The sequence below is a fragment of the Panthera leo genome, chromosome B4 (genome assembly GCF_018350215.1).
Source record: "Panthera leo isolate Ple1 chromosome B4, P.leo_Ple1_pat1.1, whole genome shotgun sequence".
NCBI classification, from domain to species: Eukaryota; Metazoa; Chordata; class Mammalia; order Carnivora; family Felidae; genus Panthera; species Panthera leo.
The window spans coordinates 134,988,063-135,058,466 of NC_056685.1; the positions used below are offsets into that span (position 1 = coordinate 134,988,063).

Below are 70,404 nucleotides of genomic sequence, written 5' to 3' on the forward strand. Positions count from 1 at the left end.
AGAACTTGTATCCAAAATATACAAAGAACTCTTATGACTCCATAGTAAGAAAAATGAACAACCCACAAATGGGCAAAAGATCTAAAAAGACACCTCACCTTGGGGCGCCTGGGTGGCTCAGTCGGTTACATGTCCGGCTTCGGCTCAGGTCATGATCTCACAGTCCGTGAGTTCGAGGCCCGCGTCGGGCTCTGTGCTGACAGCTCAGAGCCTGGAGCCTGCTTCGGATTCTGTGTCTCCCTCTCTCTCTGCCCCTCCCCTGCTCATGCTCTGACTCTCTCTGTCTCAAAAATAAATAAAAACATAAAAAAAAATTAAAAAGGAAAAGTGAAAAGAAGTTCAAATAAATAAATAAATAAATAAATAAATAAATAAAAGACACCTCACCAAAGAAGACATACAGGTTGGCAAATAAGCGTAGGAAAAGATGACCAAAATCACATGTATTAGTCAATTGCAAATTAAAACAACAATAAGATACCACACACAACGATTAAAATCAAAATGGCCCCCCCCCCAAAAAAAAAACTAAAAATACCCAAATGCTGGTGAGCATGTGCATCAACGGAACTCTCACTCATTGCTGGTGGAAATGCACAACAGCCACTTTACAAGACACTTTGGTAGTTTCTTATCAAAGCTAAAATGGCCTTCCCGTGTGATCCAGCAGTCCCACTCCTTGGTATTTACCCAACTGATCTGAAAACTTATTGGTCACACAAATCCCTGCACATTAATGTTTATAGCATTTCTATTCATAATTGCCCCAGACTGAAAGCAACTAAAATGTCCTTTAGTAGATGAATAGATAATGGAATGTACATCCATTCGATGGGATAGTCTTCGGGGCTAAAAACAAAACAAACAAACAAACAAAACTTAGCTATTAAGCCATGAGAAGGCATGGACTAACTTTAAACACATATTGCTGGGGCGCCTGGGTGGCTCAGTCGGTTAAGCATCCAACTTCAGCTCAGGTCATGATCTCGCGGTCCGTGAGTTTGAGCCCTGCTCTGTGCTGACAGCTCAGAGCCTGGAGCCTGTTTCAGATTCTGTGTCTCCCTCTCTCTCTGACCCTCCCCCGTTCATGCTGTCTCTCCGTCTCAAAAATAAATAAACGTTAAAAAAAATTAAAAAAAAAACCCACATATTGCTTAGTCAAAGAGAGGCCAATCTGACATTGTAATGATGGATACATGACATGATGCATTTATCTGAAACCACAGAACTGTGCAACCCAGACAGTGGGCCCCAGTGTAAATTGCGGACTTTAGTTAATAACCAGGTACCGGTATCAGTCCATCAGTTGTAACGAATGCATCGCCCTAATGTCAGATGTTAATAACAGGGGAGCAGTGGGTAAGGGAGGGGGGGTATATGGGAACTCTCTACTGTCTACTCAATTTTCTGTAAATCTAAGACTGCTCCAAAAAACAAACTCTATTCATTAAAAAAAGGAAAGGAAAACCGACCCAGAGAGGGACGGGCTTTCCCCATCCAGCCACAAGCAGCCGGGAATGCCACCAACCCCCCATACCTAGGAGTCGGAGGGGCTCTCTGGGGACTGGGGTGGTCGAGGGTGAGGGGACAGATACTGGCAGCTTTGTCCTCATCCCAGTTCACCAATCGAGGTCCCATGCCTGGGGCCAGAGCTCTAAGTACTGGGGACAGGTTCAGAACAAGTTACACCAAAATATGCAGCTTTGGTATATTGACTACGTTGAGCTGAAGGCATTTAACAAGCAGCAGCTGGAGCAAGGGCTCCCTGCCCACCCCCTTCCTACCTAAAAGCCCCTCCTAACATTTGCCAAGAGAAGCGGGCCCTCCCTGCGCTGAGAAGAGAACATTCTTCGGAAACTAGGGGTCCAAGCCAAATCGGATGTGTAGAAACAAATCTAAAATAAGCCACCTCTTCCAAGAGTTTCTCCATAGATTTCCTACTCACTGTCCCACAGCGTTACTGCCCCAGGCAAAACCCTTTGTCTTGTCGCATCCCTACACGGTACTTCCTTCTTCTTCTTCTTCTTTAATGTTTATTTCTTTTTGAGAGGGGGGAGGGACGACGAGAGAGGGGAAACAGGATCTGAAGCAGGCTCTGGGCTGACAGCAGACAGCCAGATGCAGGGCTCGAACTCACGAACCCGTGAGATCATAACCTGAGCCGAAGTCCCATGCTTAACCAACCGAGCGACCCAGGCGCCCCAAGATATCTCGTTCTTTATGCAAAGAAAGGTATACAAGCTTGGGGGCCCAATGGCTTCTTTGGGTCTTTATTTTTTCTTCTAGAGATTCCTGTGTACACATAGGAACATTACATAAATCTGTATGCTTCCTTCGCGATAACCTGTCTCAGGTCAGTTAATTCTCAGGCCAGCCACAGCACAAGAGAATACCCTAGGCAGGTAGCAAGGTTCCCCTCTGCTGGGAAACAGAGGGGGTGGGGCGGAGGCTCCCTGGTTCTGTCCAATGCAGAATAGACATCAGGGGAACATTTGAAGTCCAGTGTCAAGGTGACATTTCAAATTAGGAAGGCAGTGATGAATTACTCAGTAAGTGGGCTTGGGACTCCTCTCCAGCCTGTCACTGGACCTAAAATTCCACCATCACAGCCACGAGCGCTGCGGTGTGGTGTGGTCACAGCAGCCCTTAACCCACCCCACTCCTACAGCAGTGCTAGTTGTCGTGCGCACCTGTGAGTGCGTGTTTGCAGGAGTATGGTGGGGCGAGTGTGTGCCCCCGGCACGTGCGTGTGTGCCCACGGTGTGCGCGTGCCATCCAGCGTGGGGCGGGGGTGGATCGGGACGGAAAGGTCTGTCCGGTGGTGGTGGATTCAGATCTGCCGGACTTCGGCTCCCCCTGCCCGCTCCCTCCCTGCGACCCCGGTATTCCTGGAAGAGGCGCACGCTGTTCACAGACTCCCAGCCGGTCCTCCCAGACCGAGAGGACGCTGGGGAGAGGTGGGGTGGGGCAGGACAGGGGACACCGGCCTAGGGGCCCCGGGAGGCTACCCGGCCCTGAGTCAGCGGTTGGGGGGCGCGCAGAGTCAGGGTACGCGCCCGCGGGCAGGCCCCGGCCACCAGGGGGCGCCCAGGGCCAAGAAAAGGCTCCCTGCGCGGGTTTGCGGGCCTGCGGCCTCTTGCACCCCTAAGAGCCACCCCTGGCGGCGGCGTGTCTCCCTACGAATTGTGCGTGCATCTCCGCTGTGTGTGTGTGTGTGTGTGTGTGTGTGTGCGCGCGCGCGCGCGCACTCGTGTCTCCACCGCTCTAGGAGATGTTCCCGTTAAGCCGGCGTCTGTCCCCCTTGCAGACCCCTCGGCTGGGAGGAGAGGCCGCGGCCCCTCTAGGAACCGTGCAGTACCCTCGGGCCGTGGGCTCCGGGGAAGCCGCAGGGCGGAGCAGAAACTCTGTCCTGGGGCGGGGTGGGCGGCCTGGGGAGGCTGCCCGGGAAGGCCTGGGAGGATCGGCAGGAGTTCAATGGGTGGAGAATGTGTTCCGGCCGAGGGCGTGGCTCGAACACAGGCCGGGAGGTGGGAGAGCTGGGGGACCTGGTGAGGGGCCGGATCAGCCTGCGGAGAGCTGCCCCCCTTGCCCCCTCCCCCCCCCCGCGCGCTCTCTGTCCGGGGCGCCTCAGACGCCCGGAGGGGCTGCGGGGCGCCCTCTGGAGCCTCGGGGTCGCCGTCTTGGTCCCCCGCGCAGCCTCGAGGCGGTGGCACCCGGCCACCAGCCCTCGAGATGAAATTCCCCTCCATCCCACCCATCTCCTTCCCTGGCCATCCCCTCCTCGGCTTATTCCCCCGCCGTGCTCAGCACTTCTAGCCCTGCCCCTAGTTCTCCAGGGCCCCGGGGGCTCCCGGCGGCAGGATGAAACTCTAGAACTGGGGTCCGGATGGCATCCGCGGGGGTGCGCACGCAGGGCCCATCCCCTAGGCGTCCCCACCTGATGGGTTCAAGGAGGTCCCACGGTCAGTGGTGAGGACAGAGCCTGGCACAAAGAAGGTGCTTAATAAACGTTAGCGCTTGGTAATAGCTGTCTTCCCCCAAACCTCCCATAGGTGCCCATTAACTCCTCCAAATTTCACACTCTGGAACTTTCTTCTGTCCCTTTCCACCTACCTCCTTTCAAAACAGACTCTGCTGCCTTTTACCAAAAATCAGGAAAGACACCTTAGCCCCTCCCTGGCTGTCTTCTACCCGATTGTTAAGACTTCCTAAAGTCTCCCCTCTGGGTAGCATTTCTATTTTATGAGAAAGTTCCGGCTACACAGCAACTTAAACCCAAAGGAAGGGATTATGATGGATTTTCAGGCACAGCGCCAGGCCCTCTAACCCAGCCAAGGGAGGATGGGGTCCTGGGGTGTTCTGGTCCAGACCCTGTCTCCTTCCACCCAGTGGGACACACGTGCTGAGCCCAGAGGGAGAGCCAACATTTCCCAGGGGACTTTCTGCTCAGCCCTGAGCAGGTGAGGCCTGAGCAGGGGAGCCTGGAGGAGGCAGGCTACTGTGGTACCTACACCACCTTGGGCCACCTGTCCTCTGGGGCCACCTGTGCCCTGTGTGAAATCCTGCAGAATTCAAAACGGGGGATATTACTAAGGGCAGAGGTGAGGCCTAGGGCAGAGAGGTCTAGGCCTGGACCTGGCTTTGACATTGACTTTGACCCTAAGCCCATTACTCAGCTCCCTTGAGCCTCAGTTTTATAGTCTGTAAAATGAGAATAATTGCACCCATTCTGTCTCTGGCAAACGTTTTAATGCTCCGAGCTTCAATTTTCTCATCTGTAAAATGGGGCTAATTATAGCCTCTTCTGTCTACCTTATAGCGTTGTAATTAAATCCGTCCATCTGTTCATCGAATAATAATAAGGAAAGGAGGGTGCTTGTTGTATGCTATAAGGGACACTATAGACACACTGTAACACGTCCATTCCTCCCGACCGGTCTGGGCTGTCGGCTGTATTACCACCATTCCAGAGAAAACACGTCACTGACTCGCTTCCCAGCATCACGTAGCTGGGATCCAGGCAGTCTGGCCTGGCAGGTGCCTCTCTGGACACAGTCCCCAGGGACTGCTGTACGGCCAAGTCAAATAGTGGTGGGGTGAAGGGCACCGCCCAAGTGCCCTTCAGAGAGAGGAGCCAGCCCAGCTATTCTGACACGCTTAAGTCAGACTAGGATCTGGGGTCCACACTGCAGCCTGCACACGGACACAGATGAGCATTGCGGGGTTTTGCGCTGTAACAAGCAAGGATGGGATTTGTCATATATTTTTATCCCCATCTGAGATCTGGGTCCCCTGGGTAGTCACAGGGCAGGGGCTCTGAGCGAAAGCCTGGGACTGTCTGGTGTGGTTGACCGAGCATGAGTTCTGTCCTCTGAGAGACAGTGATTCAAGCCTGGACCTCTCTGAGGCCTCAAGAGCCCCATCTCTAAAATGGGAATCTTTAGGGGCACCTGGGTGGCTCAGTCAGTTGAGCATCTGACTCTTGATCTCAGCTCAGGTCTTGATCTCAGGGTCGTGAGTTCAAGCCCTGTATTGGGCTCCGCACTGGATGTGGAGCCTACTTAAAATGAAATGGGAATCTTTATTACAACTTAGTAAGGTGGTTGTGTGAAATAAACAAGAAAGCTAGGCGAGAAATCCTGCAACGTGAAATGAAACAGACCATTTTCTCTGGGGAATAATGCTGTGGCTGTTGCTGCAGGACCCTCCCCCCCCCAAAAAAAAAATTAACTTTGCCTGGAAAATAACTTCTCCTTCTTTTTTAATGTTTATTTATTTTGGAGAGAGTACAAGTGGGGGAGGGGCAGAGAGCGAGGAAGACAGAATCCGAAGCAGGCTCCAGGCTCTGAGCTGCGGGCACAGAGCTGGACGCGGGGCTCCAACTCACGAAGTGTGAGATCGTGACCTGAGCCGAAGTCGGACCCTAAACTGACTGAGCCCCCCCCCAGGCGCCCCCCTTAGACACCTTTCCTATGCTCTACAACAGCTGGGCTAAGTGTTGTGGTATAAAGACTAAAATTAAAGCCGATATTGCGTACCGCCTTGACTTCTGGTGAAATCAGAAGGCCCTCAAATGGCCTAACGGCAAGTGCCCCTAACCTCAGCTCTGCTCCTGTGGTTGGATAAGGTCCCCTAGCCAGACAACCCTCCTTATCACCTGCACCAGGTACAGTTCCCACTTACGTGTGCGTAGCGGGTTTCAGTTCCCTGGCAGCCCCAGGGAGCTACGCGAACAAGCCCATCACATCCTCCCGTGGGAGCCAGGGGCACCGCACACCCTCTCGATAGTACAAAGCTTGCCTCCCACCGCCCCTGGTTGTCGCGCCGTGCCCGAGTCCAGCCCCCAAGTGGCCCAGCCTGGCCTGCGGTGACTCATACGCTGCTGTCTGTCCCACCTGTCCGGAGTGGGGTGTCGTGTTTTCAGCCATCCCGTAACCCCCCGTCTCACCCATGAGATGAACGGGAGGAGATTAAAACCAGTGTCTCTGCTTGTAGGCAACTTGGGTTACATCACCGGGGTCCCATTTTCCTCAACAGCCACCTGCAAGCTCCTCACTGTGCTTGCACAAGACCCTTCGTACCGTCTGGTCCCCAAACCAATGCCATACGTATAAAATGTTTGTTTCAGGGAGAGGCACCTGGGTGGCTCCTTTGGTGAAGCATCTGACTTCGGCTCAGGTCATGATCTCGTGGTTCGTGAGTTCGAACCCCGTGTCGGAGCTGACAGCTCGGAGCCTGGGACCTGCTTTGGATTCTGTGTCTCCCTCGCCCTCTGCCCCTCCCCCGCTCACACTCTGTCCGTCTGTCTCTCTCTCTCTCCTCTCTCTCAGAGATAAATAAACATGTTTAAAAAATGTTTATTTCAACAGCATCCTACTTCTACATACGGGCTGTCTGCTGGTCACCCGTTGCTTCGTAACCCATCCCCTTCAAATTTAGTAGCTTGGAACAAAGATCCTTTATTTATTTGCTCACACCTTGCAATTCCGTGGGGTCGGCAGGATCACATCTCAGCTCCACTGGGCATCAACTGGGATAGTTGACCGCCTGGAAGATCCATTTCCCTGATGGCTTATTCACACGGCCGGGAGCCTCGTTCTTGCCTGTGGGCCTGTCCCTGCACCTGCTTGGGCTTCCTCACCGCCTGGCGTGCGGGTTCCGAGAGGGAGGGAGTGGGAGCTGCCTGTTCTCTTAAAGGTCAGGCCCAGAGTGGCACACTATCCCTTCTGCCGCCGCCCTCCGCCCAGCCCAGACTCAAGGGGTGACCAGTAAGCTCCCCATCCTGATAGGACATGTGGTGTGTGTGCCTTGAGTGGGAGAGGCTGTTTGGAGCCATCTTTGGAGACTAGCCATCACACCCGTGAGTTAAAAAAAATTTTTTTTAATGTTTTATTTTATTTTGAGAGAGAGAGAGAGAGAGAGAGACAGATTGCGAATAAGGGAGAGGCAGAGACACAGAATCCGAAGCCGGCTCCAGGCTCCGAGCTGTCAGCACAGAGCCCGATGCGGGGCTCAAACCTACCAACGAGAGATCACGACCTGAGCCGAAGTCGGACACTTAACCGGCTGAGCCACCCAGGCGCCCCGCACACCCATGATTTTATAGATGAGCAAAGTGAGACTGAGCAGTGGGACTGGAGGCTAAAGGGGAGGGGGGAGTAACAATGAAATAACAGCGTTTCCCGACCTTTTCCTACATGCCCAATACTGTGCCGGCCATGCACTCTCACAATCATACGAGGCAGGAACAATTACTATCCCCATTTTACAGATGAGAAAACAGAGTAACAAGCAGCTAAGGAAGTTGCCCGAGCCGTATGGTTTACAGGAAGAAGGCCCAGAATCACACCTGAGTAGTTAAACCAGAGTCAAACTCCAGAACTCATCCTTGGAGCCAGTAGCAGAGTCCAAAAAACATTACATTTTTATCTTGGGACACGGTTTTGGCATTAACAACAAAGTGGGACCGTGCCCAAGATGCTAGCAAGTTCCAAAGAAAACAAACTTTGACATTCGTCATGCTTTAGCGTGGTGCATTCTGGAAAACTGTGCCATAAAACGATCTGTATTTTCCCACAGGAACCCTCTGCGGCAGAAATGGCCAGTTTCTCCCAAATAACTATTTCCCTGTTTAATGTATAACAATAGACTTTTTAGTTGGGCACCTGGCACCCTGTCTAACAACTGTTTTTCCCAGCTCCCCTTGCAACTAACGGGAGTAGGGTGTAGCCAATGGGATAGAGCAGAAGTGATGGGAACAAGCTCTGGGTTGAGTCTGCTGGCTGAGTGTGGGTGCAATGGCAGGAGCTAGAGCAGCTGCTTTGGACCATGAGATGAAAGCTGGATATGGAGGGACAGAGCAGGGTGGCAGGAGCCTGGGTGTTTGGATGACTTTGAGAAGCAGCTAAATCCTTGAGCCCTGACTGTCGCCTTTGGCTTCTTACTTTTAGAAATAAAATGCTACTTTCTCTAAGCCATTGTCAATTTCAGTGTTTGTTTCTGCATTTGGAACCATATCAAAACTTACAGGCTATCTTCAAATGGAAGGGTGAGTGTTTGTCCAGGGATGTCACCGCTGGGCCTGTGGGTCTGTGGTCCCTCACAGTCCTGGAATTCTGTGGCTTTGTGATGGGAAAAGGCTGAGTTGGGTTGAGGACTTCCAGTAGTTTCTAGGCTCTGGACAAGATGCTGATCTTTTCCTCCTTTTCTTCATGTGAACTATTTTCCCGCAACCTTGCTTTGGCCTTCTGCGGTCGAACGGACACGTTGGACTACATTTAAAGCCCAGTGGAGGGGTGCCTGGGTGGCTTGGTCGGTTAAGCGTCCGACTTTGGCTCAGGTCATGATCTCACAGTCCGTGAGTTCGAGCCCCGCGTCGGGCTCTGTGCTGACAGCTCAGAGCCGGGAGCCTGCTTCGGATTCTGTGTCTCTCTCTCTCTCTGCCCCTCCCCTGTTCATGCTCTGCCTCTCTCTGTCTCAAAAATAAATAAACGTTAAAAAAAAAAAAATTAAAAAAAAATAAATAAAGCCCAGTGGAAAGTAAGAAGCTGTTTGAGATAAATTTTCCTTTCGGGCTCTTTGGGAAGTTGAGACAATTTATGATCATTTTGCAATGGCCAGAAATCTACTAGTAAAATGCTGTGTGTGTGTGTGTGTGTGTGTGTGTGTGTGTGTGTGTCTTTTTGCTCTATGAAAACATCATGGAGTCGTTTGGGACTTTTTTTTTTCCTTTTACTCTGATTAGGAAAAAAAAAAAAAAAGCTTTGTTTCCCCATCATGGCTAGGATGTGGAGCTTTCTGGTGAAGAAATATTCAGTTGATTTGGCCTCTCTGGCATGTAGGGACTTTCCTGGGACAGGGAACAGGACGAGGAGGCTCAGTAGTGGGGGGAGACAAAAGCGGCCCTGAGAAGGGGGAGGGGTTGCCAGGGGGTAAGGCCTGAAGCCCCAGCCACAGGGAGAGGCTCGGGCAGAAACACAGATGAAAGAGAGGGGAACAGGGCAGCGCTGGTGACGACAGAGGCCTGAGGGCAGGGAGCCAGGTAGCTGGTTCCAGGGGCATAGTCCCCCCATGTCTTGGGCCTCTCTTGGAAGACGTGCTTCTGTCCAAGGGGACGAGCCTCATGTGTCTCACCAGAGGAGTCAGGAGTCAGACTGGCCCAACATGGGAGATGTAGCAATTCGTGAAAGGCCAACCTCAGAATGACCTTGACCACAAATGGCTCATCTTAACCCAGAAGAGGCTTCGAGATCTTGTAAAGTGGGTCCATATGCCCCTTCTTCAAAGGGTGAGTGTGAGGGTAAGTGAGTTACACATGTAACAGCTGGCTGACAGCAAGGGCTGGAAAACTGTCAGTGGCCACCCCCACCATCATCACCATCATCATCATTTCCCCTCTTAAATAGATAGTCGCTGGAGTCCGCTGTGGCCTTTCATGACCAAGAAAGGCTTTGTCGTAACCAAGTTTCATGTTGCTATTAAAACAGTGGGTTGCTAAAGGCAAATAAGGAAGCCACTTCAATTTCCCCGAGATTTGAGGAATTTTAGGTTTGGGGTTTTTGTCTCGTAAGCACAGTCAGCACTGACACATGTCTGTTGGATGGGTTTCAAGTTCAAGGCTTTGCCGTAGTGCTTCCTGATCTCATTGCATACTTTCCTATTGATTTTTTAAAAAAACTGTTTATTTATTTATTTTGCAGGGAAGAGGGGGAGAGAGAGAGGGAGAGAGCGAATCCCAAGCAGGCTCTGCACAGTCAGAGTGGAGCCCAACTCTGGGCTCAGACTGATGAACCGTGAGATCATGACCTGAGCCACCCGGGGGGGGGGGGGCATCCCTGTTGGGCATCTTTTTGTGTGCTTATTGGCCATTTGCATATCTTCTTTGGAGAAATGCCTTCATGATCCATTGCCCATTTTTTTAATTGGGTTGTCTTTTTATTTTTGAGTTGTAACAGTCCTTTATATATTCCAGATATGCAAATATTTTCTGCCATTCTGTGGGTCCTCTTTTCACTTTCCCAATTGGGTGTCCTTTGAAACATCGACATTCTAGGGACGCCCCCCTGGCTTAGGCGGTGGAGCATGTGACTCTTGGTCTCGGGGTTGTGAGTTTGAGCCCCACGTTGGGTGTAGAGACCACTTAAAAGCTTTTTAAAAGGTGGGGGAGGGCACCTGGGTGGCTCAGTCAGTTGAGTGTCCGACTCTGATCAGCTCAGATGGTGATCTCACAGTTTTGTGAGCTCAAGCCCTGACTGGGCGCTGACAGCACAGAGCCTGCTTGGGATTCTCTGTCTCCCTCTCTCCGCCCCTCCCCCACTCACACTCTCTCTGTCTCTGTCAAAGTAAATAAACTTACAAAAAAATAATTTAAAAAATTCTTTTTAAAAAATTAATTAATTAATTATTAATTATGTAAAATGTGCATCCAAGTTAGTTAGCGTATAGTGTGCAACAATGAGTTCAGGAGTAGATTCCTTAGTGCCCCTTCCCCATTTAGCCCATCCCCCCCGTCCGACAAACCCTCCAGCAACCCTCTGTTTGTTCTCCATATTTAAGAATCTCTGATATTTTGTCCCCCTCCTTGTTTTTATATTATTTTTGCTTCCCTTCCCTTATGTTCATCTGTTTTGTCTCTTAAAGTCCTCATAGGAGTGAAGTCGTATTTGTCTTTCTCTGACTGACTCATTTCACTTAGCATAATACCTTCCAGTTCCATCCACGTAGTTGCAAATGGCAAGATTTCATTCTTTTTGGTTGGCGAGTAATACTCCATTGTGTATATATGCCACATTTTCTTTATCCATTCATCCATCGATGGACATTTGGGCTCTTTCCATACTTTGGCAATTGTCGATAGTGCTGCTGTAAACATGGGGGTGCATGTGTCCCTTTGAAACAGCACACCCGTGTCCCTTGGATAAATGCCTCGTAGTGCAATTGCTGGGTCGTAGGGTAGTTCTGTTTTTAGTTTTTTGAGGAACCTCCATACTGTTTTCCAGACTGGTTGCATCAGCTTGCATTCCCACCAACAGTGCAAAAGAGATCCTCTTTCTCCGCATCCTCCCCAACATCTGTTGTTGCCTGAGTTGTTGATGTTAGCCATTCTGACGGGTGTGAGGCGGTACCTCATTGTGGTTTTGATTTGTATTTCCCTGATGATGAGTGATGTGGAGCATTTTTTCATGTGCCAGTTGGCCATCTGGATGTCTTCTTTGGAGAAGTGTCTACTCATGTCTTTTGCCCATTTCTTCACTGAATTATTTGTGTTTTGGGTGTTGAGTTTGATAAGCTCTTTATAGATTTTGGATACTAACCCTTTATCTGACATGTCGTTTGCAAATACCTTCTCCCATTCTGTCGGTTGCCTTTTAGTTTTGCTGATTGTTTCCTTCGCTGTGCAGAAGCTTTTTATTTTGATGAGGTCCCAGTAGTTCATTTTGCCTAAAAAAAAATTCTTAAAAAAAATATATCAACATTAATTTATTTTTTTAAGTTTTTTTTTTAATGGTTATTTATTTTCAGAGAGAGAGACACAGCGTGAGCAGGGGAGGGGCAGAGAGAGAGGGAGACACAGAATCCGAAGCAGGCTCCAGGCTCTGAGCTGTCGGCACAGAGCCCGACGCGGGGCTCGAACTCACAGACCATGAGATCACGACCTGAGTGAGCCACCCAGGCGCCCCCCCTCAACGTCCTAATTTTGATGAAGTCCTATGTGACTATTTTTTCTTTTGTCATATGTGTTTGTAGTGTCATATTTAAGAAACGGTTGCCTATTCCCAAATCAGAAACATCAATACTTAATGTGTTCATCTAAGAGTTTTATAGTTTTAGCTCCTTGATCCATTGTGAACTGATTTTTGTATGCGGTGTGAGGAAGGGAATCCAACTTCATTCGCTTGCCTGTGGATATCTGGTTTCCCAGCACCATTCCCCCCCCCCCCCCCCACTGACTTGTTCTGGTACCGTTGCAAAAAAATAAATAATAATAATCATTGACCCAAACCGTAAGGGTTTATCTCTGGCCTCTTCAGGTAGCAGTGGTGCCCAGTCCAGTTTCAAGTTCTTCTCCATACTCTGAGGACGGGCGGGGTCCCACCTCCTCAGAGAGGCACCAGCTGACTGGGGTCCTGTCCTCAGAGGCCCGGGGCTGCTGGGTGGGACCCGTCCCCCAAGCTCCTGAGGCAGCAGTTGTAGGTGAGCAGTGTCTCCTTGAAGGTGGACTTCCAGTACCGGGGGCACCTCCTCCACGCCTCTAAGTACCAGCCGCTGCCCCACCCTTTCCACGTGTCCCCCAGCTCTAGAGGCGGTGGCCGCTTCCGGGGGCTGGCCCTGTTTACCTCCGGGCTCCCCTTATGGCCTCTCAATCCCTGTGAAGCCAATTCCCAATATAAATTATAAAAAAAAAATTTAATGTTTATTTATTTTTGAGAGAGAGAGAGAGAGAGAGAACGAGTGGAGAGAGAGAGGGAGACACAGAATCCGAAGCAGGCTCCAGGCTCCAAGCTGTCAGTGCAGAGCCCAAGGTGGGGCTCGAAACCATGAACTGGGAGATCATGACCTGAGCCGAAGTGGAGTGCTCAACCGACTGAGCCACCCAGGTGCCCCCCAATATAACATTTTTTATGGGTAAAATAACTGCTAAGATTTCCGTTTTCCTGACTTGACCCTCGCAGATACATGCTCCCGTTCATTCATTCTTCATTCATTCATTCTCTCACTCAGTTCACACTTCTGTGATGGGGCCCAGGCAGGGCAAAGCTGGGGGCTCACGGATAAATCAGACGTGGTTTGGGGTGCCTGGGTGGCTTAGTTGGTTGAGCGTCTGACTTTGGCTTGGGTCATGATCTCTCATAGCTCATGGGTTCGAACCCTGCATCGGGCTCTGCGCTGACAGCTCAGAGCTTGAAACCTGCTTCGGATTCTGTGTCTCCCTCTCTCTCTCTCTGCCCCTCCCTGCTTGTTCTCTCTCTCTCTCTCAAAAATAAATAAACATTAAAAAAAATAAATCAGACATGGTTCTACCCTTGAGGAGCTCACAGGCCGACAGGAGAGGCATTCACGGACACAGAGCGAGTCCCGAGACCAGCTGCCAAGGAAAACCAGGACCACAACTTGAAGACCCATGTAAGCCTTTCATGCTTCCTGCCTCCTCCTTGTCCAGTCCTGGGAGACTTCTGGGGGTGGGGGCTCTCACCCCTGGGAGCTGCTGGGGGAGTAGGGACAGATGTGAGTTGCATCAGCCCGGCTGGGGTCCCCCGGGGGCTGCTGAGGTTCAAGCCAGCCCACGGCAGGCTAATGGGACCCAGATGCCACAGCAGGTTCCGGCACATGCAGAGTCGGGCCTGAGGCCTCTCAGAGGAGCCGGGGGTGGGGGGGTGAGCAGTGGCTGCCCACAGGGGAGGAAGCGTCGTTCTGCCTGGATTCCCCCATCAGAGATTCGGTCTCTTGGCACAGAAAGGCCTGAGCCTTACCTGATGGGATGGACCGGACAGTGGGCTGGATCTGAGGGTGGTCCTGTGACCCTCTCTGCATGCCCCCCACCCCAATAATGAGTGGGTCCTTCTTGGGTTTCCCTAGAGGACGGCCGAGCGGCATATTCCTGGGCTTGGGATCAGACCGACCTTCATCACGTCTGGCTCTGCCTCCCACCAGCTGTGGACTTTGGGCCCGGGCTTCTCAGGGCATGGGTGTCTCCGCAGTGAAGTAGGGCTCATACCTGCCTCACAGGAAGACGGGGCACTTTGTGAAACGTCAAATCCTGCACCCATGCAAAGGGTCGTGTGATGACCTTGTCCTCGAAGCTCTCAGAGCCTGCAGGTGAAATGAAAGTTCTGTGTGTGGGAACTGCCGGGAGGGACAGGGGGCAGAGAGGGGCCAGGGGGCCAGGCTGTGCTCCAGATGGACCTGTTCCGGGTGGCAGGAACCAGCTGGGAATCCCTGGCCCCCTGTGGTGCCCATCTCCGGGGCAAAATGACGGTCGTGATACCCGCCCCAGAGAGTTGGTGAGGTGACATAAGGCAGACACTTTCCTGCAATCTGGGGACACGTTGTCTCAGGCCTTCGTGGCCTCCGGGCTTTGAGGTGTGAGATCTCTGGGCGTGGATGCCCTATAATGGCTCTGCAGGCTGTATCCAGAAACTTCCTCCCAGGTGCTGCTACAGGTACTCCCAGGGCAGCTGGGTCAGAGCCCCCTGTCCCATCCAGGCCTCACAAAGGTCCTGTGGCCACATCCCAACTCTAGCCCCTGAGGCCCCTTGAAGTTTTTCATCCATTTGGGGATTTTATTTATTTATTTATTTATTTATTTATTTATTTTTGAGAGAGGGCACAAGTGAGCGAGGGGCAGAGAGAGAGGGAAAGAGAATCCCACAAGGGGCATAGAGGGAGAGAGAAAGAGGGAGGAAGAGAGAGAAGCGGGGTTCACCCGAAGCGGGACTCAAGCTCACCCAAAGTGGGGCTCGAACTCACGAACCGTGAGAGCATGACCTGAGCTGAAGTCCAACGCTTAACCGACTGAGCCACCCGGGCGCCCCTGTTTGGGGATTTTAGAGCCAGAAACTGCTTAAGGGCTCCTTAGTACCTTGTCCCCACTTTGCAGATGAAGAAACTGAGGCCCAGAGAAGATGTGACTTTCTTCAGTCCCACGGGAGGTTTCTTGGCCCATGGAACACATTTCTTCCCACTACCCTGCAAGGCAGCCTTCCAAGGGGTCTTTATCAAGTATGCTTTGCACACCGCTAACTCTTTCGACTTCCTAAGGTAACATTTGGGCTGAATATCCCAAAGGCCCCGAATCCCAGGGCCCAGCCTAGCCCTCCCCCTCCTGGCTACGCTGGAGTCCTAGCCCAGCCCGGCTCTGTCCTCCATACCATGCGGCCCGGGCCGCTTCTGGCCCAGACTGCTTTGGCCCCCTGCTCATCCTCTGCTCCGAGAGCATGGGCTGGGCTGGCAAAGAGGGGCCAAGTCCCCGTCAGCCCTGCCAGTGCCTCCTCCGCCTGGGATCCCTGCAAGGCCTCCCTGATTACTGCCGACCCTCTTCGTAAATGCTCACTGCCCGTGCCTGGAGGGAGAGAGCCTGGAACTACTGGCCTGGGGGCTCAGAGGCCCCAGCTGTTAGCACCAGGGGCCTCTCTGAGCCCCAGAAGGACTGACCCCCCTTCCCCACCCCGGCTCACTTCCGGGACTCTGCTGGCTTCTGGCCTCCCTCCACCTCCTCCAGCTGCTTCTCCAGGACTCACTCTCCGAGGGGTAGGCATCCCCCTCCAGCGGGTCTTTGGCCTCCAGGGGCCTTCTTTGACACTCTTGCCTGGGGCCAGCTCGTCCTTTCTAAGCCATCCCTGGCCAGGGCCTTGGGTGAGCTCAGTCTGGGCTGTCGTGGAGCCCGAGCCGCATCTCCAGGGGCCGCTCACATTCAAGTCTCGTCTGAGTTTCTGGTCTGCTCACGCTCCCACCAGGCCAGCGGGCAGGCCGTACCCCAGGTCCCCGCGTCGTCCTGCGCTGCGGCATAACAGCCTCCCCAGCCCTCTCCCTCCGCCCTCAGAGCCTCCGTCCTGTTAGTCCAGCGAAGCACATAATCCGTAGATGTAAGACCAGCGGATTTTCACAAAGGGACCCTTCTACGTAGCAGGCACCAGATCAAGAAATGGTAACCGGAGCCCCGAGCCCCCTCCCAGGGCGACCGTGATCCTGACTTCCAACACCATGGATTATTTTGCCTGTCTTTGAGCATCGCATGAGTAGAATCTCATAGTATTGGGGTGGGTGCTGTGATGAACTGCCCAGGTTCCCCTCCTGGAATGGAGAACTTAACTTGCTTCTGGGAGGGCAGCTGGAACATGGTCGTCGGTTCTTGGCCCTTTGGGGGCTACAAAAGCTGCCTTGCCCAAGGTCATGTCTTCTAGGGACTGCCTGCATCCAGTGACTCGTCAGCATGGGCTGTAAAGACCCAGCCCCTTGCCCTAACTCGGGACAATCCTGCAGGGCTGTCCAGCCCCGTGGGTGCTGAGGCTGTAAAGGGAGGGCATCACGGTTCAACTCCTCCTTTGCAGCTAAGTTGTCCTATGACTTAAGTTCTGGCAAATGATGTGAGGTGTAACTATCACATGCCACTTTGGGGGACTCCCTCTAAGGGGCAGAGAGGGCCCTGCTTCAGTCCTTCCTTATTCCTTCTGGCTGGAATGCATACGTGATGCTGGCGCTTGAGCAGCCATCTTGGACTGAAAGGTGGCAGCCGTGTGCTGAGGGTGGTGCAACCCACAAGCCGATGGGAACCTGGCTCACTGACATTGTGGCGACCAGCCCTGGGCTGCCCTCCTTGGGCTTCTTCACAAGCGAAGAAAGTAACTTTTTTTTTTTTTTTTTAAGTTTATTTATTTTGAGAGAGAGAGAGAAAATACAGAATCCCAAGCAGGCTCCGCACCATCAGCGCAGAGCCCGATGCGGGGCCCAAACTCACGACCCATGAGATCGTGACCCGAGCCAAAGCGGGATGCTCAACTGACTGAGCCACCCAGGCACCCCGTGAGAAAGTGACTTCTAACCTGTTTAAGCCACTCTTACCTTGTTGTTGCTATTTACCATTGAGATGAATCCTGACAGATTCGTTTCATTCGTGATTAATGAGCCCTCAAATGGTCTCAACACCAGCCAGTCATGGACGAGTGAGAGGCCAAAAAGAGTAAAATTGTGCACTGCATCTAACGAAAACAGATACCTCCCCCAAAAAACGATTTTGCAAGGAGCCTTAGGGTACTATTAAAATGTGCCTTCAGTTTTGATGTCGAATAAAACCCATGTCTCTGCAAAAATACTCTGCCATTCCCTCTCTCTCTGCCCGTCCTCTACTTGGGCTCTATCTCTCTAAAATGAATAAATGTTAAAAAAAAAAAATACTCCGCCATTTACATCAGCATGGAATATTGCTTAAGATCTGATTTTGCCGGTCATAGAACTAAGAGGTTCCCGTCACCGGACTTCTGCCGGGGCCTCCCACAGTGGGAAGGGCCTGGCTCTTGAGTTCGACACACCTGGGCTGCAACTTGAGCTCTTCCAGGTGTTGACTGTGTGGCCTCAGGCAAGTCGCCTAACCTCTCTGAGTCTCCATTTCCTCACACGTGAAATGCAGCCAGTGTCGAGTGGGGCAAATGAAATCATGTGCAGGAAAGTGTCTATTGCCGGGCTTGGGGCAGAGCAGGTGGGCAGGAAATGCCAGTTCCCAGGGAAGCTCCTTACCCACACCCACACCGACCCTTCTTCTTTCTTGCTAAGGGAACCCTGATTGTGTTCAGCCCTCAGGTGGTCTAATGCTGAAAAGGAAGTGGGGCACCCTGCCCAGGCCCGGGCGTGTAAATCTCAATTGGTCTAAGCCAGCCTCTGTCATTCTACTCCCTTTGCTAGTAATTGGGGTAGGGAAAGGGCTCTGCAGCGACAGTGGGGAGCCTACCTGGGATTCTCGCTCTCTCCCTCTCTCTCTGGAGACTTTTGGATGCCCCATCCAGGCCCACGGGCCTTGCAGTGCTCAACCTAGGGCCATGATGTGAAAGAGGAACAATTTCTTGCCTTGTTTAAGCAACACCACTTTTGGAGTCTTTTCATGACAGCAGCTTCCTGAGTACCTTATGGAGACACCCTAAGTTGTTGAGTCTCTGATCTTGGTTCTCTCCTTGGAAGGTGGTGGGGACTGGGGCGGGGTTCTGATTCGTGTGGGTGGTGGACCATGGCTGTGACGAATGTCTTCCTGTTTGGGGACCTCCCCCCACCCGGTTCAGTCTCACCCACCACCTAGGTTCCCCCCTGCTGTGGCCCTTGGCCAGGAAAGTGGGTTCCCCTCCGCTACAGCCCAGATCACCCCTGAGTCCACGGGCGTCCCAAGCCCCGACCTCACGGCAGAATTCCCAGCATGCCTTGCACCGGGCTGGGCCACGTCAGGACTAGCAGAGGTTGAGGGATAAGTGAACCATGAAACCAGACTTCCAGGAACACACTTCTTAGTTAACTTACTCATCCTCCGCCTCTGTTAGGCACTTGGATGGAGGACGTCCCAATTTAATATTTAAACAAGAAGTCGAATTTTGATACAGGGGCGAGGGGACTTGTTCCCCTAGCCCAGAGCTGCTGGAAAAGCTACTGTCCTGCTTGCCTGGGCTTGGCCAGCCAGGAAGGTTCATTAAATTACTGACAATACACCTGCCTCAGGCCCTGCTGGGCCCCTCTTGACCCCCCCCCCCCCCCCCCCCCCCCCCCCCCCCCCCCGTAAAGGGCTGGATCCTCATCTTCCTCAACTCCCAAACAAAAGCATCTGCAAACAGCCAGAAACCAACCGCAGGGTTCCAAGGATCTGATTACTGTCCCCAGGGCAGCCTTCCATGGGAGCCCGCCCCTCCCTTCCCCTTTCCGAGAACTGGAGAACTCGGTTGCCCAGCAAATGTTCCGGCTCCTATTAAGAAGGGGGGGGTTAGCCCAAGGCTGTGAGCTTGGGACCGGGTTGAGCGAAGCACCAGGGGGCGGGGGAATCAGGTGGAGGCAGAGGAGCCCGCAGGGGGTGGGTGGGGAGGCGGGAGCTCTGCTCTGTGGGTGTTGCACTGGGAGGTCAGGAAGAGCCCTCTCCAAAAAAAAGGGAAGAGCCCGCTCCAGCGTCCCCAGCCTACCTCCTCCCTGCTTGGAGCTCAGGCCTCAGGCCAGCCCAGGGCTGGGTTCGAATCTCGATATTGCTGCCCACGTGCTAAGCCTCAGTTTCCCCGGGGAGCATTTTGGGGGAGAGCTGTAACATAGAAACATACTCTGTGCCAGGCGCTGCGCTGGCCCATTTGATCGTCACAACCATGCAAGAACAGAGCACCAGGGAGGGTGGAGGAGGCTGGGGTCCTCCAGGCTGGGTGGCCAGGGTGGCATCTTCCGGCCTCACGGCCAGGGGATGAATCAGCCTTTTCCCCTTACCTCTGCCTGCCCACACCCATCCTCTTGGCCTCTTTTCTCCAGGCCACTGCTGTTATTTCTGGCCAGCTGGATCCTGACTGGTTTATATCTGCCGCATTAAGAGGCTGGGCGTGGGGCAGGCTCAGTGAGGTGCAGTCCCCCAACTGTCAGGCTGATGGATGGAGGGTCCTTTAAAGAACGCGAAGAGGAAAAATCGCCTGTGTGCCCCCTCCGCCTTCCCCTGCCCACTTTCTCAGAGAAAGGACGCCAGGAGCATCTGAGAGTTCTCCCGTTCTTGGCCCCGCCTGGCATGATGTGAGGAGAGTCGAAGCCAAGGCTGCCTCCTGGGCCCCATTTCCAGAATGGGGTCCTCTTAGGAGGTCTCTGAACATTTGGCCAGGCTGTGCTCCTGCAGAACTGGCTTCAGCTGCTCTGGCCTGGCCTGGCGGATTAGAAGGTGGCAAGGGTGGCCGAGGCCCCGACGATCTTACTCCCCGGGGAGAGGGGATCCAGAGCTGGTCCCTCAGCTCTGCATGGACTTCTGGGAACCTCTTGAGGCACCCCCGTGCCCACCCCCGCCGAAAATTACATGGATGTGCCTCACTGGGAGCCTGAGCCCAAACCCAGCGATAGCCCTGAGAGGCTTGGACAAGCCGCTGCCCTTCAAGATCTTTGGGGACGGGCCAAGAATCCAATAGTAGTCAAAGATGCCTGGGAGCTGCGGGGCCGCAGGAAGGGCAGTCAGAGAAGGCTTCCCGGAGGGGACATCAACCTTGCAGGAAGGAACACGAGGAGTCTGTTGGTGAAGATGGATGGGAAGGGCAATACAGGCACAGAGTGGCCAATAGAGGGGGAGGGGAGTCAAGCATATGCATTTTGGCTGGAGTGGAGGGCCACGGTGAAGGCTGCAGAGGGAGGCAGGACCAGCGATCAGAGTGATGCTGGGCCCGAGTTAGGCTTCGTTCCATAAACAGGGAACCACAGAGGCGCTGAGGGTGAGCAAGTGACGTCGTCTGTTCACCTCTGCGTGCTGGTACCCAGTAGGCGTTCGCACACGACGGCTAAAAGGCTGATTAACCGATGCTTGATCCTAGGAGGGCACCTTACCTGCCTAAGCATATACAGTTATAGAATTTCCATTATTGAAGCAAAACCTGCTCGTTCTAAAAAAAAAAAAAAATTAAAAGATAGGTGAATGATGTTGTGGTTGGAGAAATTACTTACATAGAATCCATTGTTTTCACCAAAATATCTCCTGTTCTTGAGGACCCCTAGAGCCAGGGAGCTCACTTCCTAATAAGGCTGCCCGAGAGGGTCTGTAGGCAGAACCCAGGGGTCTCTAAACACCTGCCCCTTGGCTGCCAGGGTGCAGCCTGCCGAGCCCGAGGCCCTGGCAGCATTGTGGCCCTGCAGGGGGAGTGCTTCTCCAGGCCGACCGGAATGCCCAGCTCTCAGAGACGGCTTCCTCAACACCAACCAACTGGGGCCTCACCTGGCAGAGAGCATTTTCCTCTGGCCCAGCCCTGGGGCTGCCAGCAGGGCACCTCTGGTCTCTCCCGGGATCTTGGCCAGGCATCCAAGGTGAGGCAGGAGGGACCCCACAGGCCGGGGGCAGCATGGCCCTACTCTGGTAATGGGCTCTTGGGGGCATCTCATTTGGCCTCATTTAGGTTATGCACGGGGTGGGGGGTGAAGGGTAGGAACGCAGGCTCCCCACGCCAACCCCACGCCAACCCCACCCCCGGGCTGTCAGCTTATTGGCTGCTGGGTCCCTAGACTCTGCTCTCTGGGCAGGCTGAGTGACCTCAAGCTTGTCACCAACCCCCTCCAGCCCCAGATGCTTCCCCATCTGCAGGATGGGGCTAATGTGGGCTGTGTGAGCGGGTTCGTTTCATCGACCACCAAGCACTTGGTGTCAGAGCATCACTTTTATTATATTTATTATTATCATGTGTTGATCGTGGGTGGGGGGGGGTGTTTTCCTTAAAATGCTTTTCCTGAGCCAAAAGAACTCCACGCCCCCATGCCCTGGAGTGGCCAGCTGGCACATCTCACCCTTGCAACAACTCTGGAAACAAGAAAGAATGGGGTGGGCAGGCAGGCCTCCCCCAAAGGGCTCCCCAGGCCAGCTCTGCATGTCTCAGTGCTGCTGAGAAAGAAACCAAAGGCAGAAAAGAGCCAGGCACCTACCTGGGTTCACGAGGCTGGGTTTGCACCCCCGGCTCTCCTACAGGCTGCCTCCCCCTTCTCCTCAGGAGCTCCCTCTCCTTCCTATCCCCTTTTCTTGGGTTTTTCCACGCCCCCGTGGTGGGCACCTCAGCCCCCACCAGCCTGGCTTCCCTGTGATGCCCTGGAAGACGATTTGGTGTTCACGACGGCTCTGGTGTGCCATCCAGATGACCCAGATGTTCACCCGGCTCACTCCAGCTGATTCTGGCTGCCGCTCCCCCCTCCCCGCCCCCGGGGACCGGCTGCCTCCACCCTGAGATAGCACACTGGCCTGGGGGTGTCCCACCAGCCTCACACTGAAGGGAGTGTATCCAGGGGCCTACAGCATGGCCTCCAAGAACACCTCCTGGGCCAACAGTTCCCCGCCCTCCCCCCAGACTGCCCCAAATCCTGGCCTGCAGCAACTCGGGCCTCCCTCTCCCAGGCCACAACACCACCCTCCCCACCCCCCCGCCCCGTCTCGCTTCCCCCCGGGGAAAGGTGACCGGGTGCCCCTCTCCATCAGGACGCCCGGGTGGGGCGCAGGGTGGCGGGGGGGCCCGGCAGGGCCCTCACAAGTACATCTTCATGGCCTCGTGTGTCGTGGGGCAGTAGCGGGCATGGAGCTGGGCCAGCAGTGCCCTGGACGTGGCCTTGAAGCGGGTGCCCTGGCTCTTCCTGTTCCACACGTGGACGGCGTAGGTGGCGTTGAGCAGCCGGCGCAGCTCCTGGGGGCTGATGTCCTCGAAGTACTTCTTCCAGTGCTGCCAGGGGATGGGGTAGAAGGCCTCACAGGGCAGGGCGGTGACCCCGCGGCAGGCGTGGCTGTCACCCAGGCTGCGGACGGAGCACCACTTCTTGAAGACCCGCGTGAGCAGCTGCGGGCCCTGGTGGCCCCAGATCCAGCCGTTGTAGTGGGCCACGAAGTCTCGCATGCACAGCGCCATGAACTCGTGGTGGCGCTCGAAGGCCAGGAAGGCCCCGTTGAGGACGTAGCGGGACTGAGTGCCCAGCGTGTTGGTCAGATTCCGCAGGCTCTTGAGGACGATGAAGTCCGTGTCCAGGTAGATGCCCCCGAACTTCCACATGAGCGCGATCCTGGAGGCGTCGGAGAGCACGGGCAGCAGGTAAGGCTCCCACCGGCGTCGCCTGGCCGCGTACCAGGCCGCCAGCGGCGTGTCCCGGAACAGCTCTTCCAGGTCCAGCGGGAGCACGTGGACGTTGGGGAAGCAGCCCAGAAGCGAGAGCCCCAGGTGCCGGGGCAGGGAGGCGTTCCCGCCGGGCAGCCCCTTCATCAGGACCACCACCCGGGACTCGGGGTGAGCCCTGGCCGCCGACTCCACGGAGCACATGAATAGGAAGTTGGGGTTGGTCCGGTCTGAGGTCTCCAGGAAGAAGATGTTGCCCGGAGGCGGGGTGCTGGAGATCGGCGTAGGGGGCACCAGTCGGGGGCAGGGGACGTCGGCAGGCAGGTTAGAGAACTCCCTCTGGCCGCCGGGCTCTCCCGCGATGTGCCAGTAGATCATGACGGAGACGAAAAACGTGAACTTGAAGCTGATGATAAACAGGGTGCAGACCCGCTGCCTCGGGGCTCCCCGGAGCAGCCGCAGCAGGCAGTCAGGGGGCCTGGACATGTTCTTCCCAGATGACACCAGGAGCCTCCAGCGGGAACTGGCTGGTCTGCAAGAGACGAGCGGCACATCAGGGCAGGCTGCCACCTCCCTAAGCCCGAGAAAGCGCTTCCCACAGACACCGGCCACGGCCGATGCTGGCTTCCGAAGCCCTGGGGGCCCGCTGGCCGCAGAGTCCCATCTCCTTCCTCACCTGGGAAAGCTGGAAAAGCAGGCCACGGGGCCGAGGTCTGGGCAGAGTCCCTTTTGCTCTCTGTGACACACCTGCGAGCTTCCCAAGGACGCGGCCAGTGCTATCTACGACACGTGGCCAACGCGGGCCCAGGCCGGGGTTCCGGCAGCCACGAGGGTTGTCAGAGGTGATGCTCCTGCAAGCGGCACACAGGCCCCTTTGCCGGGTGAGGCCGGTCCCCCTCGGGCCGCTGGCAGCCTGTGATTCGAAGCCTAGCGCTTTACCCCTCAGCCCCATTCAGCTCCACAGACCGGCTGGAACTGGGCCGAGGAGGCAGACGGCCAAGCAGCCTTGGGGACTTTCTGCAGAGAAGCCTGGGGCTCAGGCGGCCTGGGCGCTGGCTGCTAAGGGGCTGGCTGGCAAGCTTGCAGGACGGGTGGGCTCCAGACACATGGGGATGCGTGCTGGGTCCTAAAGCCCTTGCCTCAGATGCAGTGGGGTCTCCTGGGCACCTGGCTTCCCCAGCCCCTGCCCTGGGCTGTGCAACTTACAGACGCAAGTCTGGAGGGACAGGGGCGGGGAGGTTGTGCCGTAGCCGGTAACCTTGCCCAGGACTATTGCCCTTGGACCCTCACCCTCTCCTGGTGATGTCCACTTGGCCAGCAGCTAAGAACATCCTGGGGGCCCAGCAGGTGGCTGGGGGAACAAAATAGGCTTGGGCTCTGTCCCCAAGGGTAGGACTATAGGAGCATCGGGGAGGCACGGGACGTGACGTGTACCTGAACCAGCTAAGACCTGGGGCAATGCGCTCAGCTCAGATTTGCCACCTTCAGGACGGGAACACTGGAACCCACTAAAGGGTTGGCCGTCACCACACACGTGCCAGGTGACCTGCTCAGCACTTCACACATAGTCAACTTCTTAAACCCTCACAACCACCCTTTGCAGAGGCGATCATCGCCCCCATCTTACAGGTGAAGAAACCGAGGCACTGAGAAGTCTGGTAAGCTCACATACAGTCCCACGGTAGGCAAGTGGCAGGGCAGGGGTTGGAAGCCAGGCCATCTGGCTCCAGAGTGCACTCTCTCACCCCTGCACCACCCGGCCCGGGAGAGAACCGGCAGAGGGGACGTGGGAGCGTGCCTGGCACTTTGAGGACTCCGTGCACATTCGCCGGGGCTGTTCTCGCTATTCGCAGGATCCTGGCCGCCGTGTACTCAGTGCCTTCTAAATTCTTGGTGCCCCACGCAAACTCCCTCTGGCTCTCAGTAACCCCAGGGGTGGTTGTATCATTTCTCCTTCAGCGGCCAGGAAACTTGGACACAGAGGGGTGGGGGGACTGGGTGCGGCCCGCAGGCTAAGGGGAGCTGGAGTCACCCCTTCCCCAGGACAGACGGATCTCCTGGCCTGAGAGCGAGACCGAGCAACCGGCCGGCCCTCCTGGTGGAGGGCCGGGAACCGCGATGACGTCACTGGCTGGTAACTGACCAGCCTGGGCGGCCCATGGCGGCGAGGTGGGGATCTGGGCCGCCGGGCAGCCCTCCTGGAGACACGCCCTGGCTCAGCAGCCAACCTTCTCTGCCAACAGGAACACGGCCCTTCCACAAGCTCTCCGCGTCCACAAATCCATCTGTAAGACACAGCGAGACACAGAGTGAGGGGGGGTGGCGGGCTCACGGAGTCAGCCCCCAGCCGCACAGGGGGGATGTTCATTGATTTGTTGACTGTCTCGGCCCCACAGGGAATGTACTTGGGAGAAAGGGAGAGCTGGGTGCGGCTCTGCCCTGGGGGAGCTCTCAGCGTGTGGGGGGACCATCTGGAAATGCACTAGTCACAGTTGAAATGGAGCAAAGGGCCCAGCGGGGCCAGGGAAGGTGGCTTCTGGAGAGGTCACACTGATGGAGGGGCCTTAGCCAGCTGGTCCTCCATACCGCCAAGGGTGCCTGCACACCTGCCCTCCCCAGAGCCCAGCTCAGTCCTTGGCGCATAGTAGGGACACACAACCTGATTCATCCTCTCGTGGACCCGCTCGCTCACTGACTCACTCCCCTGGCAGCCAGAGGGACCCTTCAAAAACACAAGCCAGGTCACGTCATTCCTCTGTTCAGACCCTCAGTGATGTGGGAGGCCCTGGTCGCCCAGGTGCCCCCGTCCCTGACCTCACACCCCACTTGCCCTACCCCAGCCACGCCTGGCCTCCTCACTCCTTCTCAACCCCACCGCCCACCCCCGTGCTGCCATCTCAGGGCCTGCACACTTGCTGTTCCCTCGGCTTGGAATGCTCTTCCCATAGTGTTTACCTGGCTCGTTCCCTCACCTCCCTCTCGTCCTCAAAAATCATGTCTCCCCAGCCCTTCCATAGTCCCCTGTGGAGCTCGCGGCACCTAATCGAGCATCCTGGACATTTGGTACTCGTTTGTTTGGGTTACTTATTTGGAGCATAACCCCACGAGGACAGGTATTTTTTGCCTTTTGTTCAGCATCTAGAAGAGATGACTCTTGGAAGGTAGTGAACAAATACCAAGGGAGGGAGTGACTCAGCGGGTGGGTGAATGAAGGTGGGAGCGAGTGAGTGAAGGAGCAGATCAGTGAATGATCAGCGAGTGAATGAACGAATGAGTGAATGAATGAGTGAATAAGTCAGCGAGCCAGCAAATCAGCACGTGACCGAATAAAGCAGTTGAGTGCCTGTGTGAGGGACCTGGGGTCGGCGGCTGGGTCAGGAGTGGCGGGGCCAATATACATCAAGAACCTTGTGTTCCCCGGCCCTGGTTTTCAACTGCGAGGAGAGGCTATTTTGGTCTTGAGTATTTTTAACCCAGTGTGAACCACACCGAGCAGGGGACAGACAGTTGGATCGAGCAAGGTCCTGGCTGCTCGGGGGTCCAGAGGCGTTGGGGTGATCTGGGCCTTCTGTGGGTGGGGTGGGGTCTGGGCCTGTTGGGGAGACAGGATTTGCCACCTGAGCCCGCGCCGACCGCAGGGGACAGTACCGGCCCCGAGCAACACCGTATTTGGTGATAGAGCCCAAGACCCAGGAATAGAAACGACGCGCGGGGCCAAGTTGGCCACAGCCAAATACCCGTGTGACCTCAGGCCCGAAGCATGCTCCTGGCCCCCCTGCATGGGCCTCGCAGCTGTGGCTCAAGTCCTGACCCTTCTCAGTGGAGCCTGGCACACTGCTCCTCCTCCTGCCTCCCTGCCTACCGCTTTCAGCCCTGCACCGGGGAGAGACTTCCAGTTAGCTGGTCAACTGTGGTCACTTCCCTGCCCTGAGCTCTTCTGTGGCTCCCCATCCTCAGGGACCCTCCCAGCCCCCCATGATCCATCTCAGGCAGGTCGTGAGGGCGGGAAGCACACAGCCGGCAGGCCAAAGGGCCAAAGGCCTGACCGCTCCCTGTGGGCTTGGCCCTTGCATTAGTTTTCGGGGCCCCACGTCAGGAGCGTCAGCATCAGGGACCAGCCCAGGGCCTTGGAATGGCCCCACTACCTGAAGATTGTCATTTATTCACGGCCCACAGTAGGGGCATCTCCCTCTGCCCTTCCCTCGGCTCCCAGGTCCAGCCCAGCTCAGCCCAGTGCTGGCTGACCACGACCCAGACAGAACAGGGTCGCGGCGATGGTCAGACACAGTCCACACTTCCTGAACGACTTACTACCAGGAAAGGTGCTCACTGTCCCTGGGGTTCCAGAGCTAGGCCCTTGGAGAGTCTGATATCCCAAGGGGGACACAGAGGCCCAGAGACGGTAAGGGATTTGGCCAGGGTCTCGCAGCAGCAGAGAGTGGAAGTGACACCCTTAGGGAGCTCTTCCTACCCCTCTGCAAGAAACGTCCCCTCCCCGGGCCTTCCTCGAGCTGCTGCAGGAGGTTTGACAGCCCAGCAGAAGTCTCAAACCACAAAACCAAGGAGATGTGCGAGACTCTGATCAGCATCCTGTATCGGCTTCCTGTGGCTGCGGAAACTGATGACCACAGCTCTGAGGCTGAACGCAGACGCGGATCTTCTCACAGCTCTGCAGAGTGGAGGTCCGAATCCAAGGTGTCAGCAGGACCACGCCCCTTCTCGGGCTCCGGGGGAGAACCGTTCCTTGCTTCTCCCCGTTTCTGGTGGCTCCAGGCATTCCTGGGCTTGTGGCCGCTTCCTCCAATCTCTGCCTCTGTCTTCACGCGGTCTTCCCCTCTGTCTCTTGTAAGGACACTTGTCATTGTACTTATGGCCCACCTCACTAACACGGGATCATTTCCTTAACTCGAGATCCTTAACTTAGTAATGCCTGCAAAGACCCTTTTCCCAAAGGAGGTCACATTCACGTGTTGCAGGGTTAGGACGCGACAATCTTCTCTGAGGCCACGACACCTCCTTTCTGTGTCTCTCTGTCCTGGAGACTCAGAGCCCCTCTCAGGTCACACACTGCCTGGAACATCCCTGAAACGGCAGCTCCGTGGAGAATGTGCCTGGGGGGGCCTCTCTGCGTGGCAGGACAGCACTGGGGAGTCCCAGTGGACATGGCGTGGCAGGCTTTGCCTGCCCAGCATTCCGTCCCCCCCTCTGCTGATAAAAGTATCCTGATTGCCTTTGAGGGACCACCTCTGCCCCACAGACCCCACTCTCTAGCTCTTGGGGGCGGCACACGTTCAGATCTGCCTAATGTCACGTTCTCCAGCCACAGTGAGTAGCTGGGGGCAGGGCCTGTAACCCAGTGCGGGCCAAGCAGAGTCAGGAGCTTTCCAGTGGGGTCTCTAAGATGAGGCCCGAGCCGGAGGGGAGAGCCTGGCTGAGGCTGAAGCCGGCCCAGAGGCAACAGAGCCAAGAGACGGAGAGAGAGAGGCACGATGACATCATCTTTACATCTGGATCCCGCTGTGTTTGAAACTGGTACATCCTGCACTTTTTCAGAATGGAGGTTATAAAGTGTTCCTCCTCCAGTGCCTATAAGATGTTCTAAAGCCAGGGAAGTAGGGAGGTAGAGACTTCTTTTTCCAATAGGAATAAGGCAGATTCTTGGTTCTGGATCTTTCCCCCCCTGCTGATGTCATACAGAGCAACACAGGAAAGAGAAAATAAGCCACAACTTACAGCTTTAGCAAAACCCGGGGCATGAAAAACCCATAAACTCTAACTCGCAAAGCTGGACCTGAGTCCAGCAGATACAGCGGTGAGGTGGGGAGGAACGGGGGGGGGGGGGGGGGGGGGGGGGGGGTGGGGGGGGCCCGGAAGTGGAAGATCGATCGTAGAGATCGCCACTTCTAAAAGGAAGACGAGTAAGTCAGAAGAGAGATGTAGCCTGGATGAACCAGGAGAGTTCGAGGATGGAGGCCGGTGTCCCCTTGAACCCGGTTGGGTTCTGTGAGGCGAAACAGCACTGGGTCCTGAGAAGGGTTGTATTTTAAAGAACAATCCATTTCCATAAAAGCAGAGGAGGGAGTCTTTCAACAGAGAAACTTAGAGAACTTGCCTGGCCTGTCTCCCAATTTCTACCAAAACCTCCTGTTAAATGCTGATCCAGGAAAATTCAACCGATTTGAATATAAAAAACAATGGTTAAAGGAATAAACACAGTGTCCATATAAGGAAGCTACAAGAATGAAAAGGGGAAGGAACACTAATGTTCTCCTATGTAGAGAAACTATTCACTATGGTTTTAAACATTCACTATAGTTGGGGGCGCCTCGGTGGCTCAGTCGGTTAAGCGGCCGACTTCAGCTCAGGTCACGGTCTCACAGTTTGTGAGTTCGAGCCCTGCATCAGGCTCTGGGCTGACAGCTGGGAGCCTGAAGTCTGCTTCGGATTCTGTGTCTCCCTCTCTCTCTGCCCCTCCCCCACTAGCACTCTGTCTCTCTCTTTCTCAAAAATAAATAAACTTTAAAAAGAAATTCACTATAGTTAAGAAAAATTCACTACAGTTAAGAACATTCACTGTGAAAATATCACCACATGGGGCACCTGGGTGGCTCAGTCAGTTGATGATGATCTGGCTCAGCTCATGAACTCACAGTTGGTGAGATCGAGCCCCGTGTCGGCCTCTGCACTGACCGTGGAGCCTGCTTGGGATTCCCTCTCTCTCCCCTCTCTCTCTGCCCCTTCCCTGCTCGTGCTTTCTCTCTCTCTCTCTCAAAAATAAATAAACTTAAAAAAAAAATCACAAAACATGTGGCATCCGGGTGGTGCTGACAGAGCAGAGCCTGCTTGGGATTTCTCTCTCCCTCTCTCTCTCTCTCTCTCTCTCTCTCTCTGCCCCTCCCCAGCTTGCTCTCTCTCGAAAAATAAATACACATTTTTTTTAAAAAAATCACCACAAAACAAATAAAAATTCTAATACAAAATTACAGCATGAATTTAAAACAATGAGAACAACAACAACAACTTTAAAAAGTAATTCTAGGGGTGCCTGGGTGGCTCAGTCGGTTAAGCGTCCGACTTCGGCTCAGGTCATGATCTCGCAGTCTGTGAGTTCAAGCCCTGCGTCGGGCCCTGTGCTGACAGCTCAGAGCCTGGAGCCTGCTTCAGATTCTGTGTCTCCCTCTCTCTCTGACCCTCCCCCGTTCATGCTCTGTCTCTCTCTGTCTCAAAAATAAATAAACGTTAAAAAAAAAATTTAAAAAAATAAAATAAAATAAAATAAAATAAAAGTAATTCTAGCCATGAAGGCAGACCAAAAAGCAGAAGGTACAAGAGCTGGAGAAGAAACAATTAGGCAAAGTGACAGCAAGAGAAGAGGATGATGTGTGAGGACTGACAGACTTCAGGAAAGAATTAGAAGGCGATACAAAAACACTTCGGAAATGAAAACCAAACGGCCGGAGACACACGGGAGCACGGGCTCCATAACAAAGTATCGAAAGACATACAAACAGGAAAGGGAGACGAAGTCAAGAAAATCCAACAGAAATCATCAAGGAGATGTTAGAACTGAAGACACGAGGTGGAACAGGCAGCAGAGGGGAGCCAACAAACGTGCGGCCAGGGCTCCTGAGGAAGAAAACGACGCCAATGGCTAGAAGAAATATTTGCGATTATAATTCAGGAGAACTTACCTGAAATAGGGGGAGACTTGATCCCATAGATGGAAAGGCACACCGTGCGTTAGACAGCGGTGACCCGGAACCGTGAATCCCGAGACGTGTAATAGTGAAATCTCTGGACTTTAATTTTTTTTAAAAATGTTTTATTTTATTTTCGAGAGACAGAGACAGAACACGAACAGGGGAGGGGCAGAGAGAGAGAGCGAGACACAGAATCGGAAGCAAGCTCCAGACACTGAGCGTGTCTCCCACAGAGCCCGATGCGGGGCTCGAACCCATGAACCGTGAGATCGTGACCTGAGCCGAAGTCGGACGTTCAACCAACTGAGCCACCCAGGTGCCCCCAAATCTCTGGATTTTAAAGGTCCTTCAAAGGACTTTAAAGGCCCCTCTGAGGCTTTAGAACTGACAGAAGATATGCCTTAATCACTCAGTACAGTATCAGCTGAAATGGGGCAGCCACAAGAGAAAGGGAAACCCGTTAAGTTTATTGTTGTTCATAGAAGAGAAACAACAGAGACTCTCTAAAGAAAAAAGAAACTAAGAGTATTTTATATAAGGGTGTCAATATAAATGTGGCCACAAGAACAAAAATACAAGCTTTCCCGAATATCAGAGGGATTTTTTTTAAACACAGTGAAAGAATAAAGAATATAGCCCTCCCACGTGTGCAAAGACATATATATACATACACAACATGATGGAAAGAACACCAGACACCTGTCGCATCAATATATATAAACAGGCTTGCCTCGCTTACCTTTACTAAGAAAAAGATTTTTTTATTTAGATCCCAAACAAAACCCAACTCTATCCTGTATTTAAGAGATATACATCAAAATGATTTAGAATGGTTAAAAGCAAAAGAAAGAGCAAAAATATAAAAACAAGTATAAACAAAAAGAAAGCTGGGGCCGTAATCTTAATATCAGACTGAGAATTCAAGCAACCATCAGTAAGTGAGCCAAAGAAGGGCCAATAATAATGCTAAAAGGTATAATTCACAACATACCAAATAATACTGCAGCAATTTTCAGGAATTAGAAATTACAGAATGCTACGATAAATAGATTGAAACACACTAATAAGAGATTTTAATTCCCCACTCTTTTTTAAAAATGTTTTAAATGTTTATTTAATTTTGAGAGAGAGACAGAGACAGAGCAGGAGTGGGGGAGAGGCAGAGAGAGAGGGAGATACAGAATCCGAAGCAGGTTGTAGGCTCCGAGCTGTCAGCACAGAGCCCGACACGGGGCTCGAACCCATGAAGTGTGAGATCATGACCTGAGCCGAAGTTGAACGCTTAACCAACAGAGCTACCCAGGCACCCCTTAAGTCACCACTCTTAACCCAAGAAATAAATATAAATAAGAATTCAGAAGATGTAAATAAATGATCAGTGAGGTTCTACACTGTATCAAACTCTATCTTCATAATAGGCAACACACTTTGTTCTCAAGAGTTGATGAAGCATTCGCTAAAATTGAAAACAAAACTGACAAACCTTTAGCTGGATTCATTGAGAAAAAAAGAGAGAGGACTCAAATAAACAAAACCGGAAATGAAAGAGAAGAAATAGCAACCAACACCACAGAAACACAAAGGATTATACGAAAATACTATGGAAAATGACCTACCAACAAATTGGACAACGTGGAAGAAATGGATACATTCCTAGAAACATATAACCTTCCAAAACTGAATCAGGAAGAAATGCAAAATCTGAAAAGACTGATTACCAGCAATGAAACTGAATCAGTAATAAAAATAAATAAATAAATAAAAACCAAAAACCCAACAAACAAAAGTCCAGGACTGGATGGCTTCACAGGCGAAGTCTACCAAAGGTTTAAGAAAGAGTTCATACCTATTCTTTAAATAGTTAAACTATTCCAAAAAATAGAAGAGGGAGGAAAGTTTTCCAAATTCATTTTATGAGGCCAGCCTTACCCTGATATCAAAATCAGATAAAGATACTACAAAAAAAAAAAAGAAAACTATAGGCCAATATTTCTGATGAACATAGATGCAAAAATTGCCAACAAAATATTACCAAGCTGAATCCAACAATATATTTAAAAAATCCTTGGGAGGGGCAGGGGAAAAAGCATTCAGCATGATCAACTGGGATTTATTCCTGGGATGCCAGGGTGGCTCAATATCCAAAAATCAATCAACATGACACATCCTATTAACAAGGGAAAGGATGAAAACCATACAATCATCTCAACAGATACAGAAAAAGCACTTGAGAAAGTACAACATCCATTCATGATAAAAACCCTCGAGAAAACAGGTTTAGAGGGAACATATCTCAACATAATATGCCATATTATTAGGCCATATATGAAAAACCCACAGCTAACATCATGTCAATGGTAAAAAACAGCTTTTCTTCTCAGGTCAGTAACAAGACAAGAACGTTCACTCTCACTTGTATTCAACACAACACAGTACTGGAAGTCCTAGCCAAAGCAATCAGACAAGAAAAAGATATAAAAGGCATCCAAATTGGTAAGGAAGAAGAAAAACTCTATTTGCACATGACACAATACTATAAAGAGAAAACCTAAAGTTTCAAAAACAAAAACAAAACAAAACAAAAAACTATTAGAACTAATCAACGAATTCAGTGAAGTCATAAGACATACAGAAATTAATATACAGAAATCTCTGTTGCGTTTCCACACACAAATAATGAAGTAGCAGAAAGTGAAAGTAAGAAATCAAGCCCATTTACAATTGTACCAAAAGGAATAAAATACCTAGTAATAAACTTACCCAAGGATGTGAAAGATCGATACTCTGAGAACTATAAAACACTGACGACAAAAATCAAAGATGACACAAAGAAATGGAAAGGTATTCTATGCTCATGGATCAAAAGAACCAATATTGTTGAAATGTCCACACTACCCAAAGCAATTTACAGATTTAATGCAATCCTTATCAGAATCCCAACAGCATTTTTCACAGAACTAGAACAAATAATGCTAAAATTTGTATGGAACCACAAAAGACCCCGAGTAGCCAAAGCAATCTTCAGAAAGAAGACCAAAGGTGGTGGTTTCCCAATCCCAGATGTCAAGATGCACTACAAAGCTGTCGTCATCAAAACAGTATGGCACTGGCACAAAAACAGACGCATAGATCAATGCAACAGAATAGTGAGCCCAGAAATAACCCCCCGCTTGTATGTCCACTTAATCTTCGACAAAGGAAGCAAGAATACGTGACGGGGAAAAGACAGTCTCTTCAAGAAATGGCGTTGGGAAAACTGGACAGCCACATGCCAAAGCATGAAACTGGGCCTCTTTCTTCACGCACACAAATAAACTCAAAATGTATGAACGACCTAGATGTGAGACACAAAACCATAAAATTCCTAGAAGAGAGCACAGGCAGTAATTTCTTTGATCTCAGCTGTTGAAACCCTTTTCTAGATACCTCTCCACAAGCAAGGGAAACAAAACCAAAGATACATGTGTGAGTCTGGAATTTACAAATTGTGTCTGAAGTTCATATACCAAAATAAACAAGCCAAGACCCATAGGAAAACTCTGAGAAGGAGGAAAAAATGAGGAAGGGCTGGAGTGCTTTAGATATTAAAACACACTATAAAGTTCTTTTTTTTTTTCATGTTTATTTATTAAAACACACTATAAAGTTTCTTTTTTTTTCATGTTTATTTATTTTGAGAGAGAGAGAGCGAGTACAAGTGTGCATGTGTGAACTGGGGAGGGACAGAGAGAGAGAGAGAGAGAGAAAATCCTAAGCAGACTCTGCTATCAGCACAGAGCCCCATGAGGGGCTTGATTTCATGAACTGTGAGATCATGACCTGAGCCAAATCAAGAGTCAGACGTGACTGTGCCCACGTGCTCCTATAAATTTTCAATAATTAAAACAATGCAGTCTTTGAAAAAAAATTAAGTTTATGTATTTATTTTCAGAGAGAGAGAGAGAGAGAGAGAGAAGGAGAGGGCAGAGAGAAAGAGAGAGAGAGAGAGAGAGAGAGAGAGAATCCCAAGCAGACTCCACACTGTCAGCACAGGGCCCTATGCGGGGCTCGAATTCACGAACCGTGAGATGATGACCTGAGCTGAAACCAAGAGTCAGATGCTCAACAGACTAAGCCACCCAGGCACCCCTAAAACAATGCAGCCTTAAACACACACACACACACACACACACCAGAAAACAAAAACAGTGCAGTCTTAACATACGAACAAACAGGACAATGAAACAAAACCTATCACAGCAATAATGAAGTGCTCACACATCCAGTAAAGGCAGTATCTCCAATCAGTAAAGTAAAATGGGTCTTCTAAGGTGTTGGGCAGGTAGAGTTCACCTCTCAGAACATGCCCCAGGATAAACTCCAAATGGAAAATAATAAACCCCATAAACATGCAGAACAAAACATGGGTGAATTCCTTTGTAACTTCAGAGTTGGGAACGTTTTCTTAATTATGTAGGAAATCCATCCAGAAGCCATAAAAGAACAGATGAATAAACTTGACTCCTTGAAAATGCCAACTGATCCGTGTCCTCCTCCAAAACACCATCAGGGAAGTCAAAGTAGAAGGAACTACTTGGGATAACTTATGTGCCCCTCGGATCCCAAAGGTCCACTTTTCCTAACCTCTAAAGAGCCCCCAGAAGTCAAGGAGAAAACGACCAACAACACAGAGAAGAAAAAGAGGCCAAGGGCAGCTTACGCACAGGCAAAACATGACCCTTAATCGGTCAGCGAGAGGGAGGGTCTTTTTGTAAGTAAAAGAAATGCAAATTGAAACGCTCAGATAGCATCTCTCACCTGTCAGATTGGCAAAAATCCAAAACTTCGACAACCCGTTCTTCTGGCCAGGCTGTGAGCAAACAGGCATCTCGCACATGGCCGGGAGGCATGCCAGATGGTACCAGTCCAGGGGTGGAGGGCAACTGAATCACATCCAGCGAAACCCTTTGGCCACGCCATCCCAGTCTGTGAATTTAGCCGTAGATAAGTGCCATTTGGACAGGTCACAGGTTGGTTCTCGATCGCAAACGATGAAAAACAACCCAAGGTCTTTCTCGAAGGCACTGATTACACATTGATGCCATGAAAACCAATGTCAGCTCCCAGAGGGCAGGGACCAAGTCTGCTGTGACTCATTGTTGCGTCCCCGTCATGGCCAGCACGGACGCTAGCACAAAGCGGGGGCTCGATATATAGGTAGATAGATGTAGATAGATAAATACATATATTCTGAACGAGTGAGTAAATGATCCCTAAATGGCCCACAAAGCCAAGATCAGATACGGTAACTGACCAGGGAAATGCCTTTTGCAAACCGTAAGCCATGTGTGGATGCAGATTACAGCTGGTAGAAAGTGTAATTGACACGTCCTGCCTCACCATCTGTGGGTACAAATTAAGGTCACACGCCTTTGACTTTTCATATTAAAGTACCTGAGTGTTCACGGGTCCCGAGAGAGGAAAGGCCACCTTCCCAAAGCCTGGGAGACACGATTTTCCACCTAGGGAGATCTGCCCCCAAGTCTTAGACCTCTCCTCTCTTCCCGAGGCCATCCCTCCCTGCCAGGGTCACTGCCCCTCTGCACTGGAGGCTGGACTGAAGATCGGGCTGCCTGGGGTTGGCTTCTCAGGAGCATAGGGTGAAGTCACCGTCCCCGAGCTTTCTGCTCAGTTCAGGCAACACAAGCCACCACGAGTCTGGATTCCTACACCTTTGCTGTCTTGGCATGTCCACACATGCACCTGCCAGGACCCCCTGCAGTGCCCCAGTGGCAGGGCGTGGTGAGCTTTCTGCGTCGGCCGCTCGCTCTGCCCCGAGATCACAGAGGAACAGGTAGCGGAAAAACTCTTCATCGGATAAAATCATCATGCCCGGCTTTAAGCAAAACTGGTGCCTTTAGCACTTAGGTTTAGGCTACATTCTCGGTTAATTTTTGTGTGTGGTATGAGGGAAGACTGCGGCTCATTGTTTTCCGTAGGGATAGTTAGTTTTTCCAGCGCTAGTCCGGAAATGTCTGCTCCCACACTGAATTACCTTGGCACTCTGATCAAAAATCAATCTGCTGTTTAAGCGGGAGTCTGATTCTGGACTCCATATTCTGCTAATTGAACGACAGGTCTACCCTTATGCTAAGACCACACAGACTTCATAACTGCAGCTTTATGATAAGTCTCGAAATCAGGTATCCCTCCCACCCTTTGTCCTTTTTTTAAGAATTGTTTTGGCCACGATAGGTCCTTCATACTTCTGTGTCAATTTTAGAACCAGCTGATCAATCTCTACCAAAAACTGCTGGGATTTTGATGGGGATTGCACTGAATCCTTACGCCAATTTGGGGAGAATTGTTATCTTAACAATATTAAATCTTCCACTCTGTGAAAAAGAAAAAAAATCACGCCTGCAAATGCAATGCCCATGGAAAAGGCATTTAGAAACTCTGGCCTGGGGGCTCAGTTAGTTAAGCATCTGGCTCTTGATCTCGGCTCAGGTCCTGATCTCACGGTTTGTGGGATCGAGCCCCACATGGGGCTCTGTGCTGTTGGCGGAGAGTCTGTTTGGGACTCTCTCTCCCTCTCTCTCTGCTCCTCTCTCGCTCACACATACTCTCTCTCTCCTAGAGTAAATACATAAACTTAAAAAAAAAAAGAAAAAGAAAAGGAAAAGAAAGAAAGAAACGCTGGCCTGATTTAAGAGTCCAGAGTTCACCCTACTTGGAAGAAAGTTTCCGTGTTGCTTGACTTTTTCCTCTTTTACTGTATTCAAGATTAAAACTAATTGGCAGCAAAAGACAGTGCCCACCCTGCCCCACGCGGTTTGCACACACACACAGCACTGCCCACACTCGGTATTCTTTCAATTAGCAATAATCGTGCCTCGGATAAACCTCATTGGCTACGATACTGCCACTGAGCAAAGCTCACACTCGGTATTCTTAACAGTCTTTGCTAACTGCATATTACCTGAGCAAGGGACCTGGTTTCTATCTTCTACACACTTGCTCTGTGATCTTGGGGTACGGCCTCCCCCACCATTTCTGAGCCTCAATTTCTCCACCTGTAAAATAAAGAGCTTGGAAAAGACCATCTCTAAGGACCCTTCTAGAAAGACCTTCCAAATCTGGTTTCTCCAGCACCAGTTCTGTTCATGGCCAGCATCGGCCTCTCTAGACAGAGTATTTCAGGGCCACCTGCCCCTTGGTGTCAGGCCAAGAGCGCAGGCAGATAATAAGGCCAAGGGGCTGATAATTCACAGATAAGAGAGTTCCTGCTCGAGCTGATACCAAAAAGTCTTCCTGGAAAGAAACCCAGCCAGCCCTCGGCATCACACAGAGCACCCTGGTCCTTCATTCAACAAATGCTTGAACACCTACTATGTGCCACCCCCCACTCCAAGGTCTGGAAACACAGACAGCAGTGAACAAAGCAGATACTCTTCAGCTTCATGGAGCTGAAATCCTAGCGGAGAAAATTAACGGATAAAGAAATACAGTAAGCGATAACATGTGCTGGGTTGAGAAATACAGCAGGAACACTGGACTGGAGGACCGGGGCAGGGGTGCTACTTTACATAGACCAGCAAGGGATGGCCTCTCTGAAAAGCCGACAGAGACCTGAAGGAAGTGAGGGGGCAAGCCTTAGGGCTACCTTGGGTGGGGGGGCGGGTAGTGTGTCCAGGGAGGGAAATCAGTGAGTGCAAAGGCCCTGGGGCATGTGTGCCCGAGGTATTGGTGGAATAGCAGAGTAAGCAAGGTGGGAGGAAGGACAGGAAGTCAGAGAGATAATGAGGAGGCAGGGTCATGGGGGGCCTTGAGGGCCACTGGAAGGATTTGTCTCTCTGATTGGGAGACCTGCCTTTGGGAGATTTTGAGGAGGAAGGGGCTACAATGTACCTTATGCTTTAAAGAGATCTTTAGGATCTGGATGCTTTTTGAGACTAAACCAAGGGAGACGTGTGGCAACAAGAAAGCAGTTACAAGGCTCTTGGGGATAATCCAGAGGAGAGGGAGGCACAGGGCTGGGACACAGGGGGACAGCCGCTCTTGCAACACCTTTCTGACACATCTCTCCTGCCCATCTTCAGCCCTGTGACCACAGCCCAGCTCAAGACTCTGTCCTCTGCCTTGAACCCCAGCAGGTCTCCACACCCCACCCCACCCCGCAACACCCGTGCCTTGTGGGCACTTCCCCAGCACCCCCCGCCCCTCTCCAGGCCCACAACCTCCAGACCAGCCAAGCTGACCTCTGCCACATTGCTCAAGCCAACAGGCTCTGGGAATTCCGGATTTCTGCAATACGCTCCCTCCTTTCCCTAAACGCCCCTCCGTGCTCCCCTGTCCAGGGACCTCTTAACCGAAATATGTGGGAAGAGCTGCCATTTGCCAAGAATGTGCCATGTGTGAGGCGTCCTGCCAAGCACCGTTCACCCTTTACCGCGTCCTCGTATCTACCACCACGGCCCCATTTTACACATGAGAAAACGGAGAGACCGACAGGAAAGGTGACCCACCCAATGCCGCGGGGCTAGTAAGCACGGGAGGGAGGATCTGCACCCAGGTTATTATACCTGCCCCAAATTCTCAGACAGCCCTTCCTCCCTGAGTCTCTCCCGACCTAGACGAGCAGGGCAGACCACCTCCAGGAAGCTGCCTGGATTTTGGCACAGCTCCCACCGTGGGCCGTGGGCTGGGGCCCCCGCGCCGCACACAGTAGGCCCTCGTGGCTCCCTTCCAAATGAGCAGCACTCACCCCAAGGCCTGGCCTCGCCCACAGCCTGGATCCCGGGCAGACCCTCAGGGCCCCGGGGGAGTCCCGCTGGGAATGGCCAGGGTGATTTGGCCTTGGGGCCTTCGGGGCACTGAGCCAGATGCCGCGCTCCCGAGGCTGTCGGTGACCCTAACGAACTTAGGGAGGGCCTGGCGACAGCAGGTGGACCATAAACTTGTGATGATCGAGGGATAAAGGAAAACCATCCTGATGCTCCAGGAGCCCTTGAAAATGACGGTAAAAACTTGAGAGGAAAATCAACTCCATTGCTCAAACCCGCCAGGCTCTGGGAACTCCGAGTTTCTGTAAAATGTGCCTCCTGCTTCCCAGAATGCCACCCTCCCATCCCCTCCCCTGCCCCAGCAGCCTCCAGCCACAGTAGGTAAGATGAGCTGCCGTTTGCTAAGAGTCCCAAGTGCCATGCCTGGCGGCGAGGGTGACGGGCGACGTTAGCTGTGTCTTCGTGCCTGCGGCTACTGTCCCCGTGTGTCCACAGAGAGGGGGACGTGTCCAGTCACCACCCTGCAGCGACACCTCTTGCTTTGCTCTCTCTTGCGGACAGTAGTGTGACGTCACTAAAGGCCTGAGGCGAAAGCACGTGCCACGGTCAGCCTTCCGGTGACCTTGGCACCTCGAGTGCCCGTGTCAGCGTTCCGGTGGAGCCTTTTCGGTCCCTTTCCGCGCACCTGCCACACACAGGGCTGCCGTGGACAGACAGAGCCGCATACGCACGGAAGGAGACCCTATTCCCCGTGCTGTTCTACACCTTGTTTTATTTTTCACCCAGAGACACACGCCGGGCCCCTGTATTTTCAAACCAGATAGTGGCGGTGCATACGCGGCGATACCCACGTCCTGAAACTCATCGAGCCGCGCGAACGGTTCTGGAACAAACCCGCCTGAGAGCACACGTGCCCTCTGCCCTCCTATCACGCCCACAAACGCAGACCCGCACCCTCAGTTCCCAGGGTCGCGCGTCACCTCGCGTGGTGAGTCGCATCCTTCGTCCCGCCTGCTTCCCGTCCGGGCTGCTGGAAGTGTGGTTTCCATCCTTCTGCTTTCACGGGCGACACCGCGGTGACTGTCTTAGCACTCCCGTCTTTGAGCACATCCTTAATTGCTTCGGGAGGACTGGTTCCTCGAAACGAGCCGCTTGGGCCAAAGGAAACGTAATTTGCACTTACAGATGCAGCCCACTAAGTGGCCTCCAGAAAGGCTTTCCAGAGCTCACGCTGTCACCCCCTCAGCATGGGGAGGGGTGAGCGCGCTTGAGTTGACGTTCGTGACTGGCTCCCTCGTGACAGGCGCGGAGCTACGTGGTCACTGTCCATTTCCTGAGGACTTCCTGTGCGCAGCCACGGGGCAGAGTGGCTTTCACACGGTAACTCATTTCAGCCTCCCGCCAGCCCTCTTCGTATCCACCAGTGTCAAGGGTTGAGGGAACCGCCGGGGTTCAAACCCCCTCCCCTATGTGAAAGGGTCTGCCTGTGGCCAAGTTCACCTGGGAGTGCTGTGGCCCCGGAGCCTCAAACGTCCCCCACGCCCCGCAACAAAGAAAAGGCGCGTAACTCTCGAGTCTTAGTTTCTTCACCTGTAAAATGGGCAGAATGGCACAGGGTGACCGAGGGGGTTAAATAAGGTCAGGTAACAGTGTCTGGCACCGGGTAAGGGCTCAATCGTGGAAGCCCGCCCCCCCAAATCAGGAGGTTGCCTTGGAGACCCAATGGAAGGTGCAAATGAGGACTGCAGACGACCCCGGAGAGGTGGGGGCGGGGGGGGGGGCGGCCGTGGGGACCTTTCTGGGCTCTGTGTCTACACCCGGGACAACAGATTCTGCTCTTCCAAACCGAGTCTGTTGGGTGAACGTGAAGATCACTTCTCCCGCTTCGCCCTCACGTGCCTGCCTCTTCACCCAGCGCCCCCCCACCCGTCTGTCCATTCAGACCTGGCGCTGGTGGGACTTCCAGGAAGTGCTATGTGTCCTGCTGGATGGAGTCAGCTCCTGGTGGGTGCGGGTGTGGGCACGGGGGAGAGTGTGCAGGCACTAAGCAGAAGGGGAGGGGTTCTTCTAGTCCCGTGGCCAGCTCAGCTTCCACGGGGATCCGTCCAGAGGGAAAGCAAACAGGCAGACAGGAGAGGAGAGGACCCTCGCTCGGACTAAGATGGGTACGGCTTCCTGACACCTACTAGAAATGGAGGCACCAAGAGGAGAGCGGTTCTCAAGGGCGCGCAGTTAATGTTGGAGGGCCAACGTTGAACCCATCCCTGCCGCTCATCAGCGGACTGAACCAGAACAAGGCACCTTCCCTCCCCCCAGTCTGTAAGTGGGGGGTGATAACACCTGCTACCTCCCAGGGAGGCAGGGAGGACCCCAGGGGATGAGGCTGGCAAACAGCATTGGGAGCTGGGACCTCAGGACCAGAATCTCTTCTCTCCACTGAGCTTTTCCGCCTCTCTCTACAAGAAGATCAAAGCCGGTCCCTAAGGTGTCGGTCCAGCCCTTCCCTTTCGCCTCTTGTCCTCACCAGCTCAGAAGGTCCCTCAACCAGTGCCAGACACCCCTACCTCCTGCATCTCTGGGACCTCAACCTATGGACCTGCCTCTCCTCCGGGACTCAAACACTCCGTCCTCTGGCTCCTTCCCGTCAGCTCATAAATGCAGCCATCTCCGTCATCGAAAAGCACCACAACAGATAAAGTAAAATGAAAATAAAAAAACGTGCTCCTCAAAAACACACACCAGTGGCAGCAAAAGTAAAAGCCAAATGATAACCTGGGAGGAGGTCTTTGCCACCAAGAGACCAGACGAGGGGCAAAGACCTCACGGATGAGCTCCAACAAATGAATAAGAAACACAACATATGGTGATAACCATTTCGCAATTCACGCATGCCAGATCGTGCTGTATACCTTCAACATACACAGTGCTGCCTGTCATTTATATCTCAATAAAACCGGGGTGGAGGGGCGCCTGGGTGGCTCGGTCGGTTGGGCATCCGACTTTGGCTCAGGTCACGATCTCACAGTCCGTGAGTTCGAGCCCCGCATCGGGCTCTGTGCTGACAGCTCAGAGCCTGGAGCCTGCTTCCGATTCTGTGTCTCCCTCTCTCTCTCTGCCCCTCCCCGACTCCCGCTCTGTCTCTCAGAAATAAATAAACATTAAAAAAAAAAATTTACAAAAAAAAAAAAAACAAACTGGGGGAAAAAAAACCACACAAAGATCCCGGACATTCATACTCTTTGACTCAGAGTAATTTCACCTCTAGGAAATAACAAGAAATGCATACTCACAGCCTGAGGAGGTATGAATGGTATAGGCCCTCTACAGAGCCAGCTGGCTCTAGGTAGAGCCCTTCTAGAACTTCCTATACATCAGATGCAGTGACTACCAGGTAATTCTCTTTCCAGGAAAGATCTGGCAATGTATAAACGCGAAAGTTCCACGTGACGTCATCCCAAAGAGCCAAATATTGAAAAGCACCTAAATTTCAAATAACGTCTATTAACTAACGTGATGTAACGTATCCAAGTGCTGAAAAATATTTTAGAAAGTGTTTGCGAGAGGTGAGGCATTTGAAGTTTTCATACAGACGAGGTATATTCGACTACGTTAAAAAAGTATTTTTGAAAGTTTGGCGAAATGGTGAATGTGAACGATTAGGTATCTCCAGGTGATGCAAATATGGAATCTTCCCCTATTTCTCACAGTTAATTCACTCAAGCAACACTTAGTGAGCACCTACTACGTGCTGGGCTGGGCACTGGGTTTCGGGCGAGGTTCTGTCCCTCCAGAAGTTTCCAATCTGGAAGAGGAGGGGAACAATGAAAATACGGGGGGGGGGGGTGTTTAGCAGGAGCTGTGAGCTCACCTAGGGCGTAACGTTTGGGAAGAAATGCATTCGGGAGAGCACAGCAGGCGCAGACCTTGATGGAGGCCAGGAGACTCATACCCCACCCACCCGCCCGCCCTTGGGGAGGGAGAGGCGGGAGAGGGAGTGGAGGGAGAGCCGGGAGGGGCAGCAGCCAGCGGGGAGGGAGAGATAGGGGAGGAAAGAGCTGTTTTCCACATTTCAAGCTTCCCTTTCTCATCTGCCCTTTCTTCCAGTCTGGTCGCAAACGTCCCCCGGCGGCCAGTTGGTCTTACTCTGCCCTCGTTCCAATTTGGACCTTTCACCTAGACTTTTCTAGGCAGCTGAAAGGGCTTCGGTTGGTACAAGGAAAGGAGGTGCATTTTTTAAGAATTTCTGTTTTGGAATTTGTCCTCCAATATAGAGCTGTCCTGGCCGACCAGCAGGGAACGTGCATTCGAGACACTAGGAACAAGCTTGGGAGGAAGATGAACCCCGAGAAGATTCCACCTTTCAGCTCCTCCCTTTCTTTCCTTTTGTATTGGGACCTGGCTGGGGGACACCCCTAGGGGATCCCTGTGGGAACAGGGTGTGCAGGCCTAGGTATGCAGGGTGTAGTCCTGGCCAACGTGGGCCCTGCTTTTGGGGACCCCCAAGTGGCCAGCTGGAACAGACAATCACTGAGGACCTGGGGGAGACGGAAATGGTGTCCTCCAGAGAGAGGGGTGGGTGCGGGGGGGAGATGGCTTTTAACCCTCTCGGTGCCAGGGGCTCGCTGAGTCTGTCAAGGAGGTAGGAACTTCTGTTCCGCGGTGTCAGGTGAGGAAACTGAGGCAAGGGGGCTCCGCGAGCAGCGGAGGGGACTGGATCTCCCCGCCAGAGCCTCTCCCGAGCACAGAGCAGATCCCACTCAGCGTTTCCCGTCTGGAGAAGAGGGAGGGGGCGAAGCAAGCCGGAAAGACGGTTCGTCGCCGGGTCCGGATCCCCGGGGAAGAAGCGCTCGGGCCCTTCTCTCCACCTGCAGGGCCCTCCCCCCACCTGGGCGCTTCCGAAGCCTCAGCATCCTCCCCCCACCCCCGCGCTCCCCGGGCCCCGGGCCGACGCCTCCCGCCCCGGGCGGTCTCCCCTCCAGCCGGCCGCTCCCGCCCCGCTCCCAGCCGCACCCCCTCCGGGGCCAGGGGCGAGCCCCGCCCGGCGGCGAGGCCTCCCGAGGGGATGCCGCGCCCCGCGCCCCAGGTCGCCGCGCAGCGGGGCTCGGTCCCGGGCCTCCCGCCCCCTCGGCCCCTCTCGGCGGGCGCAGGGCCGGGCGGCGCTGCTCCGAGGGCTCCCGGGCGCGGCGCGCCCCTCGCCTCGCCGGCCAGGCTCCCGGTCCCGCCGCCGCCGCTCAACTTCGGGGCGCAGTTGGCCGGGGACCGCCGCGCCCAGTCGGCGCGCACCCTGGCGTCCCTCCGGAACAGGTGGCCCGGGCGGCGGCCCGGCCCTCCCCCGCCCCTCCGCAGCCCACCCTCCCCCCTCCCCCCCGCGGCGCCCCCGCCCGCCGCCCCCTGCGCGCGGCCCCCGGTACCTCCGGCTCCCGCGGCGGCGGCGGGCGAGCTGGCCCCGCGGGGCGGCGGCGGGAGGCAGTGCCCGGAGTCCGGCGGCCGGAGCGCCGCCCCTCCGGCCCGGGCGTGGTCAGCGCCGCCCCGCCCGCCGCCCCTGCTGGGTCCCGGCTCCCCGGGCCGCGCGTCCCCGCTGCTCCCGGCGCTACGGCCGGACCGCCGGCCGACGGGTACGGGGAGCTCCCGGGCCTCCCGGCCGCCCGCCCTGGGGCTTTATAATCCGATTGCCCCATTTAACAGATGAGGAAGCCGAGGCTCACACGGTTGTCCCTTGAAGGTCATGCAGCCGAGACGGGGCAGCGCCAGGACTGGAACCCGGGCCTGGAACATCTGCATTAACCTCCCCAGCCCCCCCCCCCCCCCCCCCCCCCCCCCCCGTCCCCAACTGTGACCCGAGCTAAACGCCGTGCAGGCATTTCAGTGATGTGCTTGAACCTTCACAACTTCCGAGGGTCCTCGCGGCTGCTGCGCCCTGGCCCCCACCCCCGCCCCCCACCGGGCCCTCCTGCGGGTCCACCCCCCACTCGCCCTGTTGTCCCCCCTTCCTCTGGGCCCAGCCTCCCCGTCAGCCCGTGACTGGCCCCCGGGCCACCACCTTGAGACACGGGAAACTCTCCACCCCGGCCCCGGGACGGTCTGGCACTTAGTAGGTGCCTTTGAATGAATGAATCAGAAGGACATTCCTCGAGGCTGCCGCCACCCATCGCAGTCTCCCGCCGACCTGGCACTTAGACGCCACCTTTCCTCCCAGGACCCGCTGACCCCCTACGCCCCCTCCCCTCGTCCGCAGGCTCCCACCCTTCGCGCCCGCACTGACTCAGCAACTCTGCCCTCTCTCTCGGTCCACCTGCCGGTACTTCTATCATAAAACCAAAACAAGACGAGGAAAACCCTTCCAGGCCCCCCGGAAACCGCCCCCACGGCTGCCTCACATTCGTGCTTCCCTTTCCAGAAAAAGTTCTCTCCTCCGGTCTCCAGTCTGTCTCCTCCTTTGTCCCTTATGCCCCCGCCCCCCACCAGCCCACTAAAGCCATCCTTTTGGGTCCCCAGCGACCTCGTGGGTGTCACTAGAGCCACACGGAGGCTGGTCCTTGTCTCTCGGTCCCTCCAGCAATTCCCGTCAGTGCTGCGGGCTTCCTGTTCTCTGAAGCACCTTCCTCTTTTGGCCTCCCAGACCCACACTTGACTGGGTCTTCTCCTCCTTTGCAGACTCCCTTTTCTCCCCAGCCTCTAGAAGTTCCCACGGGCTGCGCTCAGCTCTTGATCTTCTGCTCCTTTCCCCACTCTTTACCTCGATGCTGTCGTCCAGGCTCGTGGCTTCCGGAGACATCTATCTGCTGATGACGCCCAGATGTGGCCCGCAGCCCAGACCTCTGCCCGCACGCACGTACCTAACTGCTCCCTCGCAAGGCTCCAGCCGGCGGCCTGATCTCTGCCCATGCTGCCCTGCGACTTCCCCATCTCAGCTGAGGACGGTTCCATTTTCCAAATACTTGGGCCCCAAACCTTGACTCCTCTGTGCCCACCGCACACTTTCCCCACGCTCACTCCAACAGCAAGTCCTGATCCGATCTGCCCTGAAAATATGTCCAGAATCTGACACTCCTCATCCTCCACCCCCCCCACCCCCCCACCCCCCCCGGTCCAAGCCACTAGCCCCCTCCTCCCCGCCCCCACCTCCTCTAGCTGGTATTCCTGCCTCCCCCACTCCCCAGTCCAAAGAGCAGCCTGAGGGATGATGGTAGAAGATCAGACCAGTTCCCTCCCCTCCGCCCCTCCCCCCCCAACCCCTCCAGTGGCTCCTCACAGAACTCAGAGGGAAAGCCCCCCTCCCCCCGCCCTCTCCGCCCCTGCCTCACCCAGGCCCCATCCCTTCCATGGGGACCCTGCCCAGCCATGCTGGCCTCCTTGCTGGCACTCACCGCCTCCGGGGCCTTTGCTCTCACAGCTCGTCTGCTTGCAACAGCCTTGCAGGGATCTCCGTGGCTCTCTCCTCCTTCGCGCTCAAGCTTCGATGTCAGCTTCTCACTGAGGCTTCCCTGACCTCCCTATCTCAAACCAGACCCACACATCCTGCACTCGCCACGGCCTTCCCTCCTTGATTTTCCCCCAGACACTTACCACCATGCTTTATGGTTTCACTCACGCATTTCTTTCTTTTTTCATTTTTAATGCTTTACATTGTATTTTTGAGAGAGAGAGAGAGAGCACGAGCAGGGGAGGGATAGAGAGAGGGGGATAGAGTATCCCAAGCAGGCTCTGCAACTGAGAGCAGGGAGTCCAGTGCGGGGCTCGGACTCATGAACCATGAGATCATGACCGGAGCCGGAGTCGGACGCTCAACTGCTCAACCGACTGAGCCACCCAGTCGCCCCACGTATGTATTTATTTCAAAGCCAGTCCTGTGCTCTGGGATGTGAGTTCCACAGAGCAGGGGGTCCTGCTGACTTGATCACTGCTATGTCTCCCTCCTGGAACAGTGTCTGGAACAGAGTAAGTGGACACTCAGCAAACGTGTGTAGAACGAATGAACCTGTATGATTTCACCACTGGGAACACAATCCTTTTTCTTTCTTTCTTTTTTTAATTGTTTTTTTCATGGTAGTTTATTTATTTTGAGAGAAAGAGATAGAGCACGAGCAGGGGAGGGGCAGACAGAGAGGGAGAGAGAGATTCCTAAGCAGGTTTCACGCTGCCAAGCCCCCCACCCCTGATGTGGGGCTTGAACTCACAAACCGAGAGCCATCCCCACCCCCCTTCCCCCAGCAGCTGGTTTAACCTCACGACCCTCTGAGATCATGCTGCCACCAACTCCCTTTTACAGATGAGGAAACTGAGGCTGAGATGGAACTCGCCCAGCTCACAGAGCATGTCAAGGTGGACAGAGATTGGAACTTGAGTTTGCCTCACCGTAAGCCCTGGGCAGACTCTGAGGTCAAACCCCTCTCGTCTGCCCTGGCCTGGCTGCTGGGGGCACTGAGGGCAAGGCATGGAGGAAGTGGGTGGGGATGGAAGAGCCCGTATGTCAGCCCTGCTCTGGCCTCAGTTTACCCATCTGTAAAGTGCCGCCAGGGAGCGCGGGGCATCACTGGAGCCTCTCTGTCCCCCCACCCCCACCTGACCCTCTTGACCCGCAGGCTTCCCCATTGTATAGTTTGGTGTAACCAGATCAGCTAGATTCTTTTTTCCTTGTACGTAGAAGAATCCTAATTGGTTCAGCTTTCACTACGGACACCTGCTCCACCCAGAAGCAAACTGGAGGCGCCCCCATCGTCACAAAAAGGACAAGAAATCAAAAAGCAAAGCGACACCCCCCCCCCCCCCCCCCCCCCCCCCCCCCCCGTGACCTCCAATTCTCTCCTACCTCCAGCCTGGTTTCTCAAAAGACTCATCTCCGCCCTGTTGTGACCCTTCCCTTCCTGGTCCCCCTCTTATCCACCCCCCTCCCGCCCCGTGCCTGTTCTCAGCTGCTTCCTGTCCCCATCTGTGGATGGGGGCTCTCGTCAGTGTCACAGTTACTTGTCAATACAGGATCAACAACAATACTGCTAACCTTCGTTAATAAAACCACAGACTGGAAGGATTTACTGTATGACCTTAAAAATATAGAAGTATCGGGGTGCCTGGGTGGCTCAGTCGGTTGGGCGTCCGACATCGGCTCAGGTCATGAATCTCACAGTCCGTGGGTTCGAGCCCCGCATCGGGCTCTGTGCTGACAGCTCAGAGCCCGGAGCCCGCTTCGGATTCTGTGTCTCCCTTTCTCTTACTGTCCCTCCCCAACTTGTACTCTGACTCTCTCTCAAAAATAAATAAACATTAAAATATATATATACATAGAAGTATTTCCTGTTTGGTTTTTGACCAGAGTGCCCTAAAAGCCACAGGAGCCTCTGACCACCATCCCCACATCTCAAGGACACCTCAGTGCACAGACTTTGACCTCGAAGACCTTCTCCACTAAAGGAAACCAGGATTCTTTGGAACATAAAAAGAAAATGAGAATGGCCCAGGATGCCCTGTTGTGGCCAGAAAGGAAAGCCACCCTCAGAAGTATTCGGGGAGCCGAGGAAAGACAATGGAATGATCGAGTCTCCCCCAACACGAGCCAAGCTGTAATAATACGACCTTCAAAAATTATTAATTGAAATAATTACAGTCAGCTTGAAAAAATTCACTCTGTGAAAGGTCAGGGCTATAACGATACCCAGAAGAGAAAGGTCGAGATAAGCATTCCAAGAGAATTGGAAAGATGGCTGCCCTGTGACTTGTTTGGATTTTTTATTGAGCTTAGTAAGTTGGGATGTGTTGGTCTGTGCACCCTCTGTCTCTCTTTCTCTCTCTCTCTTTCTCCCTCTCTCTCTCTCTGCCCTTCTCATGCGTGCATGCATGTGGTTTTTCTCTCTCTCTCTTTCTCTCTCTCTCTCTCTCTCAAAATAAAGAAATAAACTTTAAAAAAAAAAAAAAAGAATAAACTTTTTCTGGCCCTGGGGAGCCCCGGGGACCACCCAGAACCGCCGGGGTGGAAGAGGTTTCTTCAGGTGCACTGCACGGGGTCACCGTCAGTTGTCCAGGAGAAGGGGGCATCACAGAGCGTGTCCACAGTGGTCAATTAGCCAAGTCTCATCCCAGGAGAGGCAGCTAAGGCCCGTGTCCCCACCGAGGACACAGTTAAACATCCAGATCCAGTGACCTCAGCTTGTCCTGCGAGATTGTCACAAACATGAGATGGTAGCCAAATTTCATCACCAAAGCCCCAAGAAGAAACAAAACCAAGGATGGAAATGATCCCTAGGGCCTTGACATTTTAGAAGTTTTTAAGGATAAATGTTATGGCAGAGTTGTTCTCGGACCTCGCCTCGGGACGTCTGTAATTGCGGCTCAAACAGTTGACAGGGATTGAATCAAGTTTGTAATCAAGGATGGAATACTCCAGAAGAATTGGATTTCTAAGTCTCGTTTATCATAGAGACGAGCTTTAGGGAAGGAAGTCCGCATAGCTGTGGCCGTCCCCTCCGGGGACTGAGGTCTCCTGACAGTTCCATCAGCAAAATTCGGTGGGCGGTTTCCAGGCCGCCTTTCTGACTTTCTGGTGCCATCTGGCTGTTGACCATAAACTCTCTGTGCTTCTTAGCCTCCTGCCCTCTGACTGTCATCCTCGGGAGGACTCCACGTTCCCCACCTGTCCCGTCCATTCTAGAGTCCCTGGCCCTTTTCCAGGCCCCCCTCAGTCATCTCATGCGCATGTGGCCTGGCCTCCGGGTACCCTGGCCTTCTTCCAAAGCTGAGCCCTCATCCGGCCCACAAAGGGGCTGCAGGACCCAGAGACACCATCTACCTGCTCACCCTCTGGAAACGGCAGCGTCAACCCTCCCGGGCCCTCTCCTTCCCCTCCGCCACCTCCTTACACAGTCAACCACCAGGTCTGGCCCATCTCCCACCCCCCCACCCCACCCCAAGTCTCTCAAATACGCCTGCTCCTTCCACCCCCTACAGCAGCCCTCGGCCAGCCATCCGTCCAACCCTCGGTCCTTTCTGAGCACCCACAATGTTTGAGGTCCTAGAAATGCAAGATGGACGAAGGGCTGCCATGATGGGACTTAAGCCAGCACTGCTCGAGCTCTACCTCGAGCGCCGTTCCCGGGGGACTGGTTACGGCGCAGGCTCTCGTGCTGCGGGCCTGGGCTGGAGCCCGTGAGTCTGCATCTCTAAGAGGCTCCCGGTGCCACTGTTGCTGCTGGTGGCCCCAGACCCGCTCTTTGAGTAGTGAGGTCCCAGATTACACAGGGGTTTTGGGTCTTGCCAAACAGGATTAGCAGACAGCATAGGGGGCTCAGAAGAAGGGTCCTTTGATGAAACTGAAGTTTAGGCCCCCCTCCCCCTTCCCGGCAAGTGCAATAGACCCTGGTTTCTTTCATCAAAGCCTCTTCCCCAAGATGGGCCCTCCCCCCACTCTTGGCTGCATCAGGAAATCTCCCATGATGCTTAATGAGCCTCTCGCCTCCTGAGCTTGATAACCAAGATCCCCAAGGCTGTCAACCCATCTCTGGGGAAGAAAACAAACGCCCCTGCCCCAACCTCCTCTTCTGTCATTACATCCAGCCCCAGACTCTAAAAGGGTTTTTCCCCAGCCAGCTGCATGCCCACTCCCAGCAGCCCTTGATGGGTCTCCTGCTTTTAGGAAACCTGGCCCAACTTTTCCTTCTGAACTTCCCAAAGCTCCCGGGGCCGAGGACGAGGTCCGGCCCTGTTAGATGGCACTCCAAAGCCCACCTTCCTGGACCTCCCCTCTGCCTTCGAGCCCTGGATTTATAGCTCCTCCAACCAAGGGCACACATCCTTTTTCCTTCCTGCTTCTCCTTTCGCCCCTGCTGGTCCTCAGCCTTAGAATGGACTTCCCCTCTCCTTGACTGACCCCTGAGCTTCTTAACAGGATTTTACAGTGTTTACATCTATTTAATATCTCTGCACGCTTAGGGAGAACATATGATTTTGACCATTTTAGAGATGACAAATCAGGGGCACTGGGGTGGCTCAGTCGGTTGAGCATCCAACCCTTGATTTTGGCTCAGGGCATGATCCCGGGGTCGTGGGATTGAGCCCCTCGTGGGCTCCACACTGAGCGTGGATCCTGCTTAAGATTCTCTCTCTCTCTCTCTCTCTCTCTCTCTCCCCCTCTGCTTCTCTCCCCTGCTCGCATTCTCTCTAAAATAATAAATAAATAAATAAATAAGGCACCTGGGTGGCTCAGCCGGTTGAGCATCTGGCTCTATTTCGGCTCAAGTCATGATCCCAGGGTCATGGGATCAAGCCCCATGTCAGGCCCTAAGCTAAGTGTAGAGCTTAAGATTCTCTCTCTCTCTCTCTCTCTCTCTCTGCACCTCTCCCCTGCATGTGCTCTCTCTCTCCCTCTAAAATTTTAACTAAGTAAATGTATAGATGACCAATCAGAGGCTTACCGAGGCTGGGTCACTTAGTTCAGGTCACACCGGTGGGCCACCTAACCTAGCTAACCTAGCTTTGGGACGCAGGAGAAACGGTTTAGAGTTTATCCTGCACACACCTGGGGGCCTGGGGGCAGGCAGGGGTGGGACACAAGTGAATGTTTTAGGGGAATATCTCTCTTGCAGCGGTGGGAAGCTTGGAGGGTGCTGACGGGCTGATAAGGAGGCCACTGAGACAACCCAGAGGAGAGACACTGAGGCCACTCTAAGGCATCTCCCCCGGGACTGGGGGCTGGGGGGGCCGGCCAGCTGCAAAATCCACAGGAGCCGGGGGCTGACAGGCTACGCGGGGCAAGAGGAGGCAGGCATCTGGAAGGAAGCTTAGGTTTCTGGCTTGGGCCCCTGGATGCCTGTCGTTTGTGATAGGAAGCCTGGGCTGTGGCTGGCTTTGGGGGGAATCGGGATGAATTCAAATTGGGGGTGTGCTTGAGATGCATCGAGGCACCTGTGACATCCAGGCGGGAGGTCAAGGGCAGATGGACATTGGAGCTAGAGCTCCAAGGACAGATCTGGGCTGGAGACGTACAGTCGGAGTGCAGGGATGATGGGTGCCTGGACGGAGCCTTGAGCGGCACCAGGGTTCAAAGGACAAAAGAGCGTTGCCAAATATTTACCTTCAGAGTGGTGGGTTGGGTTTTTTTTCCCCTCTTAAAGAAAATGAGAATGTTCAATTTCCGGCGCAGCCCATAGAGAGCTGGGAGGTCATCACTCCCGTCCTCACAACAAGAAAAAGGTGAGCAAACTGAAAATCAACAAGCTTTCTCAGATCCATTAGAGAACTGGGGTCACAGGGCAAACCGGGGCCCAAAGACTGGAGAGAAAGGCAGGTCTGGGGAATCACAGCTGCTTCAGAGCAAAAGCCCCCAGCTGGAACTGATAGTGGTAGGAACACTTCAATGGCAATTGCCACTGGCCAGAGGCTCCGAGTAGGCAAACTCGAGAGAGAAAAGCTGAAGGAGACCCCCACACTGTCATGCAGAGCTTTGGGCAGGGAAAGGGGCGAACCAACTACAGTAAAACCTTGGATGGCGAGTAACTTGTTCTGCGAGGGTTCCCCAAGACGAGCAAACGTTTCTAATAAATTTTAACTTGATAAACGAGCCATGCCTTGCAATCCGAATAGTATGGGATGCCGAACGTCACGTGATCGCAACTGAGCCAGTGGTTTTCTCTCTCTCTGTGTCTCTGTAGGTGATCGTCCCCCACGCTCGGATGCTTGGTCTCAGGCCGTGATGTTTGGCAGAAATCAGTGATTTTTCAGAACGTTGAAAGGTCCCCACAACTGACTCCAGTGTATTTTTTGTCACTTCCAAGCACCTACGGACAGTCCTGTGCTTTTCCACCCAAGAGTAAACTTAGGAATGCTTTGCTTCATTCTAGGTCAGGCTGCCTGCGAATATAGACCCTTTCCTCTGCTCCCTTATTGCCAGTTACATTAAATATAGTACATGACAAAAGTTTAGTGACGGTACGTTATATTACAGTATTGGAGTCATTTTTATACGAATAGTTTTTGGGTTGCGGAACGAATCATCAGTTTCCATTATTTCTTATGGGGAAATTCGCTTTGATATACAAGTGCTTTGGATTATAAGCGTGTTTCCAGAACGAATTACGGTCGCAAACCAAGGCTTTACTGTATTTTGAAATATATCACAAGGGTTTTGTTCTTCTTTCTGCTTTCTAGTGCCCAGGTAGTAAAAATTTTCCTCTACCCTCTTCGGGTTTCCAGCTGAGACTGACATAAAACAGATTAACAGCAGAAAAGCACATTATATTTACATGTACTTGGATGCCCTCACAAGACAAATGAAGACCCCAAGAACAATAAGGCCCAAGCGCTCAGATACTAGGTTGAAGACAGAGTAGTGATTGTGGAAAAGTAACTAAAATACCTGGGGAGACTAAAGGAAGGTTAAGAGTTATCCGAACAATGTGTGTTTGTGCAAATTTCTCTTGACCTTAACTTCCTGTCTCGTGATAGGAGTGTTTCTTCCTCCTGGTACAGAGAAGGCAACTTTCACATGGGCATTTTATCTCCTGGAACTAAAAAAGGGAAAAGGGAAGGTCACAGTGTACCCTGTGTGCATGCACTGTTTTTCAAGTGCCTTTAATTCAACGTAATCAATATGCCAAAGCAGCACATTTGGGAGGAAGGAGGGGGGTGCTTTGAACTCCTTTAGTAGCAAAGCCAGCCCTTAAAGGATGGGAATTTACCAGAACCTTATCCCACCTGGGAAAGGGAAATTAGCCAACTCCACTTGCTCTGACCTTCCAGTCTTATATATGATAAGGAAAAAAAAAAACAACAACAACAAAGAAACTCTTCTGAAGGTCATAGTCCAGGGACAGGACTCTGGCCTGCCAACAACAACAAAAACCAGGCAGATTTAACTATAAGATTATAGAACACTTCTCCCCATAACCTTCCCAAACAGAAAGCACCAGGCCCGGATGGTTTCACTGGTGAATTCTACGAAACATTTGAAAAAGGGACACCAATGATCTATGATCCCTTCCAGAGAACAGAAGCAAAAGAAACACTTCCTAACATTCTATGATGCCAGCGTTACCCTAAAACCAAAACCAGACAAAGACGTTACAAGAAAGGGAAACAATAGGTCGATATCTCTCATGAACATAGATGCAAAAATCCTCAGCAGAATATTGGCAAATTCGATACAACAGTGCGTGAAAAGAATTATACACCAGGACCAAGTGGGAGTTATTCCAGGTATGCAAGGCTGGTCCAACATTTGAGAATCAATTAATGTATTCCATTACATCAACAGGCTAAAGAAAAAATCATATGACCATATCAATAGTTGCCGAGAAAGCATTTCACAAAACCCAACACCTACTCAGCAAACTAGCATAGCAGGGAACCTCCTCAGCTTGACTGAGAACATCTACAATCTGCCCAAACTTCTGCAAATTTAACCTGCCCTAAAACATAAAGTCTGTTGATTTGAAAAATACTATAAAAAACAAGAGGCACCGGACTGGCTCAGTCAGTTGAGCATGTGATCTCAGGGTTGTGAGTTCAAACCTCACATTGGGTGTAGAGATGACTTAAAAATAAAACCTTAAAAATTTACCATAGGGGCGCCTGGTGGAACATGTGACTGTTGATCTTGGAGTTGTGGGTTCGGGCCCCGCATTAGGTGTAGAGATGGGTTAAAAATTTTTTTAAGAATCTTTAAAAAAACTATAAAAAAATTAAAAAAAACTACACACACACACACACACACACACACACAGTAGTATTTTGGATGTACGGTTCTGCATCTTGCTTTTTCTCCTAACAACACACCTTGGAGGTTTTTCGTTTTTCGTGGCAGGACAATCAGCCAAGTTCTCAACCAGGTTCCCTGAGAGATCTACAGAAAATGATTTGGAGGTCTATTTTCTCAACTGACCCAGCGATGGGACACAGCTGATACCTTCCTAGATGCATAGGAGAAAAGTGAATTCATGATTCTAGTTCCTTCTCTTTCTTCCTTTCTCCACTTCCTCTCTCCTTGTGTCCTGCCCTTCCTTCCCTCCTTCCCTCCCTCCCTCCTTCCCACCTTCCCTCCCTCCCTCCTTCCCACCTTCCTTCCCTCCCTCCTTCCCTCCTTCCTTCCCTCCCTCCTTCCTTCCTTCCCTCCTTCCTTCCTTCCTTCCCTCCTTCCTTCCTTCCCTCCCTCCCTCCTTCTTTCCTTCCCTCCCTCCCTCCTTCCTTCCTTCCCTCCCTCCCTCCTTTCTTCCTTCCCTCCCTCCTTCCTTCCTTCCTTCCTTCCTCCTTCTTCCTTCCTTCCTTCATTCCTTCCTTCCTTCCTCCCTCTTCCTTTCTTCCTTTCTCTCTTCTTTCTCTCTTTCTTCTTTTTCTTTCTTCCCCTCCACCCTCTTTTTTTTTTTTTTTTGCAAGAAACGGGTGGCTACTACAAACAGTGCTGCAACTTAGACATGTCTGTTCTGGGGCATGTTCAATAACCTCTCTGGGCCGTGATAGATTTTCATTCTTTCTTTCTTGTTTGTTAACATAAATAGGTCCTGTCCTTTAATACATCGAGACCACTGCTCTATTCCTTATCCCAAAGGTTCTGACATGTGCTTTTATTACAGACTTTTTCTAAATGTTCTGCAGTTTGGATTTTTATTTCCTCCCCACCCCCACCCAAGTGTTATTTAAGAGGCTTTGACATTTGCTGGATGGTAGGACCTTTGCCGGGAAGCGGGGTTGTTTCTTTTATAGTCTGGGCTGAATTGTGTCCCCCTCAAAATTCATGGGTTGAAGTCTTAATCCCCAGAACCTCAGAATGTGACTGTATTTGGAGATGGGGCCTTTGCAGAGGTAAGTAAGATAAAATGAGGTCATATGGGTGCGCCCTAATCCAACCGACTGGTGTCTTTATATAAAGAGGTTGAGACAGAGGCACCTGGGTGGCTCAGTCTGTTAAGCGTCCAACTTCGGCTCTGGTCATGATCTCGTGGTTCGTGAGTTCGAGCCCCGCATTGGGCTCCGTGCTGAGAGCTCGGAGCCTGGAGCGAGGGCATTTGTCAAGTCTTCCTTTGTTATCTGCCAGTGCGTATGGTAGGTTTTTGCGAATGTCCCGCTGGTGCCTGAAAGGAAGTGTGTTCCGTTTTCAGAGTCTAGAATTTAATCATCTCAATCTTTGTTAAGTTTATTTATTTATTTGAGTAATCTCTACACCCAGTGGGGGGGGCTCAAACTCACCACCCCGAGACCAAGAGTCGCATGTTCCTCTGACAGAGCCAGCCGGGCGCCCCTCAATAAGCTCGGTGACATCACCCTTCTTGATCAAGTCATTTCTGTCTTCCATATCGTTACTCATTTAGTTTTATTTCTGATTTTGCTACTGGACCTGTCATGGGAGGTAATTAGTCCGAAGGCTAAGAGACAAGCATCTGACTTCGGAACTTGCAGCGTACAAGAGTATGCAGCGAACAAGATCCTCATTCAGAGGGGAAGGGAATGAGGCGTGGCCCGGGATCCCTGGCCGGCTCCTGCTGGACAGGAGTGACAAGGGTCCTTGCTTTGGCAAAGGGCTAAGCTTCTTCATTACCCAATATGGCGGCCGATGTGGAGGCCCAGCCTCCCTTTCCCCGCCTACCCAACCTGTTCTCTGCTCTGCTGGTCAGAGGCTTCTGCCTGGCCTCTTCACTTACTGTCCTGTACGACTTCAGAAATCTACAGATCTCAGGGGGAGGCAGGGGTCCTTCCTGTCGGACTCCATTCTTGCCTTCCCTTCCCTCTGGGATCCTGGCTGTCAAGGGGCTAAAATTTGCTGCCGAGCTTCCCAAGATGGTCAATAGCTCTGCTGCCTTGTCTCCAGAACTTCTGCCCCGGGCCGTACCCCCAGCTTCCCGCCCCACTCTCGGGTGAGCAGACGCTTTCGTGGTTTGGCTCGGGTCGCCTGCGTGTGCACTCCACCTGGCTTTCCCAGCTCTCGGTGGATCCTCACTCCGAGGCAAACCTTCTCCCGCAGAGCTGGAAGCACAAATCCCCATCTACCCCCTTTCCAAGCATCATCACCCCTGCTTTCTGAGCGGAATCCTACTGGATTCTGCAGCTCCTGGGCTTGGCCACCACAACAGCCTGGCGTTCATCTTTTTTGGGGTCTGTTAGATGAGTTAGGCTCCTTCTCTGCCTTCCAGCTTCCAAAGTGTAACCACCGTCTCCTTCCCTGTTAGTTCTGCCCTCGAGGTGTCGTGCCTTTGTTTGCTTTTAATGTTTATTTTTTGAGAGAGACAGAGACAGAGAGTACGAGTGAGGGTGGGATGTAGAGAGAGGGGGACAGAGGATCTGAAGCAGGCTCCGTGCTGAGAGCAGCTAGCCGATCATGGGGCTGAAACTCCCGAACCCGTGAGATCGTGACCCGAGCTGAAGTCAGCCGCTTAACCGACTGAGCCACCCAGATGCCCCGAGGTGTTGTGCCTTTAAAAGCATCCTTTTTGCGTCACTTTGGTTAAGCTTTGGAAGAAAGGAGAAGTGGCACTTCCATATATGATCTCAATCTCCCTGCCAGCTCCTGGGGAGGGATGATCATCCTGCTTTACAGATAAAGAAACTGAATCCCGGAAAGGTCCCTCGACCCGCCCAAGGTCACTATGCCAGATGTGGGACGTGGCCCCAAATCTGTCTGCCCTCCTCCTTCTTTCACTCGGCAGCCTCTGGTTGTGACTCACTGGTTGACCAATCCAGGGGCACAGAGAGCTGCTTTCCCGCCCGGAGCACTTGGAGAAGAGACACAGAACAGAAGAAGCAGGCAGGAGAAGACCTTTGGCAGCCTGGCCAGGGCTATGTACGGGCTGGTTCCCGCCCAGAGTTTGGGCTGACGGTTAAAGCTCAGGCTTCCTGGGAACAGCAACCTGATTCGAGTGCTGATCCTGCCCTGGGCTAACCTATGACGTTGTCCCGCCTCGGGGGTCACTCTGGGCCTGCTGCATGGATCGTTGGAGCACCCAGCCCACACCGGACACCTGTTACCGTCCCCTTGGACGGTCTTCGGGACTCCAGGACAGTGGCTTTTGAACGCTCAGGTTCCTGGAACCCGCAGATAGCCGGGCCCCATCCCTGGAGTTTCTGATTCAGTAGGTCTGGGGCGGGACTTTGAGCGGCTGCCTTTCCAGCAGTTTCCAGGGGCTGCTGCTGCTGCTCGACCGGAAACCCCACTCTGAGAAACGAAATCCTATTCTGCCCTAACCCCCAAGGCCCTGCAGCTTCCTGCACAATCCTGCCAGGGGTGTCCCTGGCCCCCGGGAGGTGAATGGCAGTGTCCAACTGTTCGGGGGAAGGCCCTGCCCGGACTTGGCAGGCAAGAGGAAACTCGGGGTTGTGTTCCAGTTCTGCCTCCCAATGCGGGGACAGCAATGGGTCGGCCTCCATGTAGGCCCTGCCTCACCTCTCCCTGCCCCCATCCCGGCCTTGGTGACACAGCAGAGACATGGTCTGCTTTCTTCTCTCTCGGTCCCAATGGCCAAGGGCTTCTGGAGGGAGGGCCTGGAAGATACTGGATACCTGGCTGTGTTGAATGAATGAATGAATGAATGAATGAACTGAGGCTTTTCCCAAAAAGTCAGCTCAAAGTGCCTTTCTACCTATAAGTTCTTTGGCTCCAATCCCCCTGCTGGTGTCTCGGAAGGACAACGCTAACCACAAACCCCACTCGAAATGGTGACCTCCGGGCCAGCCCGGGGAGGCAGGTGAGTTGGAGGTTACTGTCCCCGTTCTGCAAATGAAGACACGGGCGCTGGAGGGCGGGGGGTGAAGCCACCCGCTCAGGTGCTGGCAGGAACCAGCACCCCTCTGGGCGCCTGGTCTTCCAGCCTGGACGGAGGCATCGTCAGAGGTGACTGATGTCAGCGATGCTGAAATCCAATCAGCTACAGGGGGGCAGTGACCCTCTCTGCTCTGGACCTGAGTCAGGAAGCATGAAAGGCCTCTCATTCACAGGTCGGTGTGGCGAGGGCGTCCCTGGCAGGGGGCACAGCCCGTACAAAGGGGCAGTGGCAGGAGGAGCTGCTCCGGGAAGGACCGTGAGTTCAGTTTTGTCGTGTTGCATCTGAGGTGTGACTTCTCTGGGGGACAGCCCAGGGGCACCTGTGCACCTGGATGTCAGGGGAGCCGGCTGGGCTGGTGGGGCGGGGATTTGGTGGCTCTGATTGTCCTGGGAGTGGTGAGAACGACGAGGAGAAATAAGAGGGCTGGAAGGAGCCCCGCAACAGCCCGGGACTGGCCAGCGTGGAGGGAGAATGCCCTCGGGTGACCGAAGCGGGGCCAGGGGAGAGGCCTTGGGGAGGGAGGGTGTCGAGGCCTCAGACCCTGCAGGGGTCCACGAAGACAAGGGCTGACATCCCTGCAGTGTGGGACTCTGGGAGGAGAGGCCAGAGGGACCGGGGGGGGGGGGGGGGACAGCAAACATATATACCATTCTCTCAGGAAGTTTGAATGCAGAAAGGAGACAAGGGATGGTCAGGAGCCAGAGGGCGAGGAACAAGGTTTTCGTTTTTTTAGTGATTTAGTGATTCAACAACTCTACACATTACTCAGTGCTCCTAATGACAAGTGTCCCGTTCACCCCCTTCACCTGTTTCCCCCACCCCCCCCAACCTCCCCTCTGGTAACCATCAGTGTGTTCTCCGTAGCCAAGAGTCTGTATCTGGATTTGTCTCTCTCTTTTTTTCCTTTGCTCGTTTGTTCTGTTTATTAAATTCCACATATGAGTGAGATCACATGGTGTTTGTCCTTCTCTGACTGCCTCATTTCACTTAGCACAATACTCTCTAGCTCTATCCATGTCGTTGCAAATGGCAAGATTTCATTCTTTTTTATGGCTGAGTAATATTCCACTCAGTAATATGGCTGAGTAATATTCCATATATATATACATCCATCTTTTTTTTTCCAAAAATTTTTTAACATTTATTTATTTTTGAGAGACAGCAAGAGGCAGAGCAGGAGTGGGGGAGGGGCAGAGAGAGAGAGGGAGACACAGAACCCGAAGCAGGCTCCAGGCTCCGCGATGTCAGCACAGAGCCCGACGCGGGGCTCGAACTCACGGACCGCGAGATCATGACCTGGGCCGAAGTCAGACGCTCAACCGACTGAGCCACCCAGGTGCCCCTGTACCACATCTTCTTTATCCATTCATCAGTTGATGGACACTTGGGTTGCTTACATATTTTGGTTATTATAAATTAATGTGACTATAAACATCAGGGGCATGTATCCCTTTGAATTTTTTGTATCCTTTGGGTAAATTCCCAGTAGTGCAATTACTGGGTCGTAAAGTGGCCCTATTTTTAATTTTTTGCAGAACCCCCATATTGTTTTCCACAGTGGCTGCACCAGTTTGCATTCCCACCAACGGTGCACGAGGGTTCCTTTTCCTTCACATCCTCGCCAACACCTGTGGTTTCTTGTGTTGTTGATTTTAGCCATTCTGGCAGGTGTGAGGTGATAGCTATCTCATTGTGGCTTTGATTTGCATCCCTGATAACGAGTGATGGGGAGCGTCTTTTCATGTGTCTGTTGGCCATCTGGATGTCTTCTTTGGAGAAATGTCTGTTCGTGTCTTCTGCCCATTTTTTTAATTGGATCATTTGGGTTTGCGGTGTTGAATTGTATATGTTCTTTATATATTATGGATACTAACCCTTTATCCGAGATGTCATTTGTAAATACCTTCTCCCATCCGGGAGGTTGTCTTTTAGTTTTGTTAATTGTTTCCTTTGCTGTGCCCGGGTTTTCACGTTGATATATTCCTAGCAAGGTTTTTTATTTGCTTCTTTTGTTTTAGGGTAGGGAGGCCTTGAGTCAGCAACCCAACTCATTCACTTAGACACAAAGGGGATTCAGTGGCCGGGAGCGTCTGTGAAGGACTCCAAACTGTTGGGGAGGGAAAACTTCCTGCTCCCCTCAGGTTCCGCGGTTGGCCTAAGAATTAGCTGACTTGAGGCAGGTTAGCAGGAGAGAAACGTACAAGTTTATATAATGTTTCTGTCTGTACACAGGAGTCTTTGGAAGAAACAGAAGGATCTAAGAGGCCCTTAGGCCCCAGAGCTTGGGGCAGTAGCTTGTGGGACAGTCACTAGGAAAGATATGGGGAGACACAGAGCCTTGTTTTAGTAGCTTTGTACACATCCGACTCCGCACCAACCCCCAGCCTCTGGTGATAAGAACGTTCTTTTCCTGCTGCAGGGAGGGCACCTTTCTCTCTGGGGAAATGTTAGGACTGGCTTTTGGGTAGAAAGGGGGAGGGCAGAGGGCTTTGTTCTGTCTGCTGCTTCTCAAGCACCTTTGAAAGAGAGCTCCGGGGGCGGCTGGTGGCTCAGTCAGTTGAGCCTCTGACTCTTGATTTTGGCTCAGGTCACGATCCTGAGGTCTTGGGATCGAGCCCTGCATCGGGCTCGGCGCTGACAGTGCAGAGCCTGCTTGGGAGTCTCTCTCACCCTCTTTCTCTGTCCTTCCCCCTGCCCTACGCCATACTATCTATCTAAAAAAATTTTTTTTTAATTTCGAAGAAAAAGGGGGGGTTGCCTGAGTGGCTCAGTCAGTTGAGCGTCTGGCTTCCGCTCGGGTCATGATCTCTCGGTTCGTGAGTTCAAGCCCGCGTCGGGCTCTGTGCTGACGGCTCGGAGCCTGAAGCCCGCTTCGGATTCTGTGTCTCCTCTCTCTCTGCCCCTCCCCCACTCACACTCTGTCTCTCAAAGATTGAATAAACGTTAAAAAAATTTTCTTAAAAATCTCCAAAAAAACCCAAAAAAAACAAAAAACAAAAGAAGGCTTCACCTACCTCCATTTTCACCTCAAACTTTCCAGTTGATTGAGTTCTTCTTTCCAGTGTATCTCTTAACTTGGGCAAAAGGCTGGCGGGTAAAGCATCTGCGACAAAAACAAAAGTCCCCCCTCAAGCAGTAGGGACTGCCTGAGCCAGCATGTGACTGACCCCGTGGCAGTGACCGACCTGACCTGTCCAGCCCACCTGCACGCACCCACTGAGATTTATCCCACACTCTCCCTCTATAAACCTGGAAGTAGGTTCAGCTCCTTAGAGCCAGTCTTTGGGACGTTAGTCCTCTGTCTTCCGGTGTCAGCCTCACTGAAAAACACTCCTTTCTTGTTTTCCCACGGTCTGTTTCTCGGCCTTTGGATTTCGTCAGCCGCAGTGGCCGAACCTGGCCTGTTGGGGACCCCAGAGCCAGGCGCTCTCACGCCCCCTGCCCCGGCTACACCTTCAGCTCAGAAGAAGCCATATGCGAAGCGGTGTATTTGGGGATGGTATGTTCTGAACTCCTTCAAAACCAAATCTTGGGGCAGGTGGAAACCCCCCCGAGCGTGGGGCCTTGACTGCCCCCCGGTCAGGATAAAACAGAGCTCCTGTGTCTTTTCTCTCCCTGGGTGACATTATCTCACGTGGGGTCCGGCTTCTTCTACGTGGTCAGAAAGACACTGCCAGAGGCTTCCAGGTTCCACCAGTGACGTTCTCCGCCACCGGGAAAAATTAAAATCTCGTCCCCAGCTCTGTGTGCACAGCCCTGGGTCTGGGCTCTGATCGGCCTGCAGCTGGGATGCGGTTCCCGTGGGACCAAGGTGCTTCGAGGGGCCCTGAGGCCGGTTCCCCGTCTGCGCCTCTGGGCCAGCGCACCCGTGATCTGGACACTCTGGGGCCTCTCCGAACAGCCTCCTCTCCCGCTGGGAAGGCCCTGCGGGCCCAGGCGTGGTCACTTGGTGTGGCAGGACGCCCAGCGTCTGTGAGGGTCTGGGGCGGGGATGCTCAGACTGAGGGGTGGGGGGCAGAGTGTCCTCTGTCCTGGGCTGCCCTGCTGACTCTCGTATCACCCTCCAGGGGCTTTCACCCCTGCCCCCCGACCCTATTCTTCTCCCCTGGACATCTGTTCCCCAGGGAACAGAGAGGACATCTGGGGCCCCATTGAAGTACGTCCTCCCTGGGGCTTGGGGCAGGAAGCCCCTGATGGGGGGGGGGGGGCGGGGTTTGGAGCCAGGCTCAGGCTCAGGCTCAGCCCTGGGGACGCCCTGGCAGGGGGCCTGCTTGGCCTCCCCCTCTTGGGACCTCTGTTCTTTCCATTGTTTGGCCTCTGTTTGCCCCCAGTTTCCTAGGAAATTTGCTTTAGGGGAGATTCCAGCTGGTCTCAGCTGAACCGAGAGATCCACACTCCCATCTGTGCATCTCTCGGGCCTGGGGGGGGGGGGGGGGGGGGCTGTGTGCTGGGAGCATCCCTAGAGGCTGGGTGGGGCCCTGGCTGGTTCCGGAGAGCACAGGGGAGCCAGGAGGGGGCGAAGGGGCCGGGCGGTGTGGGAGATGGAATGAGTGGGAGAGAGACGGGAGGCGGGAAGAAATGCCGATAAAGAGACACAGAGGCCCAGAGATGGGGGGAGAAGCGAGGGTGCACAGGGAAAGGGTCAGATGCCAGGCCCACAGGGAGGGGGCCCCAGAGACAGGACTCGGCCCCCCAGTCTACCCCCAGGTAAGAGCAGGCTGAGGACTTTCGCTGTTTGGGCCGGACCCTGAAGATCCGTGGGTGCCTCTCCTGGCCCCCAGAGCCCAGAAGGAAGGGAGGTTGAGAGTGGTAACTCGGGTTCAGGCCTCCTGGGATAGACACGTGTGGGAGCCACGCTCCCAGGGCGTTGCCACCTGATGGGAACACACGAGTTCCTGGACAGAGCCAGGCTGCACATCACATGGGCCATGACCACAGCACTCCCAGGCATTGGCTACTGGCTCCGGGGCTCCCTCAGGGTGACAGGGCACTCAGGAGCTGCTGAAGGGAGGGTTGGGGCCACCGGACGAGGCATTCGGTGGGTAGCAGCACAGGGTACGATCATTAGCAGACTCACGCATTCATTCAGCAAATCCTCTGAGCAGGCCCTGTACTGCCTCTTGGGGACCAGGCACACCAGAGTGAGGGGGACAGGCCAATCAACAGACAGGGGCAGCGGGGTGTGTCCAGGGGACACAGAAGACCAGAGGAGATGGCTGATCCAGCGAGGCATGTTGGGGAAGGCTTTCTGGTGAGAAGAGGAAAAGTGGCTGGAAAATGCGATCCGGGCAAAGGCCCAGAGGCGGGAAACAGCAAAGCAGCAAAGTACGTGCGGGAAGCAATTGCCGGTCGGAATTCTCAAGTTAGGAGAGGAGCCAAGGCCAGAGCCAGGCACGGAACAGGATACAGTGGAGGGTGAGTGCGGAGGGACGGGGGAGAACACCTGGGAGAAACCTTGGGCCTTGAGCCACAGGGTGTGAAAGAAGCAAGGCGGCCCCATCCCCCACAGGAAGCGCAGATCTTCCAAGGGCTCTAGACTCCCAAGTTAGTAAGGACCCAGGCTCCTGGCCCCTGGCAGAAACAAGAGCAAACTTTCTCTGCGGGAAAGCAAGCCTGGTGTGGGCCCCTCTGGATTCCCAGATTAAGTTCAACAACATAGGAGTTTACAAAACACGCCCACGCACGCGCACAGAAGGCATTACGAATGAGAGCCAGTGGAAGTAAAACAGACTGGGAATTTGGACATAACTCTCTGCCCCCACCAAGGACTACAGATAAGGCGACATCAGATACAGAATATAAAACAACCAAGTTCCAGACACTTAGAAGTAGAAAAGATGAAATAAAATGGTGATCAGGGAACAAGGGACCGGGGTGGTTTAAAATTAAGCCAAATAGGGGGCGCCTGGGTGGCTCAGTCGGTCGAGAGTGCGACTTCGGCTCGGGTCATGATCTCACGGTTCGTAAGTTCGAGCCCCGCGTGGGGCTCTGTGCTGACAGCTCGGAGCCTGGAGCCTGCTTCGGATTCTGTGTCTCCCTCTCTCTCTGCCCCTCCCTCGCTTGCACTCTGTCTCTCGTTCTCAAAAATAAATAAACATTAAAAAATTTTAAGTTAAATTAAACCAAATAGAACTGGTAGGTATTAAAAATATAATTTTTTTTTTAATTTTTTTTTTTCAACGTTTTTTATTTATTTTTGGGACAGAGAGAGACAGAGCATGAATGGGGGAGGGGCAGAGAGAGAGGGAGACACAGAATCGGAAACAGGCTCCAGGCTCTGAGCCATCAGCCCAGAGCCTGACGCGGGGCTCGAACTCACGGACCGCGAGATCGTGACCTGGCTGAAGTCGGACGCTTAACCGACTGCGCCACCCAGGCGCCCCAAAAATATAATTTTTAAAATGAAATTCTCAGCGGAGAGGGTCTCCACGGCCACCAGAACGCGATGAAGAATGGGCTGAAAGGCAGAGATGAACAAACACGGGGAGAAGGAGATCGAATGAGTAAAGGAGGCTGAGACACCGAGAAGAGTAAGGTGTAGCAGAGGCCAGCCCGAGTCCCAGAAGGCAGGGTTGGAAGAGGGGTGGCAAATGAGGAGATAATGGCTGAGAATTTTCTAGAAATGGTGCAAGTCATGAATCTACAAATAAAGGACTCACGACATATATTGAGCAGAGTAACTAAGAATTGTCTAAAGCTGCATATGTTTTCACAAAGCCGGGAGGGTCAGAGCTCTGCTCTGGGCTCCCGTGGACCTGTGCATCCACATGTAGCTCCCTTGGTCATGGCCAGCTCCCGTGGCTTCAGAGCCTGGCAGCATGCAGGGATAGGGACCCGCAGGGACCACTCTGCTGCCCCCCCACCCCATCCTCTCCTGAGACCTGCCTGTGTGACCTCCCCAGCCCTGTGGGCCCGGTGGCTGGCTCTTACCGCCTGCTTCCCCTTGCATCACTGTCGGGCCCCATGGCCTGCTTGGCCTACTCTGTCCTCAACCCCAGGGGGCTTGGGTCCAAGTCCTGCTCCTGCTCCTGTGTGGTCCTGGCCAAGCCCACTGCCTTCTCTGGACCTTAGCTTTCTCCTCTTGAGGATACAGTTTGGCTCCCCGGCTTCCTGCCTGATGGAAAGGCCGCGGGGAGGATGAACCTGGGACAGTCGTGGGGTTCCGCCCAGCCCGGAGGGAGGTTGGGATTCTTTGATGGAGAAGGAGGGAGGAGCTTGGGGCGCTGACCTTGAGCCCTCCCTTAGAGTTTAAAATGAGTCCTTCCAGCCCCAGGGGTCTCAGGTCAGCTGGGGCGGCACAGGGAGAGGAATGTTCTGCCCGGGCTCTTCCCACGGGGCCGGCCCTCCACTGTGGGACCTCGGCCGTCCCTTCACCTCTGCAAGCAGAAATAAGATCAGCGGCTGCCACCCAGCACGTTCTGCGTGTGCGGGAGGCTCCTGGCCTGGGGTAGGAGCTCAGTACGCGAAGCTGGCGCCCGGCTTCCTCACGGTAGGGCCTCCGAGGCCTCCTAGTGCCGCTCTTCAGATCAAATGGGAGCTCCTCGCAAAGTTCAGGTGCAGTGGCGTTGGGCCGTGGGGGCTGCAGGAGCATCCGCAAGGTCACGGTCTCGGGGCCCCGGGACGGAGGTGGCGTGGGCTCGAGAGCACTGAGTGTCCTGGGCACCGACGCTCCTGCCCGCGCACCATCCAGCCCCCTCCTCTCTCTTTGGAATGACGGTGTCTCCCCCAGCATGTCCGTCACGCTGGGTGGTCTCTCCAGGTGCCTGGCTGCCTCTGTCCAAGGCCGGGCGCAGACCCAGCCAGGCCTCTTGTGGGTGAAAGCACCCAGATGGCCAATGACCTACGGCCTCCGCCTGGCGCCCGGAGAGCTGGTCCATCATCACTATAAACTATAATGTCATGAGTCCGGCTCTCCCGTCGGCCAGGGCTCTGGCTCCCGCCGTTCATTTATGGCTCTCGGCCAGGGAGCATCCGCTGGGGGGCTGGCTTGGCTCCAGTGCCTTCTGGGCATCTGTTCATCAAAAGGATGACTCTCCGGGAGGGGAAACCATGAACACACACGGGAGGGAGCGTGACAGCCAGGTCGCTTTGCCCCTCGCCACAGGCTTGCAAGGTGCGACGGGACAACTGTCCCTTTCGCAGATGAGGGACAGAGACCCAGGCTGCAGCCAACGAGGGACCAGGCTCCAGGACCTCAGGGCTCAGTGAGAAAGCCAAGGGCCAGGCTTTTTTTCTCAACGCTGGGTTTGCGCAGGTGCGCCCGGACCCAGCAGGAAGCAGCAGGAGCCCCCCCACGCCCCTCCCATGGCCAACATTTTACATTAGGATATTCCTCCCAGGAAGTAGAGGCCTCCTCCACCCCAAAACAAGGGGGAAGGCCAGGGTGAGTGGAGAGTGGGGGGCCTGCCGGCCACGCCCACCAACCCCCATCAGTCCCCCTCAGCAGGGCTGTGGCCATCTCCCACCAACTGGCAGAGTGAAGCCGGCCCCCTGGGTGGTATGTGACTTTCTCCCGGAAGGCCCCAGTCCAAGCTGCTTTGACCTTGGATGTGAAACAAAACAAAACAATCAGGAGATAGGAATGTCCCCTAATCAACTTAAGAATTGTTCCCCAGGAAAGGAGGACAAAGGACAACCCTGCCCAGGGTGCATCAGTTATTTGGGAACCACATTGTTTCCTGAGTCACGGACACACGTGGGAGGGGGTGACAGGCACCTCCCATATGCTGTCAGGCAGCATTGAGAGACTAACTCCCGGGACTTGACTCTGTCCCTGGGTCTCCTCCTGGGGGACAGGGAGAGACAGGAGGGGCAGAAACGCCAGGGCCCCTCAGTCCCTCTAGGCTGGAGGAGGAAGTAGGGGGGAAGGAGCTGGAGGCCAGACTCCCCACCCCCCACCCCATGGTCTTCCCCGCCTTGGGTATGCCTGGCTGCTCGTCCTCCAGGAGACAACGGCCATTCCCAGCCTCAGTTTCCTCATCCGAGAACCAGGAAGGATGCCCATCCTTCCTTCGCAGGCTCGGCGTGCAGCGCTGGTTACCGGGGGGGCCTGTACAGGGGGCACCATGGAGGCGGACATGGAGACCCCGTCAGCCACGAGGACTTGTGGTTCCGTAGCCGGTGGCCTCCCTCCCTGGGCCCTCCCAGGACACCTGTCAGGCTGTCTGTCTGCACAGCTTCGGCCCTAACCAAATTATCTGGGCATCTGGCTCCAGTTCTGGCAGATTCCCTTGCTGCTCTGCCCCTCTCCAAACGGATAAGACAAGCAGATTAAATACCAATTATGTCCCCGTGACCCATGGCTGGGTTTTCCTGGCCCGAGGTGGGATTTTTCTAAGTGGGAGGATGAAATCGAAGAGGCAGACTCCTGCCGTTTCCAAAGTGCCTTCGGTGTTCTGGGCGACCACGTTCCAGGAAGACTCATCCCGCAAGCCCCGTCCACGCCTCCTCCAGGAGACCCCCGGGATGTCACAGCTTCAATCACGGGGAGCGTGTGCCCTACTCCGGTGGGTCCGCCTCCCCCTTTGGGCCCTGAGCTCCAATCTTCTTGGCCAGGGCCAGCCAGGCCCGGCGCACCAGAGCCACAGGGGACTTTCTGGACGCCGAGCGCTCTGAGAACTGCCACCTCCCCCCAAAGGCACAGGCTCATCATCATCATTCTCCTTCACAGCCGCCCCGGAGCTGCCGAGTCCTGGCTGTGCGCCTTGGGCAAGTGGACGGACTTCTGAGGCTCAGTCTTCCTCCCCTGCAGAATGGGGATGGTGACGGACAGCAGGCAGGGCGAGCTGTTAACGGGAAGGTGAGTGCAACGGGCTCGGCAGAGGGCTGGTCTCAGTGGTATCAGCTGCCCTGCTTGTCAATCCAGGGCACTGTGGCCCTTCAGTGGTAAGCCAAAAAAAAAACAATTTTTTTTTTGAGAGAGAGAGAGTGCATGCATCCACAGGGGAGAGGGGGTCAGGGGCAGAGGGAGAGACAGAGAGAGAGAAGAAGGGACAGTCTTAAGCAGGCTCCATGTTCAGCCTGGAGCCCGACACTGGGCTCAATCCCACGACCCCGGGATCGTGACCTGAGCCCAAATCACCAGCGGCACGCTCAACTGACAGAGCCACCCAGGCGCCCCGGTGTTAAGTAAGTTTTTAAGAAGACTCACGATTGTTGAGATAAAAGAAATAAAGTGTAAGGGTTCAAAAACAAACGATAGCAACAGTAACACACATGTTTAATAAATGGTGCTGAGTCAATGGGATAAGCCGTAGGGACAGAAGTGAGTTTCGACACGCGTCCCCACACCATACGTAAAAATTAATTCCCAGTGGATTGAGAATCAATGCAAATGAGAAAGGTGGGGGCGCCTGGGTGGCCCCGTCGGTTGGGCGGCCGACTTCGGCTCAGGTCGTGATCTCGAGGTCCGTGAGTTCGAGCCCCGCGTCGGGCTCTGTGCTGACGGCTTGGAGCCTGGAGCCTGTCTCGGATTCTGTGTCTCCTTCTCTCTCTGCCCCTCCCCTGCTCACGCTCTGTCTCTCTCTCTCAAAAGTAAATCAAAATGTGTAAAAATTTTTCTAAAAATAAAATAAACTAAAAGCACAACACTCGGGTCATAGTGCCACACAACCACCAGCTGGGTTCAGGAGGAGAACAGCCCCCGTGGACCGTTGTGAGTGTGGGGAGCGACGGCAACACCCACACACTGCTGGTGAGCGCCCACGGGTTACTTCTGGAAGATTCACCAAAGACACACGCCCGCTGCCCTAGCCTATCCCGCTCCGGGGTACGTGCGACAGAAAGTGCACTGGCGTTGACCCCCAATCTCAGACCTGATAGTTCACAGCAGCTTCATTCCTAACGACCCCGAATCGGAAACACCCAAAATGGGTGCACAAATTGTGGTCCGTTCACACCACGGAACCACGAACAACACTGAGGAGGAGCAAGCCACAGTGACCCAGCAACGGCGCGGACAAACAAAACAGTGAGAAAAGCCAGGCACGCGAAAAGGGCAAAGCAGACAGTGCTGATGGGGGTCTGAACGGCCCATGGGGGGAGATGGTGACCGAGGGGCCCATGGGGGGGGGGCTTCTGGCGCCGCTCACGGGGCAGTTGTGAAAATTCATCCTGTGGCTGTTGTTGTAGTCACGGAATACTTTAATTCAAAAACTTACTTTAAAAGAGGAACGGTGGGGCGCCCGGGCGGCTCAGCCAGTGAAGCGTCCGACTTTGGCTCGGGTGTTCGAGCCCCGCATCGGGCTCTCTGCTGTCAGCACGGAACCCGCTTCAGATCTTCTGTCCCCGTCTCTCTCTGCCCCTCCCTCGCTTGCACTCTCTGTGTCTCTCAAAATAAATAAATAAACTTAAAAAAATAAAAAATACGATTAACAGTAATCATTTGGAAAACAACTCCAACTCCTTGTCCCCCGGTGAGGTGGTGGGGGGGGGGGTG

General features: G+C 53.6%; 1 protein-coding gene and 1 pseudogene across 8 annotated transcripts; both read right to left on the minus strand.

The window, feature by feature from the left end:
- Positions 1-22,100: 22,100 nt before the first annotated feature.
- On the minus strand, positions 22,101-44,685 carry A4GALT (alpha 1,4-galactosyltransferase (P blood group)). Of its 8 annotated transcripts, XM_042948017.1 has the most exons (5): positions 42,525-43,082; positions 41,179-41,416; positions 40,215-40,824; positions 24,913-25,054; positions 22,101-23,301 (listed from the first exon to the last, which is right to left on the minus strand). In XM_042948017.1, exon 5 carries the CDS (start codon positions 23,253-23,255, stop codon positions 22,194-22,196), a length of 1,062 nt encoding a protein of 353 aa, XP_042803951.1. In that variant the 5' UTR covers positions 23,256-23,301; positions 24,913-25,054; positions 40,215-40,824; positions 41,179-41,416; positions 42,525-43,082; the 3' UTR covers positions 22,101-22,193. The 8 variants fall into 8 exon arrangements, with proteins under 8 accessions (XP_042803951.1, XP_042803953.1, XP_042803950.1 ...); XM_042948019.1 differs by lacking the exon at positions 42,525-43,082 and having other exon boundaries at positions 40,735-40,824; positions 41,179-41,945; XM_042948016.1 differs by lacking the exon at positions 42,525-43,082 and having other exon boundaries at positions 41,179-41,945.
- LOC122225652 lies at positions 37,217-37,388 on the minus strand (annotated as a pseudogene).
- Positions 44,686-70,404: the final 25,719 nt, after the last annotated feature.

Excerpts from the sequence above, each read along its gene's own strand:
- A4GALT (XM_042948020.1), bottom strand. The coding sequence starts at position 23,255 with ATGTCCAGGCCCCCTGACTGCCTGCTGCGGCTGCTCCGGGGAGCCCCG.